Here is a 72,089-nt window from a genome sequence, read left to right as displayed (position 1 = left end):
CTGGAATAGCATCAGACACTTCAATCCTGATGTTTCTGAGGGTGTTCACATGTTAAAAGTGAAGTGTAAAAATTCAGTCATTCTGTGTTAGTTGACATTTTTTAAATGGCATGTCTTTTTTGGTAATTTAATACTAAATTTGTTTTAGATTAGGCTTACTCATGAAGGGCTGAAAGTTTGTTTTATTCCTTAAATGGTCTCATCTTTGAGCCAAAGCCAAACAATGAAATTTTATCTGAGGTAGAATAAGGAAATGAATATTTTACCATGTTATGGGTGACGGAAAACCTTCCTGGCTCCATATGCTATCAATATCCTATGTGTCAAACAAGAGTTAGGAACATCTTTCATCTGTGTGGTTAACTTTATTTTTCTAGGGCACAGCACCAACGCACATACTTTACAGAACTTCCCAACTGAGAAAGGCTGATCTCCACTATTCTTCCTTTATAGGAAGAGTAACTCCAAGGGATAGCTCACAAGGGATGCTGGAAAGTCAAAGCGACGTGGGGAGAAGTTACTGAAATGACTGAATTTTGAAAAACGTAACTAAACTGTGAAGAAAGATGAAAGGAATTGACATCACTCAGCCTCAGTGACAAGTTAAGAGGATACTGAATCTCCACCGGGTATTATCTTCCAGCCTTCCTGTACAAATTCTGCTGGCATTCTTCATGATGTTAATTACACCATATGGTAGACACTGATATTCGCCTACCCCATATCCATCTCAGTTTCATCCCCATAAACAGAATCAAGGTCTTGTTCAGGAGCTGCCATGTGCCCACTCAAACTACCCTCCCACATTCTCTTGCAGCAAAGGGGTAGCCACGTGACACTCATCTGACCAATGAGACGCAAGCTAAGGGTTTCTGTTCTTTTCCCCCTGTTGTCCTGCACCGCTACCTCCAAGTCTTTTCTGTCACAGAGACGGGAAGCCTGGGGGAGCAGCAGCCATCTGGAGATCAAGGTAATGAGCATGAAGAAGACACACCATGTAGCCAACTGACTTCGTGAGATTCTCTGTCAGGGAGAACACTCCCCAGGTATCTCGGTCACAGCGTGTCCCAAAGGGAACTCAGGATCCGCTTTCAGAATTTTTCTGTTTTGGTAAATGCCATCACCAGTCATGCCGTAGCTATCATCAAAGACTCGGAGGTTACCCGTGACCTACTCCCCTCAATCCCAAGTCCCTACAATTCTGCCAACCAAACATCGCCCAGCAGGCTCCCTGCGCTCACTGTCTTTCTTATCATGGTAAAATGCACATAACACAATTTGCCATTTTAATGCATCAGTTTGGTGGCATTTACTACATTCACAATGTTGTGCAAACATCACTTTGTCTTGTTCTGGAATATTATCATCATCCCCCAAGAAAACCTCATGTCCATTAAGCAGGACTTCCTATTCTCCCCTAGCACTGCCTCCTGGCAACCACTAAGTTACTTTCTGTCTCTATAAATTTGTCTGTTCTGGATATTTCCTATAGCTGAAATTATACCACATGTGGCTTTTTGTGCCTCGCTTCTTTCAGTCTGAATAATGTTTTCAAGGTTTATCCGTGTTGCTTTATGTATTAGCATTTCTCTCTTATGGCCAAATAGTATCGATTGTGTAGATACTTCACATTTTGTTTATCCACTCCTGCTGCTGAGTGGTGTCCCGTTTGTTTCTACCTTTTGGTTACCGTGAATAGTGTTGCAATGCACATTTGTGTATGTTTTTGTTTGAACACCCATTTCCATTTTCTTGGGATACCTACATATGGAATTGCCAGGTCATATAGAAATCTACATTGAGGATTACTGAGGAACTGCCCCTGTTTTTTAGCAGGGGCTGGAAAATATTACATTCCCACCAGAAACTAGAGAGTTTCAATTTCTCCACATCTTCACCACACTTACTGTTTTCTGTTTTGTTTTCATCACAGTCATCCTAATGAACGTGAAGTGCTATCTTACTGTGGTTTTGATTTATACCTACCTAATGACAAATGACATTGGACATCTTCTTAAATGCTTGTTGAGCATTTGTATACCTTCCTTGGAGAAATGCGTATTCATGTCCTCTGCTCATGTTTTAATTGGCTTGGCTGGTTTACAGCTGCGGAGGTAGAGGTCTTTATAATATACACGATTGTGAATTTCTCCATTGTGTGGGTTGTCTTTTCATTCTCTTGGTAGTGCCCTTTGATGTACAAACGTTTTACATTTTGATGAAGTCCAATTTATCTATTTTTTCATTATTTGTACTTTTGGTGTCTTATATCTACCTTTGAGTCATTTAATACATTCACAGAATAGAATATTTTACATACTTAAAATCTGATTATCACTCCCCTCCTTAACACTTTCTATAGTCTTCCACTGCACTTAGGATAAAGCCCAGATCCTCTCCATGGACTGCAAGGTTCTGTATGATTCGGTCCCTGTCTTTCTCTTTAGTCTCTTTTTTCCACGTTTCCCCTCATCTTCTTTGCCATCAGTTTCTCAGGCATGCTAGGCTCTCTTTAATCCCAGGGCCTTCTTTTTTTTAATGTTTATTTTTGAGAGAGAGAGAGAGAGAGAATAAATAGGGGAGGGGAAGAGAGAAGGGGACAAAGAATTCCAAGTAGGTTCTGTGCCGACAGCAGAGAGCCTGACACGGGGCTCGAACTCACAAGCCATGAGATCATGATCTGAGCCAAAGTCCAATGCTTAACCGAATGAGCAATCCAGGTGCCCCTAATCCCAGGACTTTCTTACATGCCATGGCTCCTGTCGGGAATGGTCTTCCTCACCTCCTCTGTATTTAGCTAATTCCAATTCATCCTTCAGGTTAAGGATGTCACCTCCCTAGTGTCACCTCCCTTAAGTGTCACTGCCCTAGGCGCCTTGCTTAACCCCCAGCATCGAACTTGTTCCAGCTTGGGAGAGGTGCAGGTTTACAACTGGATGTTAAGCAGGATCATTAGAAATTAAATTATACAAACACAGTTAAATGCATTATATTACAAAAAAACACTTGAAACCTTACCTCCTGATTATTTATTATGTTGTACTATTATCCATGCTCCTGAGGCCATCTATACTTGCAACACAAGTACTGGCCCCCTATTGTGTATCTCACTCCAACTCTGCCTTTGGCAACAGGGAAACCTGAAATCCGTCACGGTGGCAGCATTTACACAAAGGCCACAAGTGAGGGAATTTTGGAGGTGTAGCAGCCAGCATTTACCAGCACACTCCCGTCAGATCTCCCTTACAGGTGGACAGGGCATCCTAAACTTTTCTCTTTGGTCTTTGCCACTCTTGTAAATCTATTAACTTATTATTTGAAATAGTGTGTTTAATGTCAGTGCTTCTCATAAGAACCTGAGTTCTATGAGGGAGGCCCTGGGGTCCATGCCATCCCCTGGTGATGGCTGCACCCCCAGCACCTAGCCCAGTTCATAGCATGTGATAAACACTGAACAATTTTGTTGATAGGTTGTCAACAAGGCCCGGGAAGCAAAGTCCAACCTTTGAAACACAGATGGGTTGACAGCAGGGATTCATCTAGAAGAGTATGAGATTTTCCGTTTCACTGGCTGGGCTGTCTTGAGGATGCAAACACTGACGATCATTTAATTATGTTCTGAAGGTGGCCAGGCGTAAACATTTCCTTGATGACTTTTTAGTTAGAAGATAGCTGGTGATGGCCAAAGATGCTTTTCACCTTGGCTGTCTGTACGAACGTGTGGGTCCCCCGCCCTGTCTATTGCTTTCTAGCTGCGGAACTCTGACCTCTGCTCCATTTTGCATGTTCTCATCATCCCCTTACAAGGGCATCAGTCACACTGGATTAAGTAATGACCTACCCTTGGCCAGTGTGACCTTATCTAAACTAACTGCATCTGAACAGAAAATAGACCCTATTTTCAAATAACATCACATTCCGAGGTACTGGGGCTTAGGTCTGTAACCTATCTTTTTTTGGAGATGCAATTCAACCCATCACAGCTTGCCAGTGGCCCACGTGCCTGACGACCAGCTGGAGCCCGTAGGGTGCACCTTGTCTGTGCAGCTGCGTGCGATTGGGCTACGTGGGTGTCTTTACTTCTGGGAGTCCCATACTTGCCTCTGCTATGAGGGGAGGGAGCTCCCAGAACCCTGAAACGACCCTTACTCCAAAGACAGTTTTTCTGGTTTTTGTTTGTTTGTTTGAGGATTTAAAGCAAACCACCCAGAGGCCCTAAGTGCCAGGGACTGGAAGCTGGCATCAGGGCACAAAGGCATCCTCTCCAGTCCTTGGCCCAGGTTTCCAAGGGGACGGAGTCAGTTTCTGTACTAACACTGCCTAAGTGTGGAAGTGCCAGAAGTGATCACCGCTCTCCGGACACTACCAGTGAAACAGGTGGTGGGGATAGAGCCCGGCCCACGCTCTCAGAGTAAGTTCTCTATCAAATCAGAAGATCTCTCTCTGTGGATATGAGCCGTTACTAAGCACTGGTATAGATCTAGTGTTTGCAGAGCCAGAAAGACGGAAGGGGTTGTGTTGACCTCCCCTCTATTTTACAAAACCCAGAAGCCCAGAGAGGTGGACGATTGCCCAGATCGTCAGGCCCGAGAGAGGCAGAGCCAAGACCGAAGTGGTCTCCTTCCTGTTGGGTTCTCAGCCCACTGCTCTGTTGTGACTTCGCAGTGAGGTTCACGGCTGCAGTGACCAGTACCTTCTTCCATCTGTCCAAACTTCAAACCTCACTTGAAAATGTCAAGACAGGACTACAGACAGTGGCCGAACGTCTATATGCTCTCCAACATCCAGGAAAAATACATGCCTATGGTGACTTCTTCCTGACAAGACAGTAACGTATTATTTTTCCCCCTGGCTATTAGAATCATTATCATCAGTGGCTTTATGGGAGAATGAAACACTCGGGAGCACATTAATGAGGAAGGTGTAACTGTTACTAGCAAAATACAACCATCTTGGCAAACAATTCTGAAGGCACTGGGTTTAGAGCTTTGCAATCTGGTTTCATTCTATTCAGAGACTTAAGAAGAATCACACATTGTGAGGTTTGATCAGAAAAACCAGAATGTACACCAGGCTAGTACTCTTACTTCCCAGAGGCCTATGCGGCTCTCATTTTACATTCCTGGGAAGGTAACTGAATTAAAAGTGATTATCAGAGTTATGGTCTGCTGTTTCTAAAAGGCTCTGGAAAGTCTCTGGTTAAATGTGGCAGATTAAACACTTGCTTTTCTCTCCACCATCTCCTGAAATCCCAGCAAAATGAGAGGAAAACACGGCGGGGGAGAAATCGTCATAAATCACAAGTTCTAAGAAAATGGAATGGAGGTAACTAAGATATATCAAAAGAAAAATGTTAGGCGGAGCTGGAAAGAGAAATATAACTGTTACCTGACTTATCAGACCAAAGGACACAGAAACCTAAGGCTGCAGCTGGGGAAGCCGGAGGGGAGGGAGTTAATTTCCCTTGCAGAACCCCGAAAAAGCCTTGGGAATTTGAGAGCAGGGGTGAGGAGTAGGGCTAAGAACGGGAAGATGGTCTGCAGTGAGGCAGGAGGGTCCATCCCTGACGTGGCAGGAAACTGGAGATGTATTCTGTGAAGAAACGGGAGTCACAGAGGATGTGGTCTAAGGGACCCAAGACCTGGCTGAGAAAAGGGAATACCTTTGATCCTTTTAAATTTATTTTTTTTATTTTTTTTAAATGTTTTATTTTTATTTATTTCTAGAGGAGAGAGAGAGGGACACAGCGTGAGCAGGGGAGGGTCAGAGAGAGGGGGAGTCACAGACTGAAACAGGCTCCAGGCTCTGAGCTGGCAGTCAGCACAGAGCCCGACGCGGGGCTCGAACCCACGAACCGTGAGATCATGACCTAAGCAAAAGTCGGACGCTTAACTGACTAAGCCACCCAGGCGCCCCTGATCCTTTTAAATTTAAATGAGATTTGTTTTATGGCCCAGAATATGTGACACCGCAGTGGATTCTATGTCCATTTGCAAAGAATGAATCCCCTATTGGGTGAAATGTTCTATAAAGGTCAATTAGGTCAAATCAGTTGGGAATGTTATAAAACTGCCTATATGCTGACTCATTTTTTGGTCTGTGTTATCTATTCATTGTTGAGAAAGGAATATTAAATTTTCAAGAATAACTTCAGCTTGGCCTCAAAATTTCTCCTTTTGGTTCTCAAAGTTTTTGTTTCAAGTATTTTAAAGCTATGTTATTGTATGCTTGCACACTTGGAATTATTATGCCTTCTCGATGAATCGTCCCCTTTACCATTATGAAAAGGCTCTTTTTATCCCTGCTAATATTATTTGTTCCAAAGTCTACTTTTTCTGAATACAATTCAACATAGTCTGTCTCTAGCTTTCTTGTGATGTGTAATCGCACAGCATGTCTTTTCCAATTATTTTGCTTTTAATCTATTTGCTTTTATTCTTTAAGTCAGTTTCCTGTAGCTAGCGTATGGATGGGATGTTTTATAAGACTGTTAAGATTCTTTTGATGGGCGGTCACAAGAGATGGTTGGATAACCAAAAGGCAGAGCTCTGTTATTTACGGCTCCAAAGGGGAGCAGACAGCCAGGCAAAGGCACAGGGTGTGGGGTGTGCCAGCCCTAATAAAGGAAGAGGTGGGAGTGCAGACTCAATCAGCTGCTCAAGAAGGGGAACTCAGTGACTTCCAGCCAGGGTCAAGATTGGATCAAGACAGCAGTTCAAAAAAAGGTGTTTTCTTCCCCCAGTGTTTTATTTACTTTTGAGAGAGAGAGACAGTATGAGCAGGGGAAGGTCAGAGAGAGAGGGAGTTACAGAATCTGAAGACAGGCTCCAGGCTCTGAGCTAGCTGTCAGCACAGAGCCCGACGCGGGGCTGGAACTCACAAAGCGCGAGATCATGACCTGAGCTGAAGTAGGACGCTTAACTGACTGAGCCACCCAGGTGCCCCACAGGGTTGTTTTTTAAATCAAGTGTAATAATGTCTACTTTTCACTGGAGGGATTAGGTAATTTACATTTAATGTGATGATTATTTTGGTTAGGTTGAAGCCTATTACCTTGCCATTTGTTTTCTATATTGCTATTTGTTCTGTTCCTCCCTTTTCCTGCCTTTTTATTTATTTTTTAAATGTTTATTTATTTTTGAGAGGGGGGGACAGAGCACTCACAAACGGGAGAGGGGCAGAGAGAGAGAGGATCACGGAAGATTGAAAGCCAGCTCTATGCTGACAGCAAAAAGACCAAGGCGGGGCTTGACCCCAAAACCGAGAGATCATGACCTGAGCCTAAGTCTTAACTTAGTCTTAACAGAGTAAGCCACTAGGGGCCCTGCCTGCCTCTTTTTAAATTTAGTTTATTTTGTGATTCCGTTTGATCTCTATCACTGATGTATTAGTTTTACCTCTTTGTTGCTTTTCATTTTGTCTCCATATACTATAGTTTATATTTTTTGTTACTGTTTTTCACTTTTAAATATTTGCCCTAGGGTTTCAGTCTATATCTTTTACTCATCACAGCCTCCATCCAAATAAAAGTATGTTTAAAGGACCTTATAAGAGAGAACTTCCACACCCTGAAAACCACCCATTCTTTGTGCTATTGTTGTCACAAGTTCTACTTTAGAGATGTTTTAAACTCTGTGACACATTTTAATTTTTATAAATTTAAACAATTATCTTTAAAATTTTTTTTTAAATAATGAAAAATGTTTTCTATAATTATCTGCATATTTACAATTTCCAGCATGCTTCATTTTTTATGTAAATCCAAATTTCCATTTGGTATAAATTTGCTTTTGCTTGAAGATTTTCCTTTAATGTTGTGTGTGTGTGTGTGTGTGTGTGTGTGTGTGTGCGCGCGCGTGTATTGCAGGTCTGCTGTAGTTATTTCTCCTAGCTTTTGGGTCGTTTGAAAAGCCTCTATTTTGCCTTCATTTAAAAAACATCATTTTGATAGATGTAAAATTCTAGATGGACGGATGACACCCCCCCCCCCCAACTTTCAGGGCTTTCAAAAATGTCACTTTAGTGTCTTGTGGATTGAAGTTTCTAACAAGAAGTCTACTTTAATTTTTAACACTGTTCTGTGTGTAATTTATTTTTTTCCCCTCTGGCTGTTCTGAAGATTTTCTCCTCATTATTGATTTTTGGCAATTTGATTGTGATATTCTGTCTGGTTTTTCTACCTGGATTTCCTCGAGATTCTTGGTGTGTTCGTAATTTTAATCAAATTTTGGACTTTTGGGGACACTGTGCTCAAATATTTCTCCTGTCTGCCCTCCCTCTACTGCATGTATATTATGCAGCTTGATGTTGTCCCACACTCCCCTGAGGCTCTGTTCAGAGATTTCTTTCTTTCAGTCTGGGGAGCTTCTATTGCTCCATCCTTAAGTTCATCGATCTTCTTCTCTGCACTAACTAACCTCACCCAGTACCTATTTCATTTCAAGTACTTTTCACCTCTAAAAAGCTCCATTTGCTTTTGCTAACTATTCATTTCTTTTCTCATCACATCTATGCCTTCTCTTACATCCTTGAGCACAAGAAGCACACTTATAATAGCTGTCTAACATCCTCGCTGCTAATTTCACCTTCTTTGTCATTTCTTAGTGTGCTTTTAATGGCTGAGTTTTCTCCTTGTTATGGGTCCCATTCTCCTGCTTCTTTATATGGCTAGTGATTTTTGACTGGATGCCAAACATTGTGAATTTGTGATCACCAAATGCTGGGTTTATATTCCCTTAAAGAACATCAAACTTTCCCTGGCAGGCAGTTTAAGTTACTTGTGGGCTAGTTCAATCCATTTGAAGTTTGTTTTGCAGCTCTTTGAAGGGAAGTCTAGAGAGCCCACTAGACTAAAGCCAATATATAATCCCACCGTTAAGGCACGATGCTTCTGGTCTCTACGGAATGCCCAGGTATTCCGTGAGACCTCTCCAACCCTGACTGGTGGGAACGTAAGTGTTTTTCAGACCTAAGTGAGATCTGAAATTTATTTATGTCATTGCTCCCTGTCAGTTATTCTTTTCTTAAAAAGTGTTGTTGTCTACACTACTGAAACCGCACTGTAGGCATCAGCAGATTAGCGTTCAGCCAAAATCTCAAGAGAGACCATATGCACATTTCTGGAGGTCTGTGTAACTCCTGCTTTTTAAGTACTCTGCCCCAAAAAGCTTAGCCTCTTTGACCTCTCTAAATGCTGTTTTCGATTTAGGCTTCTTTTTTTTTGTATCACAGTCTGAGCAATTCCTCCAGGCAGAAAGCCTAAGTGATGGTAAGGCTCACCTCATTTTTCTCCTTTTCTCAGTTTTGTGCTGCGTGTTGTCCAAGTATGAAAATTGTTTTTTCCTGTATTGCTCCCAGTTTGCTAGTTGTTTATGGTGGGAAGATACTTCTGGATTATCTTATCAGTAGGAGCACAAGTAAGTACCCTGCTCTCTCTCTCTCTCTCTCGCTCTCCCTCTTCTTTCTTTCTTTTTGTAGTACTAGGCTTTATTAAGCCGTGCCTTAGTACAGACACTAGGGCTTGACCATGGTGCTCTTCACGTATAAAGCCTGGACATCCTGCCAATGCTACTTGAGAAATTACACCAGGAGATGACAGCTAAGTGGATGTTGTACAACAACCTCATTTCCTGTCATCTTCACGCGGCCAACGGCCACTGCCAGAGAGAGCACCTTCTTCATTTGGAATGTAATTATGGACTCCATTTTACCCACTTTGGCCACCGTGTTCTCATTGCGGGTCAGTCAGAAAGGCAATGTGCTAGCCTTTTTCAGGTCTGGGCCCAGGGTTCGTGGGAACTGCTTCATGAGAGATGCTGAAGCAAAAAAGAAGGCATCATTTTTCTTGGCTAGCTTCTCGACTACTTTTTTATTTTTATTGAGTTTCTTCACTGCCTCAGTATCCATGTGGGGAATATCCACAGCCTTGGCCTCATCACAACGCTGCTGGTCCCCTCAAAACACATTGGTGTTGGCGAGGTTGGACTTGAGCCTGATGGTGACCGAGAAGTGTTTGTCCTTCTGAGGGTCATAGCTCTTCAAACTGACCAGCAGCTCAACCATCTCCTAGCACTTTGGCGCTCATGTTAGTTCCCACCCATGGCGTCCCGCATCGCCTCCCACAGGGTGTCTTGGGAGACTTTGTGGCTCCTGGTATGGAAAGCCACAATAACTGGAAAAGAGAGCAAATGCCACATGCTTAAATTTGAGTTTCCAGCACTGGATTGCCGGATTGAGGGAGTCCCTGGTATGAGGCAGAAGACACTAAAACAAAGAGGGAAGAGGGACCAAAGAAAACAGATAATGCAAAGATCAAAGTTTTTTTTAACATTTATTTTATTGAGGGGATGGAGAGGGGCAGAGAGAGAAGGAGACAGAATTCAAAGCAGGCTCCACTCTCAGCTGCAAGCACAGAGCCCGACGCGGGGCTTGAACTTAGGAGCTGTGAGATCATGACCTGAGCTAAAGTCAGATGCTTCAGTGACTGAGCCACCCAGGAGCCCCCAAAGAACAAAGTATTTTAAGAGTTTATAATTAAAACCCTAGGAGGGACCCAAGAAGATACTGCATCACTGAAATCAGAGAATGCTGTGAAAAAAAATTTTTAATGCAGGGACTAAGAAAGTTTTTGAAATTAAAAATGTGCTGGCAGGAGCTAACATTTCAAAACAAAGTATGAAAGGTACAATTGAGGAAGTTTTTCAGACAGTTGAACAAAAAGACAGGAGATAGGAAATACAAGAGAAGAGACAAAACCATTATAGGATTGATCAAGAGATTCCAAATTGTCAGTTAAAAGGATCTTTAGAAAAAGAATATCTAAAAAAGATTGAGGACAGGAAATTATGGAAAAAAGAAAAGAAAATTTCCCAAATAGCAGTGTGAGCCTCTAGGTTTAAAAGAGCCACTGACAGCCCAGCTCAATGGATTATAAAAAAAGATTGTTACCAGGTAAATCATGACAAAATCTCAGGATTTTGGACACCTGAATAAATGAGATGCTCTCAAAAGCAGACAAAGGGTCAGGAATTAGAATGGCACTGTGACACAGGAGATGAGGGAATCATGAGCTAGTACAGATGACTTCTAAGAGGACATGACTGTCACCTGGAGATTCGTACCCTGACCATCAGGTTACTTTGAGGGTCTAATAAAACTATTTTCAAACGTGCAGGGCAACAGTAATTTGACTTTCTATCCATTCATTCTCATGAAGGAACAAAAGGATGTGCTCTATCAATCAGAGTAAAAACCTGGGGGAAGATACAGGGTCCAGAAAATGAAGTCTTTCCAACAAGAGATTGTGGGAAGCCCCTGGAATGTTCAGGGTGGAGGAGGGTGAAATGTTACAGCTGTGCAGCCAGCCCAGAGGACACACAGCATAGGCCTGAGCGGGACAATGTCAAGGGCAGATGCAGAAAAGGGGACAGGGGGACCTAACTATTGACTTGATCTGACTACACAGCTAAGACTTGCTGTGGAGCATGCTATTTAGAATTACAAAGGCAAATATGAAAAACTGCAAAGATTTAAAAATGGTTGCTTGGGGCAGTGGGAATTGGAGATCACCAGGGCCTTGGGGAGTGATTATTACTTTTTGTGTTAACCCAGTACTTCTGTTTAATTTTTTAAAACTCTGCATTTATTAATTTCATAAATAAAAATAATAATGAAAGGGTAAGAGGCCTAGAAACAAAAATACACAAACACTAAACCCATTCCTGGCACAACTTCTTGGCTGATCCCCCAAGGACGTGTGACTGCGGCATGTGGTCAGGTCATGCCGATTGGGTTGGGGTCAGCTCAGGGCTGGAGTGTGGTCTTTGAGCCCTGTGGACACAGCCCTAATACCCAGGGGAGCTAGACCCCCAAAAACTAGAGTTCCCAGGGTGAATTCATTTTTTACGTATTTTTTAAAAGTTTATTTATTTATTTTTGAGAGAGACAGAGACAGCCTGAGTGGGGAAGAGGCTGAAAGAGAAGGAGAGAGAGAATCTCAAGCAAGCTCCTCACTGTCAGCACAGAGCCTGATGTGGGGCTCAAACCCATGAAACTGTAAGATCATGACCTGAGCCAAAACCAAGAGGTGGACGCCTAACTGAGGGAGCCACTCAGGCACCCCACTCAGTGTGAATTTAAAAAGGACTGCACCACAGGGCCAATTTAGTGAGAAATAGAACTGTGAAGGCTGATTGGAAATTCACATTAACAAGTCTGCACCTTCTCTCCTTAATAGAGAAACACACTCAAGAAGTCTAATTACATTCAGAAGGTTGCTTGATAAAGAGGGAATCGAAGTGAAGGGAGTTATATAGTTCTCAGAAATATTTTGAATACTTAAATAAAAAATATGATTAAAATACCCTGGTGAGTCACCTGCTCCTTTAATAGCTATAAAAGATCAACAAACTTTCTCTGCAAAGGGCTAGATAGTCAATGGTTCCACTTCACAGGCTGTCTGTCTCAATTGGTCAGCTCAGCGATTACAGCTGGTTCTAAGTTTTATCCCATCTGGTGTTAGTGAGTTCTGCCTTTTTGTTCAAGTCCTATTTTTGTTTCTGTTCCAAGAAAAATAATAGCAGAATATGCACCAGTGGATTTTCTAGAACAAGTTGGTTAATGGCTAAGATGTCTGGGAGCACCTATGCATTTTGGTTTGCCATTAAGATTTCATTTCAGGAAGGGGTATTTCATGAGATTCTTAAATATAAGGACAATTTAAGGTTGATTCTCTGAACTTGCAGATGCTCTTTAAAAAATTGAAGAGGGTTTCTTACAGCTTGGCTATCTGACCAGCTCTGCTTTTTGTGTTCATTTGTTTCAACCACAATTAAAAACTACTTTGCAATTACTCAAATGCAAAGAACTGAAACAGCAAGAATTAAATGTTTGACTCTTAGAAAGTGAACATTTTGCTTTCCACTTGCTGCGTTCTGACTTATTTCATCTGCTGGGAGTGAAAGGGAAAGACAAACAATGTTTTCCAAGAGCTATGTCAGCGCAGATGACAGATGACAAATTGTAGATTCAGCCACAGAAAACTCAGAATTTTGGCCATTTAGCACCTATTTACTGGGTGTTTACTGTGTACCTGGTACACATACAGAACAGAGTGCTGAATGAAACACCTTGGTCCCTGTTCTTTTGGAACTTAAGCCTAGTGGGAGAGAACCAGGTTTAAAAAAGAAAAACACTTGGCATAATACCCTTCAGTTTCTAGTTCCATCCACATTGTTGCAAATGGCAAGATTTCATTCTTTTTCATTGCCAAGTAGCATTCCATTGCGTACGTCTTTTTTATCCATTCATCAGTTGATGGACATTTGGGCTCTTTCTGTAATTTGGCTATCGTTGATAGCGCTGCTATAAACACTGGGGTGCATATACCCCTTCGAATAAGCCTTCCTGTATTCTTTGAATAAATTCCTAGTAGTGCAATGGCTGGGCCATAGGGTAGTTCTATTTTTAAGTTTTTGAGGAACCTCCACACTGGAGAAAGACAGATCTCACATGATTTCACTCGTATGTGGAAACTGAGAAATTTAATGGATGATCATAAGGGAAGAGAAGGAAAAGTAAGTTGAAAACAGAGAGGCAAACTGTAAGAGACTCTTAAATACAGAGAACAAATGAGGGTTGATGGTGGTGTGGAAAATGGGTGATGGGCTTTAAGGAGGACACTTGTTGGGATGAGCACTGGGTGTTGCACATAAGTGATGAATCACTGGGTTCTACTCCTGAAGCCAAGACTACACTGTATGTTAACTAACTTGAGAATAAAAAGAAATTAAAAATAAATGAATAAAGTAAAAAAGAAAAACACTTATAATTATAAATTGTGATAACTGCCATACAGGAAAAGCAAAGAGAGGAGACTATAATTTAGACTGTGGTATCTAAGGAGATTATCTCCTTAGTATCTGAGGTATCTGAGAAGGCCTCTTTGGAGAGATGTTATTTGATCTGGGACTTAAAAGTTATGAATAGGAATTTCCAGTTATCTGTAACTGCATGAGAAACCACCCCACATAGTGGTACAGAAGACTCTTTTGTGCTCAAAAATAGGTCAGGATTTCAAACGGGGCATGGTGGTAACAGCTTATTTCTGCTCAACATTAAGGGTCTCAGCCGGGAAAATGAGAATGTCTGGGAGCAATTCAAACAGTCACGGGCGAGTATCATCTCCGGGCTTCCTCATGCACATGGTGGTGCTGCATTGGGCTGAATGGTGGCTCCAAAGACATACAGATGCCCAAGTTCTAGTGTCACTACCTGTGAACAGGACCCAATTTGGAAAATGGGTCTTTGTGGATGTGATTAAGTCAGAGATAGTGAGATCACTCTGGCCTTAGGGTGGGCCCTAAAGCCAACAGCCAGTGTCCTCCTTGGAGACGGCAGAGAGAGAGCTGAGACCAGCAGTAACACGGGGAGAAGGGACCATGAAGGGGGAGGCAGAGACTACAAGGATGGGTCTACAAGACCTGGAATGCCAAGGCTGGGTGGCTACTACCAGAAACTTGGAGACAGGAGTGGGCCAGATTCTCCCTAAGAGCCCCCAGAAGTGGGGGCAGAACGGCCAACAGAAGGGAGGGTGACACCAGCTGACATTTTGCTTTCAGACTTGCGGCAGACTTCAGGACTGCCGGACAATGAGTTTCTGTGGCTTCAAACCACCGAGTCTGTGGCCACGTACTATGGCGGCCACAGGAAACTAGTACAGGTGCCCAGGCTGGGATGACTCAAGGATGCAGCAGCCACATGTGACCTCTTAATGCGGCCATGGCTTCTCACAGTGTGGTCGCGAGGTTCTGAGACAGAGCTTCTGGAAAGCAAACGACCCAAGAACACAACCTTCAAGAGACCCGGGCAGAGGCTTTCCTTGCCTGGCCTGGAAGTCGTCACACTATACTCACGTCCATCATATGGTCACCAGTGCACCTGGATTCAAGGAGAGGGGCCGGAGGCTTCACCTCTCAACTGGAGAGTTTGTGTGACCATCCCCTAAAATCGCCTCAAGGCTGCCCCAGACTGAGTAACATTATGGGCCAAGTTTATGAGCTAGAAAATAAATGGCCTTATAAGTGGAATAGAAAAAACTGGCTTTAAGGGCAGGTTTTTCTCTGTTTTTTGTTGCTGTATGCCTAGCACCTAGGGCAATTTCTCGTGGAATGAAAGGATGCATACATAAGGCTTACGTATATACCACGTGCCACGCTAGAGAAAAATGCCTCACAGTAGACTGGAGAAGTAGACAAGGGTTGGATCACACAGGACCTTTCTGAGCATGTTATGGAGTATATATTTTAAGAAAAATAGAACTTGCATAATATGGTTTCATATTTTGAATACTTATCAGACCTGAAAAGACATACATTTATTGTGGCTAGTTGGTTTATTTGTTAGTAAAAGAAGGCAAGAGGCAGAAATCCAGAAATAACAAAGGTTCAACCGAATTAGAAATCTATTTATCTCCGTTTATAGAAATGGAGGCTGCTATGGCAACCCCAGAATTATAAGGAACCCAGGCTCGTGGTGGAAATTTCCATCTTATTCTCCCACATGTCTCCTTTGGTCCAGACAGGAGAAAGAGTAAAGGGATATGAGAGCTCCTGGCCCTCAGATCCTTAACTTAATGATCTCTGCAAAAACCCTCCCTCCAAATAAGATCATATTCAGAGCTATGGGCTGGAGGTCTTGGACATCTGCTCATTATAAGGACACTTCTCAAGAAGCTGCACATAAGACCTTTACTGTGTCCCGTACTTTATTGTATGACCACAACTATCTTGCCAGGGAGATTAGGAAGTGGACCCTTTTCCTAGGAAACATGCACTCAGCTAGAAGGGAGAGATCTATTACTACAGAAGAAGCAGAGACAAGACACGAGAGGCAGCAACTATCTATCTCTGGCATAGCTGTACGCCCATGTGCATTTCCACCAGACCATGAACTCTTGGAGAACGAGCCGGTCTAATTCACCCCCGATCCACAGCACAAAGCACACTGCGTACTGTGCGGTAACTCATCATTGATTGTGTGCTGAACTGCATGGTTCTCAATTTCAAGGTTCTTAAATTCCAACATCTTTTTCAGGAAGATTGATTTCCTAGAAGCCACGTTCCCCTTCTCCACCCTTCCCTGCGGAAGCATGAGGGGACTCTTCTCCAGTTTTCACCCTGAGAATCTGATGGGGCTCCTGGCCGTAAATAGAAGTGTAGGCTTCCCCTAAAATTCCTCCCCGCCCCTAACGCAGAATTTTGAACGCTCACCCTTTAGCAATGCGCCACTCACGGTTGGAGTAATCCCTCTGGTGCTGGCTCCAGCTGTGACCCTGTGCTCCTGGGAAGGTGCTTCCTAGCTCTCCAAGTCTCAGGTGACAGTTTGCCCTGGGAAATCCATTCTCTGGGGGATCCAAGAAAAGTTGTCGGTTTTCAGTTTGTTCAGCCTTTTTTTTTTTTTTTTTTTTACTGAAATGGTTTGGAAGAGGATGGATGGGTAGGGGGCCAACAAGAGAGAAAGGAAAGGTGAGGGCCAGTGAGGAGGAGCTCCACCTTCCCGGAGCCACCCCACTTCTTCCATCCGGCCCCGGGTGCACCCAACTGGCCACCCAATTCCTGCTGCCGCTCCAGCCTCCAAACAGTTTTCAACTCTGATTGGTCATTAGAATCACCTGGAGAGCATTTAGAGCGCCCTGCACTGAGGTCTCCCCTAATTAGAAACACTTTGGGGGCTTCTAATGTGTAACTGGTGTTGAGAGCCAGCGCACTGGATTCTTGCTCCTCGAGGAGGGTCCACGGACAAGCAGCCCTGGCATCAATTGGGAGCTGGTCAGAAAGACAGCATCGCAGGCCCCACCCGAGACCTACTGAATCAGAGTCTGCCTTTTACCAAGATCCACAGGTGATTTCTATGCACGTTAAAGGCTGACAAGCTCCGAGGAGATGACCCTCCTATAACCCCAATTACGGCTGTCCTTGGGAAGCAGACAGCTCCCCGAGAGGTGCTTTGTGAGCCGCGTGTCCTATTGAACACGTGGTCCGTGGAGAAGTCTGATGCAGCCGGCATAGACGGCGCACCTGCTGTCTTTCCCAAGAGTAAAATATTTGAAATAAAAAGAGGCAGATTTTCTAACAGGGAAAGGGGCTTGGGCCCTTTAGTCTGACACACTGATACAGGGTTCATCAACTTCAGGTCCACCAGAGTAAAAACCACTCAAATTCAATGAACTGAATGGGTTATAACAGAAGAATTGGAGTTAACTTGGAGGCTAGGGTTGGCGGCAGGCATAAGAGACTTCAGTGGGAAAGCAGCATCAGGCATGAGGCCAAGACAATGACATTGAGAATAAGGAAGTAAAAGCTGGAAGATGACAGGTCAAGTCAGCTCAGAGGCGAGGGGAGCACCACAGAGAGGGCTGGTGGCCTCCAGCAGAGTGACGAGGCACAAGAAAGGCAACCATGACTCCCAGGGCCCAGGCTCTCCAAGCCCCACCGTTGTGTCCTTCAACCCTGGCTTCCTGTTTACATCCATAAGCTCTGGCTGCCTCCTTCCCTATCAGATCTCAGTACCTTGTGGAGTAAAATAATCATGGGCACGTGTAAGGCACTTTCCTGCTCACCAGGACTGGAGCATATAGCACAGGTAGTGTGGAGTGGCTGAGGGCGTGGCCTCTGCAGCCACAAAGCCTCATTTCCAACCTTAGCTCTGCCAGTTATGAGCTGGTGACCTTGGACAAGTCGGTGGACCTCCTTGGGGTTCATCATCTACAAAATAAAGATGATACAGGCAACCACTCATAATGGTAAATGCAGAAGGATTTGAAGCAAAGAGTATCATGCTTGGCACAGTAATACACACACACACACATGTACACATGATATATTATTTACACTGAGACCTGATTCTTTTGTGTTTTTTTGCCTGAAGATTGTTCACCATTCCGTGTTACGTTTTAGGTTCTTTGAGAGTTACAACTCTTTTTTTTTTTTAATGTTTTTATTTATTTCTAGGAGAGAGAGAGAGAGAGACAGTGTGAGCAGGGGAGGGTCAGAGAGAGAGGGAGTCACAGACTGAAACAGGCTCCAGGCTCTGAGCTGGGTGTCAGCACAGAGCCCGACGCGGGGCCCGAACCCACGAACCGCGAGATCATGACCTAAGCGAAAGTCGGACGCCTAACCGACTAAGCCACCCAGGCGCCCCGAGAATTATAACTCTTAAAAAGTTCTTTTCCTTCCTTCCTTCCTTCCTTCCCTCCTTCCTTCCTTCCTTCCTTCCTTCCTTCCTTCCTTCCTTCCTTCCTTCCCTCCTTCCTTCCTTCCTTCCTTCCTTCCTTCCTTCCTTCCTTCCTTCCTTCCCTCCTTCCTTCCTTCCTTTGAGAGAGAGAGAGAGAGAGAGAGAGAGAACTCTAGCAAGGGAGAGGGGCAGAGGGAGAGAGAATTCCAAGTAGGCTCCACACTCAGTGATGAGCCCAAAGCAGGGCTCAATCCCATGACTGTGAGATTGTGACCTGAGCTGAATCAAAAGGTTGAGGCTTAACGGACTGAGCCATCCAGGTGCCCCCCAAATTTATTTTATTTCATTTTGTTTTCTGTGAAAATTTGGTGTTTTGCAGTCCCTCCCTCACCTAACAATCCCTATTAAATTCTAACTGTGGCTCTATTATATTTATAAATTGATTTTGTATCCTCATTTAAAGGGTGGGAAACTGAAGCTCAGTTGGGTAAATTCTTCCCCCAATAAGATTCACTTGGTCCAATGAGGCAATTCTGGGACTGGAACAGATTTTCTGGTTCCTAAATCATTGTTCTTTCCACTAAAACAGCTTCTCAAATTTTAATATGGATAAGAATCACCTGGGACTCTCATTAAATGCAGATGCTGATTCAGTAGGTCTGGAGTGAGGCCCAAATTCAGTATTTCTTTTTTTTTTTTAAATATATATTTTTTTATTTTTGGGAGAGTGCAAGCCAGGGAGGGACAGACGATCTGAACTGGGCTCTGTGCTGACAGCTCAGCTGTCAGGATGTGATCAAGACAGCTCCATGTGGGGCTGGAACTCATGAACTGTGAGATCACGACCTGAGCAGAAGTCAGATATTCAACTGGCTGAGCCACCCAGACATTCCCAAATTCAGCATTTCTAATAAGCACCCAAGGGATGCTAATGCTGCAGTATGAAGACAAGACTGAGTGGCAAGGGCATTGTACTTTCAACTCATATAGTTCTGATGGGGATGCTACCTATTGGTTGTTAGGTCTTAGGTGACCCTGCTTAGAAGAAATTGTCACTGAAAAGAAAACTTCTTTCTTAGCTTGGGCTGCCTTGCACCCACCAATAGCTGCTATCTTTTCCTAAGGATATCAAAACAGTGGCCTTGTTGCTGAAGTCCCCATCTCTGTCATTTGTCACAAGAGAATCCACAAAGCTGGTCTCATGGGGCTGACCCATGCTCCGCTGTTGAGCAGAAACCGTGGTGGTGGTGATGTCTAGGCCTTCATAAACCTGTATAGAGTCAGCGCTGACAATTTCACCACCGAGGGGTTGGCCTAGCTACAACGTTGAGGGCAGGGGATTCCCAGTGCCTGTACCCCCAAGAATCACTACAGGAGGCAGTGTCCATGGCAGGGCCCCCAGCGCAGAGCCCACAGAAACTGCTAGTGCCGGCACTACCGCCGCCATCTTAAAAATCTCTCCCAAGAGTTATTTTTAACAAATCAATGTGCAGACCTTGTCGGATCCTGATTGAGGTAAATGGTGGTTACAAAGACATAATTGGGAAATTTTGAAAATGGACTCAGAGTTACATATTAAAGAATTGTTAATTTTGTTAAGTATAGTAATGACCTGGTAGTTAATGTTAAAAAAAAAAAAAAAAAAGAGTCCTTAACACTTAGGTTCGTATTGAAGTATCAAGTAAGACCATCAAGTATTGCCAACATGTGACCACGCTGATCTGTAAAAGCAGCAATTGCAAATACCTCAAACATGGACAAAACAGGAGTGTGTCTGGCACCTTCCTGCTCACCAGGACCAGAGCATAAAGCTCAGGTGACTGCATATCAATAAAGGATGTGATATGATGTCTGGGATTTTCTTTTAAAATATTTCTGGGGGAAACAGGGTGGAGGGGTAGGCACATGAAACAAGATGGTCATCATGTTAGCAAACGTGAGGCTAGGTGATGAGGTTTTATCATGCTATTCCCTCTACTTTTGTGTTTCTGATAGTAAAATTATTCTACAGTTTTGTTTGGGGGTATTCGATTGTTTATTATTATTATTTATGCCTACAACTGGAAGACACACAAACCAGTCTTGCTTAAACAAACAAAAGGAAGGCTTTAGGTTCGCCGATCAGAGGGCAGCCTGGAGCTGGTCTCAGGAAAGATGGGATTTAATGCCTTCAATACTTTGAGGATCCTTTCTGTCCTCTGTTTCTTCTCTGTTCCTTTTGGCGCACTGACTTCATTGGTTGATACAAACTTGTCTGGGTGTGGTGGGGTTTGGGGCTGCCCATGGCTCGTATGCCCATACTCTTGGGTTTTTGTGATCAGAGAGAAACAAGAGGTCTATCTATCTATCTATCTATCTATCTATCTCTTCTACTTTTGGAAATATGGGTCAGCCTCTCTGCTTTCTTTTGAGGCACGGTTCCAATCTTCTGACAGGAATTTGGAAAGTTCTAGTTACCTGATTAGCCTAATTGGTCCACTCAGTAGACCAATCACTGTGGCTATGGTGGTGAGGGCCTGTGCTATCCCTTCAGTAGCCAGGAGCACTGTTTCCTGAAGACTCAGGGAGGGAGGAGGTCTGAGCAGACAGAAGTGATAGCCACTTTTGTGAGGTCTCTGGTTATTTGTACTAGCTATTAGATTATAAGCAAAACATGCTTCTAGATCATGTCTTTTTCCTTCCTGGCTGCTTAGCTGGCTTTTTTCCTGTTTTTATTTTAAACTTTATATAGCTGGTTGCAAAGTTTGTTGCCAAAAAAGAAAACATATCAGCACCTTCCATTTCTTCTCCAATTTCCCTTCCTCAGTGACAACTAATTTCAACTCTCTGAATTGATTCTTTCGGTTTTATTTCCACCCATCTATCATTTTTATATTGTCAGGCTTGATTTTTCAGTTTTAGGCATTATCTGTTGATTCCTACCATGGGAGATAAAATCTTTCACATATACACCCACACTTCCCACCCCACATATTCATCCTTTTTCTATCCCCCCAAATTCACAATAAATTCTATCAGCACCATTTGATTAGACCAACATTTAATATTCACATGTTAAATATTACATGATTAACATTATCTGATCATGACAGTATATCCCACTGAGTCACAGCTACTCAACTCTCTGTTCTTCTTTGGGTTCATAAATCTTTCCCATAGACATTCAGTCCCTCATTCTCCACTGGTCTAATTTGCCTCTGAACAAATACATTCAGACTTATGAGACCTCTATATTTTCCTCCTCCTGAAGAAATATCCAAAGCTTTCTGACCTCCTCCTGTGTGAACTGAATGCATACTTGCTCGTACCAGGCTCCCACCCTGGGAGGCCCCTTCATCATCATTCCAAGGACCCACTTCCCTTCTTTCCGTATGGGATTCGGGTTTCCTGTGGAGGTAGCCTTCCCAACAACAACTGGAGAAACTACCTGTAAAGCTGGATCAATGATTACCCTGAGTAGAAAAGAGTTAGTAGCCAGCAAGAGTAAATGAAATCATGGACCATACTTATTGCCATGAAAATTACCTGTTCCGTGTTGCTGCTTGTAACAGTGGAAAATACTCTCAAAAAGTAGGAGCATAGTTTCCTTTAGATAGACACATTTTGCCAAGTTTTCTCTGGCCATTTTTTTTTTTTTTTTTTGAGTATACACCCATGGGTAAAGTAAAAATTTAGAAACATTTATAGGATGACATATAACTCTGTTCTATTTTGCTTTGGCATTCCTATAGCAGCTTGAAACAGTGAAGAGTTAGAATGATACAGCTGCTTCAATATTTTTAAGTTTTTTAGGACTGTTACATTGAAACGCTCATGAAATATTCCATCTGGGTAGTCTGTCTCAGCAGCACACATCTCTAAGAGAGTTAACACACCAGTCTGAATTTGAGACTTCACCATAATAATTTCAGGCTGGGGCTTCTGGGTGGCTCAGTTAGCTAAGTGTCTGACTCTTAATTTCAGCTCAGGTCATGATCTCACAGCTCGTGGGTTCGAGCCCCACATCAGGCTCTGAGCTGACAGCATGTAGCCTGCTTGGGATTCTCTGTCTTTCCCTCTATTTCTGCCCACTACTCATTTGTTCTCTTTCAAAAATAAATAAACATTAAACATTTTTTTCAGGTTAACTGCACCCCCAAAATTCATTTGTTTTTTAAATTACATTTATAAAATAGTTACAAATAAGGCAGCAATGTGGCTGAAAATAATTTTAGGAGGACCTATAGTTATGGACATGTGTCAACTTTAGTCATTATTAAAAATATGTAGAGTGGGTTTCTGTGTCGAGTATGGAGCCTGCTTAGGATTCTCTCTCTCTCTCCCTCCACCCCTCCCCTACTGACTTGCTCCTTCTCTCGAACATTAGATATAGATATAGATATATAGATGATATAGATATTGAATATAGATAAATAGATAACCACCTCTTCAACAATGTAGAGAGAGCATATAAGGCAGAGCACATAACCTATTTCTTTCTTTCTTTTTTTTTTACAAATAGTTTATTGTCAAATTAGTTTCCTCATAACACTCAGTGCTCATCCCCACAAGTGCCCTCCTCCATGCCCCTCCCCCCCCACATCCATCAGTCCTCAGTTTTTGTCAGCATTCAAGAGTCTCTCATGGTTTGCCTCTCTCCCTTTCCCCCACCATTTCCGCCCTTCTTCTCCCCCTTGTTCTTCCGTCAAGTTCCTCCTAATCCTCCTATACGTGCAAACATATGATATTTGTCCTTCTCTGCCTGACTTATTTCGCTCAGCATGCACATAACCTATTTCTGAACTACTCTAAATGCTAACTTGCCCGAATGTTTCCAACGTGAAGAAATAATTTCAAGAAAGATACCCTACTAGTGGTTCTCGAAGTGTGGTCTAGAACAGCATCAGCACATTCCCCTCTCCATCCATCACTCCACTTTGTGAAAGACGGGAGAGGGGGAGTAATTTGTGTTTTAACAAGCCTCTAAGTGATTCTGCTACAGACTAAAGTTTGAAAATCACTGTCCTCAGAACACACTGTAAGTTAGGGATCATATTCCACCCTTAGAAACAGAGAACTGAGGTCACAGTAGCTTAAAGTATATATCACCCATAAAAGAACATGACGTAGGTGGTTTTGGATGGTTCAAATGTATTACTTTTCTCTCCTTGCGATAGAACTTGCATCCTCATGGTTTCAAAATGGCTGCTGAGATTCGAGCTGTTACAAACACATTCTAGACAGCAGGAAAAAGCAAGGGAGGGGGAGGGAAGGCAAACTAAGTAAGCCATCTTTAAAGTGTATTCCCAGGTGCCCCACCCAATGACTTCTGCTTTTTCTTATCTGCCATCCCTACTTGAAAGGGAGGGTGGGAAATAACAGTTGGTTATATTGTTGCCCAGAATAAAACAAAACAAAACAAAACATAGAATCCAAGGAGAAGGAATACTAGAAGGAACTAGCACCCTTTAGAGCCTCCCTGGAACAGAGTTAATCATCAAAGGCAAAGTTTTGAGAATATTATTCTGAATGAGCACTTCCCTAACCATACATTAAAACACCTTCTTTGATTGTGAGAGGACTGTCTGCCTCCTTGCTTTAGATAAAGGTCTTTGCTTACTTTGGAAATCAGAATAGTTATTTATCAGAAAAAATAAATACAATTTATTTCACATAGGTTGAGGCTGTTTGATATATACCGACCAAATGTACCATCCACTTCTTTGACAGGGTGATTTGTAACATATGAAAAGCAATAAGAAAAAAAATCCATTCTCTTCAGAATTGTAATTCCTTTTTCAGAAAGTAATTCAAGGAAAGGAGAAACTATATGTATCAAGTACAGCACTGTTATTTATGACAGCAAGGAAAAAAAAGCTAATTTACAATCCAAATGTCCTGTAATAAAGGAAAGGCTGAGTGTATTATGGTATGGCCATTAGATAGCCATAAATATCATGCAGGAACATGGGAAAGTGTTTGCAGATACATTGTTGGGAAGAGAGACAAAAAGCATATATGTATGTGGATAAGGTCGGAGAGGTATTCAGAGAAGTATAATGGTTTGGTCAGGAAGTTAGAATTATGAATACAAATGGTTTGTCTAAATTTCCTTTATTCTATAAGAAACAATGGCAACAATGACAATAAAAAAAGTAAATGAAATTAGCCCCATCACTGACCGTAAGTTTTCCTCAGATTCTCTCCTGGATGTTTGTCTTCTCCATGATTCAGTCCCAGGTGCTCCCAGGAAGAACTCCACTGCTCCATTGTGAAGGCCACACCTGAGGCCTGGCAGAGAGTCTTCTCTACATTTTTACACACCCATACGATTTGACACACTGATTATCTGTCTCTGAAGCGAAGCTCCAGCTGTCCGTTATGCATCCCCGTAAGAATATTTTTCCAATAGTGAGAATAAATTTGCCCTCTCTCCTGTCAGGGTTTTCCCATAATCAGTTTCATGAAATAAGAAGCCAGGTGTCCTGGCTCATATGTAGATTCGTAGACCCCAAAGGGAATAAAAAAATATGGAGTCAAGCCTATGGGTCTTTAATATGATGCTGAATTCCCCCTCCCCCGCCGCCCCCAGCCACTACCGAAAGAAGTCCAAATCCTTCCATGAGATTGCTGTGGATGTGTATGGTTGTCCAGCTTGGCAAGACCAAGTGTTAACCAGAGGTTAAGAGTAGATGTCAATTTTTATTATGTAGAAAATTCCCAAAATGGCCTTACTCCTTTAGATGGACTGAGATTTGTGAGCATGACATGCATGCTCCTTGCCACCTAGGGAGGTTGGTGGCAGTAACAGCTTTAAAAAGGGTGACAGAGGAGGGGCGCCTGGGTGGCTTAGTTGGTTAAGCGTCCGACTTTCGCTTAGGTCATGATCTCGCGGTTCGTGGGTTCGGGCCCCGCGTCGGGCTCTGTGCTGACTGCCAGCTCAGAGCCTGGAGCCTGTTTCATTCTGTGACTCCCTCTCTCTCTGACCCTCCCCTGCTCATGCTGTCTCTCTCTCTCCTAGAAATAAATAAAAACATTAAAAAAAAAATTAAAAAAAAAAAAAAAAAGGGTGACAGAGGAAAACTGGCCACTGGGATTTTCAGAGGGGTTGGGAGGCATAAGTATAAGCAATGACAAATAGTCCTTAGCTTAGTAAAACTAGGAATGGTGTTATCCAGAACAGAGGGGCCGTTCATCAGGAATCAATGGCCAACCAAGCCTGAACGCCTGGTGGAACCATAGTCCAGGGTGCTCACACCAAGGCAGGAGTCTTGGTATAGAGAGAAAAACAGTCTTGATTCTCTAGGAACTGAGGACCTGAGTTGAAGAACCTCAACCTACTCTATCAAGAACTAACTTCCAGGGTCGCCTGGGTGGCTCAGTCAGTTAAGTGTCCAACTCTGGCTCAGGTCGCGATCTCATGGTTTGTGAGTTCTAGCCCCACGTCGGGCTCTGCACTGACAGATCAGAGCCTGGAGCCTGCTTCAGATTCTGTGTCTCCCTTTCTCTCTGCCCCTCCCCTGCTGAAGCTCTGTCTCTCTCTCAAAAAGTGAATAAACATTAAAAAATTTTAAACAAGAACTAAAATCCATAAAGTCATCAAGCAAACAAGAACATTTGTCTAGATGATTTATCTTACAGGAGAAGTCAGTCTGAAGGAGAATGAAGACAGATCCTGAAAAATTCTTTCAAATTAAACAACTCAAGTTTGTATGCCCATATTTTGGGTATAATACACACACTGAATTCTTTTACTCTAAAGTGAAATTAACTTGCTCTTCATATACGGGGTAGGTGTCATGAACTGAAAGTCTTTGTGGGGAACAAGTACAGCCAGAGAAAGGAAATATCATAAATTCCAGGGGGCTTGGAAGTACCTGGGTGGCTAGGCGGTTAAGGGTGTGACTTTGGCTCAGGTCATGATCTTGTGGTTTGTGAGTTAGAGGCCTGCATGGGGCTCTCTGTGGTCAGCACAGAGCCTGTTTCAGATCCTCTGTCTCCTTCTCTCTCTGCCAGTCTTCCAGCCTCTCTCTCTCAAAAATAAATAAACATTAAAAACAAATTCCCGGGATTCAGTTTTTGGAGCACATTTTTATTTTACAGTACCAGAGAATTAACATCTACTAGCAGCACAATACCAAAATGCAACCCCAATCTATTTAAAACTCACAGAAGGGGAAATATGCCTTTCAAAAGTGGTAAAAAACAAACAAACAAACAAAAAAAAACAATGCCACAAACAGCTGTAACATATGCATAGTACATTCAGAAGAAGATTGTCTTTTTGTTTTCAGGAAATATGTCAAAATATATATATATATGTATATATAATATTCACATTCTGGGAGGCAAAGAAGTCTTCAAATTTACTCCGCAAATTTAAACATTTTATCTATATATATATATTTCACTCAGAATAACCAAAACATTAAAAATAGCAGCAACATTGATCTTTAAATATTATAACATTATAGTAGATAATTCACATAATGTAGATATATTTTAGTAGCTCTTTCATGGTTAATATCTAATACAATTTACAAACTTCAAGTCCTGGTCTCACTGCCAGACAACTTAGAATCTAGATTCAATAAATACTATGCAAGGAATGACTATAAAACACGGGCTGTAGAACATTCTCTAGAGCAGAAAAGATCATACCAAAAGATCTTAGGAGAAAGTCAGGTCTGGAAGAGGTTCGAAGGCCTGTCAGGAAATTGTCGGGTTCCCAAGGCAAAAGAGACGAACGGGCAAGCGCCCTGAAATGTCGAACTGAGTCATGGGAAACGTGTCCCTGGGGAAAATGACACTGCCATCTCTTCATGGTGCCATATTTCATGTGACTATGGCCTGAAAGTGATTAATAACTGGAAATTTCCCCAATAAACAGGGGGCAGACTCATTTCTCACCCAGAGGCAGGATATGGGATCGGGAGATCGAGTTTTCAGCCTTTACATTTTACTCTCATGACCAAAGGCATAAAAGCCAAGATGTCAGCAAGAACTTGTGTATTTAAGATGAGAAGGTAGGAAAAATATTTCTACCTCTATCCACCATCCAAGCCCCTGGATCAATTTGCTAATCATATTGGCTTCAAAAGAACCCCAGACGCGGTAACAGGGGTTTCTTTGTCCCTGGATTCATTTATAGAAGTTGCACATACTTCTATATGTGCAGCCTGCACATACGGCTTCTTTTATATTTCAGAGGTTTTCCAGAAAAGGTAAGTGGTTATGTTTCACAATGGGGTTGGATCTCTGTTTTGTTTTGTAATAACACTACTCTATGATATTTATTGTCAATAGTTTGTCTCTATTTTCAAACCAGTTCACATATTATTTCAGTTGATTCACACACACACACACACACACACACACACACACACACACACACACACGTGAGGAAGCCAGGGTAAGCATCCAAGTTCACTTCAAAGAGCAGGAAAACCGAGGCTCCTAGAGACAAAGTGACTTAGCTTGTCACAGTCACACACACCAAAATGGTATGTATCTTCTGTGGAACTCAGCTCTGTCCAACAGTGACTTACTTTTAAGAAAAGGGGCTTGGTCACAGTTGTTTTCTGAAGAATGAAATAATGTGGAGCTGAGTAGGGAGGGGGAAAAAAAGGAAGAAAAATGAGTTCTAGGGAGGAAGAAAGGGAGCATAGTGATATCACTTGGCAGTCAGCATCATATGCTTTAAAACAAGCAAAGTGCATTTCACAGGTAGAACACAGACATTTTAGAAAATATTTAAATACCTTAGTCTCCCAAATGGTCTCATATTGGCTTTGATTATTACATCTTTATGTAGATTCTGAACCTGACACTGAAACATAAGACCAGGAAGAAATTTTTATATGAGCCTCACGATTTCCGAAGAGACGTAAAAATGTTACAGTCTGTTCTCAGGGCTGTGCTCCTGTCCCATTTCAACTCCAGCACAACACAGTTACATTAAAATGGATGTATATTTGATTCGTTGTGGTAGTTTTCTATAGAATAGGTTTTAAAAAACATCGTTAGTGAAAATTCTTGCTATGTTCTTAAGAAAGTTAACTTTTCTTCTCGCTGTATCTAAGCTGAGAAGACATCAGTGAACTTAGAGGTTTTATCATTTTAAGTCTGGATTCTACCTGATAGTTACTGGAGATGTAAGCAAGAGTTTTAAATGACCATCATAGTTAATTCAGAAAGCTGTCATATTTTACACAACCTTTTTGAGAAAACTCAGTGGCTCTTAGCTTAATGGTTCCATAAAACAAAATTATACTAATTTCACTGTAAAAAAAAAATCCCTACATATAATGATAATCTATGAGCTAGAAGACTTAGGGTGGATGTTCAGGAGTATAACATTTGGAACTACTAACCACGTTCTTATTTTTCATCAATAAGTGTGTTTTAAAGATAAATGAACTAAAAAAAAGGAGACCATTCATGAAATCATTGTGTGACATGATGCAAAAGTCCTATAAATCCCTTTGCTTCTCTTCAGGCACCATCTGTCCCAATCCCCCTATACCCCACCCAACCTCCCCAACATTCATACACTATAAACGCCCCACCGACAGAGTTTCGTGACTCTGAATTGAAAGAGTGAGGCACTAATAGGTAAATTATGCTTTGGCAAGCAGGTAACTGGACTATTCTCTGAGCTTTCCTGAGGTAGTGGTTTCTCCTTCTAATATTCTTTTTTTTAATGTTTAGTTTTTATTTTTGAGAGAGAGAGAGAGAGCATGAGCGGGGCTGGGGAGTCGACAGAGAGGGAGACAGAGGATCTGAAGTGAGCTCTGCACTAACAGTGGTGAACCCGATGCTCGAACTCACAAACTGTGAGATCACGACCTGAGCCAAAGTCAGACACCCAACTGACTGAGCCACCCAGGCACCCCCTCCTCCTAATATTCTAATGGTTAAAAAGAGTCTAGGGAGCTGAATTAAGCGACAAGTGGAGAGGTGGTCACTAAAACGCTTCTCTGAAATTGGTGGTTTAAAAAGTTATGGGATTATACAACTCATTACAACTTGAGTTTAATTTCCTACATGTTTCTGAAAAAGTACCTGGCACATAGCTGGAAGTCAATAAGCATCTGATGATTGTTTCAGATCTCTGGTTTAGCTCCAGAAGACTACAAGGAAAAACAAACATAAAAACACCCATCCAAGTGCAGGCTAATTGTCACCAAAGTCTAGGTCCTTTTGCCATATGTGTGGAATTTTGGACACCTCTCAAACTATGAGGTTAAGCTCAAATGGCACTGGGCATAGTATATAGCACACAATTCTGTATTAGCTCCATTTATCCGATAACCTTATTTCTATCATGATGTTATCATGATGTGATTATGGGACTTTTAGCCATAAAAATGGGATTTTTTGAGGACAAAGTAATCCATTCTCTCTGTTGTTCTTCAAGCTTTTCTGCCAGGCATTTAATCAAGACAGGGTCGACCTTCGAATCAAATTTATTAGCAAACCAATGTCCATCATTGATAAGCCACCTTAATTCTGCTGCTCCGTAGATACACACACTTCGAAGGTGGGAGCCAGTACAACGTGGATACAAAAGGCCTTCGTGATAATTCCACTTGACAAGGCGGGTCTTACTCTGTAAGTCAGACACATCCTGGGCTGACCTAGAAATCTCCCCAGGAATTCCTGGTACCCGAATTAAGGTAGCCCAAAAATGTTCATCAGGTGAGTATGTATCTTTAGACCAGGCAAAAAAGTCTTTAACAAGAGAGTTGTTGAAAATATATTTAACAAATGCTCGACTTAAAACAAAATAAGCACTGCCAACAAATATCTCAATGTTATGAGGGGGGGCTTCCTTGGAGATGTTTGTCCTTATTGGTAGCTTCACATATTCATAAGGCACCTGTCTTAGTTCGTGGTGATAAGTGAATCTTTCCATTTTACTGTTAGGGGGTTTTACCGTTTCTAACATATTGGCCCCATTGAGTTTCTTCAGCTCTGACACTAATTCGAAGTTTGACTTCAAAGGAAAATCTTGCCCACACAGATTGATAACGTATTTCCACTGAACTGAAGACTTGAGGAGGTCTGACAAGCAATTTAAATCAGCTTGGAGTCTGGAAATGTGTGCATATTGTACTGTCTCTATTTTGGAGGCAACGAAAATATTGGAGAAGCACTTAGCCAAATTGTTCATGGCAACTTTGAAGGTGTCAGGTGACTTATAGTCATAATGGATGCAGTAAATATTGTGCTCGTTGTATATAGCATGGATTAGTCTTTCAACCATAATCGCGTCTTTATGAACAACCAAAGAATACGCTATCGGGAAGCTTTTCTCCTCCCTTGAAACAGGTTTTTGACGGTACCTTCTTAGGGTTTGATAAATGTCACAGTCACTGGTTATTGCCATGACGTCCTCATCATCCAAGTCGACGATGTCTCTCCTTCTTATTTCCAGACTCTTGCCAATTTCCAAAGGTGCCTGCTCATAGACACCCGAACAGTTAACTTCATACCTGACTTCATTCTTAACATTGGTGTATCTGTTTCTTACAAAAGGTGAGGTACTCAGGGAGTATTCAACCAAGTAAATGCCTCTTTGAGGGAAGAGGAGTCTTCTCACATTCAGAAGCTTCAACAGGGAGAACAACCATAGAGTTAAAAACAAGATGAAAACTTTCTGCTGTGCTGGGTATTTAAAACAACATTTGAATGTCTTCATTCTGTAAGAAGGAAAAGGAATAATGCAGGTGAAATAAGAGAAAGAGAACTGACAGACCATTAGTTCAGTTCAATCGATATTCACTGGGTACCTTTCACATGCCAGGCAGAAGGCTGGGCCCAACGGTAAATAAAACAAGGTTCTCACTCTTATGAACATTCAGAAATGAGGAAATGAGAATATATAGAATGGTGGTATTTTGTGGTATTCTGTGGTAATTATACCTAAATTCTGAGAGATGCTGGTTACCAAATAATGGCAAATAATGTAAGCTCCTAAAATATAGGCACTATGTAACTTTTACTGTCTGTGCTTCTGCTAAGCATATTTGGGGCGAGATTACTCTGGCATGGGCAGAGGTCTGGAGAGTCAGATGGCCCACCTGAGCCTAAAAGTAACATCCGTCTTGATTCTACCTTCAGATCCTCATTAGATATAGATCTGAAGTCAGATGAGGAGAGCCCAGTGAACCCCACTGCTATAGACTGAATGTTTATATCCCTTCCCAAATCCAGAGGTTGAAAGCTAAGCTCCAGCATAATGGCATTAGGAGGCGGGGGCTTTGGGAGGTGATTAGGTCATGAGGGTGAGTCCCTCATTAGTGGGATTAGTGAGCTTGTAAGAAGAGACCCCAAGGAGCTCCCTTAGCCCTTCCACGACGTGAGGCATGGATTAATGACATCCATACTATGTGAAGAAGCTGGCGCATGTGCCCACGGGGAACAATTTCCATGATATACTGTGAAACAGAAATAAGCAAAATGCCTAACTATGTTTACTGCGCTCACACGTGCGACAAAAAAAGATGATGCAAGCCGTATCTACACAGAAAGCGCACACGCTGGCAAACTTTTCTTTCTCTCTCACGACTACTCAACTCTGCCATGGTGGTGGGCGAGCAGCCACAGATAACTCATCAAGGAGAGGGCTTGGTTTTGTTCTAATAAAACTTTATTTACAAAAAGGCAGCTGGCTGACTATTTCCTAAAGGATACTGTGGAGACATGATACTGGGAGCAGGAGCTGCTTTGCAGGGTGGGGTGGGAGAGGGTGGGGGCTTAGGGGCCCAGGTGGGAGGAAAATGTACTTATCAGTGAATATCCTTTTTTCCACTTTTTTTTTTTGTAGATAAAAACAGGCTAATCAAGTGAGGGGCACAGATGGGTTTATTTTGGGAGCAGTAGGAAGACGGAACCAGAAAGTGCCGTTCCAAGGCTTGAGGACAGAAGTGCCCGCTGAGCTCACAAGGCTGCTTCAAAGAGGTTCCAACCCTGAGAACTGGGGAGGTCTGAGGTCCCCATGTGCAATTTCCTAACACATCTCAATAAATCTTAAATGAGGACAATCATTGTTCCCAATTTTCTTAGAATTAACAAGCAATCTGAACCTGATTTATTTTTGTAGATTTCTTCACCACAGATCAATGGAACTAGCTCTCCTGGGAAGGACATGCCCTCCTTCACCTTCGTTTGAATCACTCGTTAAACAATAACACCTTATTGACAGTAGACTGCCCTGCAGAACCTGCCCCCCCACCCCCGCCCAAGCCACCTTGCAGCCTCTCCTCAAGTTTCCTAAACGTCCTGTTTCTCACTGTCTTCTTTTTTTTTTTTTTTTTTAAATATTTTTATTTATTTCTAGGAGAGAGAGAGAGACAGCGTGAGCAGGGGAGGGCCAAAGAGAGAGGGAGACACAGACTCCGAAATAGGCTCCAGGCTCTGAGCTGGCAGTCAGCACAGAGCCCGACACGGGGCTCGAACCCACGAACCGCGAGACCATGACCTAAGTGAAAGTCGGACACTTAACCGACTAGGCCACCCAGGCGCCCCTTTTTTTTTTTATTTTTAATTTATTTTTAATGTTTTTATTTGAGAGGGGGAAAGAAAGAGAGAGAGAGAGAGAGAGAGCGCATGAGCAGGGGAGGGTCAGAGAGAGAGGGAGACACAGAATCTGAAACAGGCTCCAGGCTCTGAGCTGGCAGTCAGCACAGAGCCCGACGCGGGGCTCGAACCCACGAACCATGAGATCATGATGGAAGTCGGACACCCAACTGACTGAGCCACCCAGGTGCCCCTCGATGCTCTTCTCACGCACACTCTCCCTAGCCCTCTGAAGGCTCATGCCCACATACACACTGCCAACACCTTTATCTCCAGTCCTCACCTGTTGTCTAAGCTTCTGACATGAACATCCGGCCAGCTGCTTGACGGGCATATCCACATCCCCACAGGAGGCCAACTGAGTCCAAAACTGAACCTGACATCTTTACCTCTCCTGTGTTTTCTCTTTCAGTTTATGGAGACACCACCCATTCAGTGCCCCACGCCTGAAACTTGAGGGTCATCTGACTCTTCCTTTCCTTCACATCCACACTAACAAGCCATCTCGTAAACAGGCCCCAATTCATCTCCTTTTCTCCATCCTCATTAGCTGAATCAGCACCCAGGTCGCGAAATCCATCAGGCTCATGGCTCTGGGTCCCTTTGTCAGGTCTCAGCCTTCTGCTCCTCTGAAGCAAAATGAGTAGGGTTCCAGCCACACCGGCTCAAGGCCAAGGTTCCTGCTCGTTCTTACAGAGCGTGGGAAAACTCACTCCCAACGCACAGGGCAACAAGCTTCTTCAGAAGCTCGAGCACATGTTTAGAAGTAGGTGTTGTGATAAAATTTGATTCAGAAGATTCATCAATCCCAAATCAATCTATCTCATCTAGGTCCCAATTCATGGTAATTCGGCACACACAGGAAGGAGCGTACATAAATGGCTAGAACTAGAATGACTCTTACCCAAAGTAAATTTTTGCTTTGTCATTTCTCCCTTTACTGACCCACGGGATCCCTACTTAGAATAGTTCCCCCTGATGCCACAGTGGAAAGTGAAAAAATCTCCTTACGTTTCTCAAGAGGTTTGCAAGTCTTCCAGAGTTGTCATGGCGTTTATGATGTGCCATTTAACCATCATCTTCACACTTACATCAAAAGGCAAAGGCTGGCTCTCTGTCCTGTCACCCATTCTCGAGGGCTCTGCTGTATGCTTGCTTCCTCATCCTTCCTGAGACACCGGGAGCATACACTTCCTGATTCCAGCCTGGTGCCTAGCGAGTCCGATTTGAGCTGGCGGGTATGGCACCTGCCCACGGAGGGAAGGCCGCGGGGCACAGTGGCAGGGAGACGTGGCGGGCTCTCTGTGGGGCGTCCTGGGGGCAGGGGCTGAGCTTCGCCAGCTGGGATGAGAGTTAATTCTAAAGCAACGTGGGGGAGGGAACTGGGACAGCCCAGGCATCTGGCTGTCTGATTCTCCTTTCCTGCTCTGGGCATCTTTAAGGAGGAGAGCTCATATGTCTCCAGGTCAGCCTCAGACGCCAAGGGAACCGAGCAGTCCTCCAATACCACCTTGTCTCAAGTGCAAGTAAAACTGCTTCCCTTGCTTACCGTGGCCAGAAATCCCTTTGACTGAAAGATGTGGTTGATATCTATCTATCTATCTATCTATCTATGATGGAATACTGCTCGGTGATCAAAAAGAATGAAATTTTGCCACTTGCCACATTGCAGCAACATGGATGGAGTGAAGCGAAATTAGTCAGAGAAAGACAAATGATAAAGCAGATGAATATAAGCAAAGGAAAGATAAAATAAGAACAGAGAGGGATGCAAACCATAAGAGACTCTTGAGGACAGAGAACCAACTAAGCGGAGGGTTGCTGGAGGGGTGTACGGTGGGGGATGGGTTAAATGGGGGATGGGCATTAAGGAAGGACTTGTTATGATGAGCCCTGGGTGTTATACGGAAGTGATGGATCACTAAGTTCTACTCCCAAACCAATACTACACTGTACTCCCAGCTTTGGTGAGAGGTCAGTAGGACGCCCCTGGGCATGAAAGCCTGCAGGTTAGAGTCCACAGTTCCCAACCGTGGCTCCGCTTTTTCCTGGACAGAACCCGTGTGTGACACCCTGGTCAGGAGCCCCGGAGGGCAGGGGAGGGCGGGGGTTGGGGGTGGCAGGCACCTGCCCATAGCGGACTGCCTCCCTTCTCTGCCACAGGCAGTCCAAACGAGCGAGTCCCCACAGGCCCCGGTTTGGGGGATGGAAACGAGCTCCTGATGGCTGTCCAGGGCTGGCTGGCGCCAGGCCGCCCGTTCCACCAGCCACATGGTTCCTAGGAGACTAGGGCAGCAGAGCCACCTTCTGCAAACACCCCACCCCGGCTCCTTCCCTCTTACAGGCCCTGACCAGGAAGCAGGCTGGTGTTTTGCTGCCAGGAAGTGGTCTTATAATTACATTATGAATGAGTGCCCTTCCACCTGCCCAGGCAAATAAGGAAGCCCAGCCCACTGCCAAGTTCACTGCCACCCAGGTATGAGTTCCTAGCGACGAAGACAGGGCTGAGAAGGACATGGATCGCTCTAGCTACCTCAAACAAGCTGTTTGGATAATTCCATAAAAACCCAGCACAGATGTTGAATGAAGCCATTCCCCCAAACCATCTTCTAGTCCCAGTCCTTCCAGGCGCTGTTTACAGGCTTAAAAGAAACAGCACACGGTGCACTCAGCTAAGTGGTTATAATTGCAGTCAGGGCTAAGTGGCCACAGCCATGAGCAGCTCTTCCCCAGACTCCCCTTAGGTCAGCAATTTCAAAACCCAGGACATGCTCGTCATCCCCGGGATGGAAGGAGAATGGTCCATCAGGACAGGGAGGAAGGAGTCTGAGGAGAAAAGTACTGAATGTCGTTCAGCTTAGGGACCAAGAATGAGGGACCTAGCGTTCAGATTGCAGATTGGGTGGCCTCGGCCCCCGCCCCTCCCCCGACTTCCTTGCTCCCGCTCTGCACGACCTGACTCCTTTCCAGTAACTCAGACAGGTAGTGGGGCACTTGGGAGGGAAGAAAAAGTATGTGGGCTTCAGGATGCCCCAGACCCGGGCTTGAATCCCTGGAGGAATACTGAACAGCTGTAAGACTAATCAGTGACTTCACCTCTGAAGCCCCGTTTTCCTACCAAACGGGAATGAGAAATCCCGTCCGGAACTGCCGGGAGCAGCTGTGAGGGCACAGGAGACCCGGCATGTGAATGGGGTCACCCCTCAGAGGTGTGTACCGCCTGCCTCGCTCCAAACCTTGGGGTTTTCTAGAATGGTACACGGAATGCGCTGTTAGGCAAACAGTGTTAAGGAAATGACTGACCTCTTTTCTGCCAAAGTAGGAGGTGGAAACATCATAAGGAAGCAGCCGAGAGCTAAGTCCTTGCTCAGGGGCTGAGCTGGAAAAAGCAGAAGCCACACAGGGTCCTGCAATACACGTTTCTCCCTGCGGCCACACAGCCAGGACTTCAGCTCAGAGGAGACCCCCTTTCAGCTCAGGAACAGCCTGTCGAGTGCCTGGACCCTGGACAAGTCGCTCAACCTCTCCACATTTCCGTGTCCACATCCGAAGTACGTTAATACTAGCAACTACCTATGGGATTTTGAGGTTAAATGGGGGTGATGCATGCAAAGTGCTTTAACACAGTCCCAATGGTGACTGCTTGGTCAATACTGGCTGTGGCTTCATCTTCATCCTCATCACCATCATCTACTCTCTTCTTCCTCCTCCTGAGCTCTGACTTCTTGGAAGATCGTGGCCAAGACCTATGACTTGCCCTATTTTTTAAAATCTATTTTCTATTTCCCCCCACATTCACACTTCAATGCTTCCATATAGTGCTCCTTACTAATTTAACACCATCACTATTATCAGTGTAGAATCACCGAACAAAGAGTTGTTAACTTGGGGCAATGTTCTGAGCCCTCTGCATATACACAATCCCCTCCTCGGATCAATGAGGTAGGTACTACTTTTATGCTTCTTTTACAAGACAGGCAACGGAAACATGTGGTAATTGAGAAATCACCCAAGGTGAGCTAGATTCCCCATTACCTGAAACTTGAACACAAAGACTCTTGTTCCAGAGATGTACTCTTAACCTTCTAGGTAATACTATCTCTTACAAAGTTTTCCACAACAGTTTTTGTCCTTGACCAAAATATCTCATTACTATGCCTTACCGATCTGTCCTAAAGCTCAAACTGGGATGAACATCAAATCAGCAAGTCCTGAGACCTTCCACCCAGTTTAAGGGATTATGTACCTGAAGAATCAGCCTCCAAGACGCTCAGGGAGGGACTCATTCTATTCCCACAGACAGACGCAGGGGCAGGCCAAGGTGCTACAGCCGAGACTAGCCTGTCTGCTAGCCAGCCATGGAATCCATCGAAGGAAAAGAAAGCTAGCTCATCCTAGAAACTCTGCGGGCAGTTATTCACATCTCCTATCCCATCACTGACTACTTACTGATGTACTTGTTCTCATAGTGATCAGCCACACGGTCTGGGCTCCCTGAGAATGACTACCTAGTTTGGAAAGCTTTCTCTCCACATGAAGAATATTCCCTCGGTAGGCCATCTTCAAATTCTTAAACTTGGTATCATTATATGTTACTATGAAAGATAGGATTTGAAGACTTTATTGATTCAGAAATGTCAGGATTTTGTTTTTTCCTAAAGAAGAATCATTTTTTAGAAATTCTTCCTAAAGAAGAATTTTTGTTTCTTCTTTCCAAAGAAGAATCGTCACTTAAGAATGCTACTATAAAGATGAATTCACTAAAAAAAGAAAAAAAAATTCCTGACGTAGTTGAACAAGCTAAGGTCCTTCCAACGCAGCTCCTTGATTTCAATAAGGTCATTGATTCTCCCCTTGATGACATGCTCATCACCAAACTGAGAGAAAGTTTTCAAGTAAGACCATTGGTGGGAGGAAGACTCCGCCGAGATGCATTTCCTCAACACGCCCACAGCACCCTAAGAGTCTGTAAAGAAGTAGAAAGGCTAGTTTCTTGCCCAGATGACCTTACATTCTCATTGTTCTGAAGACAGCAAAGCAAATATTGATCCAACTGTGAGCAGATAAACAGTGACCATACAAAACACAACAATGGCATGACTGGTCCAGAAATACAATACAAACGGAGGTCAAGTCCTCGAATAATAACAAGTTAGCATCTCAAAAAGGAAAAGGAAACGTTTTTCCATTCTCTGTTTATGAAAGCAAACACTTCCATTTTCTTAAAAAAATGAGCAAGTGAGTAAAGTCTGAAGAGGGAACGAAAGCTCACCAGTAACCTGCCACCTGGCAAAGGCATTCTGCGGACATTCTGTCCTTCCAGACTGTTTTCCATAAAGGCACCTTTGCGGGCTTGCTTTTTCACAAGAAGCCTGCTGTACAGATACTGTCTTCTCTGGTTGTTGTTGTTTTATTTTCATGTCACAATATACTGTGATTGAGTCCTTTCCTGAACTGTGTCTATAAATTGTTAGAAAGTAAACAATTTCTAACGGAGGTCAACATACTTTTCTACAGGAAAAAAAAATTTCAGTAATAGAATTTACTTTACTGGGCCTTCTGCACCAAAGCTTTATTAATTGTCCCGTAACGTCTGAAGAAGCCTAGATGTTGGGTGAGAAAGCAGAGTCTGGGCCGTCATTTAACACTGTTTCATTCTTGGGATGCCTGGAATATGTTCCTTTCATTGCATACACGCTTTTGCATCCAACTGCTCCCCAATCCAAGGGACTGGACAGAGGGGGGACTTCTGTTCCCCAGTAACCAGAACCTCCTGGTGGCACTCAGTCCAGCCCAGCTCTACCGCCCCCTTGACTGAGACTGTTGGTCAAAGTCAACAAAAATTGTCACACTACCACATTCAGTGGACACGTACCCCTCATATCCTCATGGTCTATGCTGAGCACTAATACCATTTGTGTCATTTATTCCCTTTAATAAACCTATGAAGTTTATTATCCCTATTATTCATTCTTTTTTTAATTTTTTAAAAATTAAAAAAATTTTTTTTTTTATGTTTTATTTATTTCTGAGAGAGAGAGAGAGAGAGTGATAGAGACAGCATGAGCAGGGAAGGGTCAGAGAGAGAAGGAGATACAGAATCTGAAATAGGCTCCAGGCTCTGAGCTGGCTATCAGTACAGAGCCCAAAGTGGGGCTCGAACCCACGAACTGTGAGATCATGATTTGAGCCGGAGTCGGACTCTTAACTGACTGAGCCACCCAGGCGCTCCTCATTCTTTTTTTTTTTTTTTTTTAAATTTTTAAATGTTTTATTTATTTCTGAGAGAGAGAGAGAGAAAGAGAGAGAGAGAGACAGCGTGAGCAGGGGAGGGTCAGATAGAGAGGGAGACACAGAATCTGAAGCAGGCTCCAGGCTCTGAGCTGTCAGCACAGAGCCCGACGCGGGGCTGGAACCCACGAACTGTGAGATCATGACCTGAGCCGAAGTCGGATGCTTAACCGACTAAGCCACCCAGGTGCCCCCTTATTATTAATTCTTTATTCCCCCCCATTAATATCCCCATTTTTCAGATTAGGAAACTGAGTCACAGCGAATAAATACCTAGTATGTGAAAGAGCCAGGGTTTTCAACTCTGGCCCAATTTCAGAGTCTGCACTATCAGCCACAGTGCCAGCTGCCTCTCCAATCTCTTGGCAGGAGGAGAACCCTGTCGGTTCTAAAGTGTTTTGAATGCATCCACACCTTCCCACTCCACAGGAACCACCACAGGCCAAGTTACCATCAACTCTTACCTCTCAAGGAAATAACTTCCTCACAGCCTCCCTCGCAAGTCCCTCTAATCCATCCTCTGTACTGTTGCCAAAACAGCATTTAAATACATCAATCAGACCACTCCCCTCCCTAGTGCCACTCCCTACACTTAAAACCCTTCACTGGGTTTTCGGCTGCACTTAGAATAAAACGAGAACTCCTTTCCATGGCCCCAAGGCCCCGGCAGTCCAACCTTCCTCTCCAACTTCATCCTATTCTCCTCTTCTTGGTCATTACACTCTAAACAACACCTGTCTTCTAAAAGTTTTGGTTAGAGAAACAGAGCCCTGCTTTCCAGCTCAGCATTGACAGTGTGTCGTCTGCTTGGGATTCTTTCTCCCTTTGCCTCTCCCCCACTTGCATGCAATCTATCGCTCAAACTAAATAGATAAACTTAAAAAAAAGTTTCTAGAACACCAGTCTCCTGCCTCAGGACCCTTGCACTTGCTGCCCCCAGGTTCAGACCATTTTTCTCTAGATCCTGGGGTTACTGGCCCCTCTCTGTCCTTCAAGCTATTTTTTAAAAATGCTTATTTATTTTTGGGAGAGTGAGCAGAGAGAGAGAGAGAGAGAGAGAGAGAGAGATGGAAACACAGAATCCAAAGAAGGCTCCAGCTTCCAACCTCTGAGCTGCTAGCACAGAGCCTGATGCAGGGCTTGAACCCATGAGATCATGACCTGAGCTGAAGTTGAATGCTTAACTGACGGAGCCACCAGGTGCCTCTGTCCTTCAAGCTTTAACAGAAATATCCTTTCCTTGGGTTGTCTCTGATCACCCTTCTCCGGACTTTCTCCTGACCATCAGACTCGTGTTTTCTTCCAAGCACTCACCACAGCAGCAGTTACTTTGTTTGCTTGTTTATGTCTGTCTTCCGGACAGGCCTTGTTCTCGCTCTACCTCCAGCCCCTGGGACATACCTAACTGGTGCAGGATAGTGGGACAAAGTCAGAAGATCCAAGTTCTAGTCTGGGCTGTGTCATCAAAAACTCCTCAAGTCACCCTGGCAAGCCATTTAATCTTGGGTAAGTCTTTACTTCTCATGTGTTAAATGGAATAACATTTCTCTATCCAGCAATGCTATCAGAAAGTCCTATGACACAGGCGTGTCAAAGGACTCCAGAAAACAATTTTGGTATGCAAATGTCAGGTACGGGACCTTTACAAAAGGAAGGGTTTCTTGGAATGAGTCCGTATGTTGTGGTTTAGTTTTATTTTTCTAAAATTGTTTTTTAATGTTTTTTTCTGAGAGAGCGAGAGAGAGACAGACAGACAGACAATGCATGAGCAGGGGAGGGGCTGAGAGGGAAAGGCAGACACAGAATCCAAAGCAGGGTCCAGGCTCTGAGCTGTCAGCACAGAGCCCAAAGTGGGGCTTGAACTCATGGACCGCGATATCATGACCTGAACTGAAGCTGGACGTTTAACCGACTGAGCCACCCAGGCGCCCCTACTTTTATTTTTCTAAAACAGCACATGCATTGTTTCCTTCATTCTGACTCTCTAATTATTTTTTGTTTTTCACTCCCTGACAATGTTCTTTTTTGCCAATGTCTGGTGTATATATTGTTCCTGAAGGCGTACACCCATCTTAGATCTTGAACGGCAGGAAGATAGCAGCACACTCGGGTCCACCACCCTCTCCTCCAGTTCTCCCAGCACAGCTTTTCAGACAGTATCCAGCGACCCCCTGGGGTGATGCCCTGGCGGAGGCGCCCGGCCCTCTCCTCCTCCCCCAGCACTCCTCCAAGGGCAGCCCCCCAGCCCCCACAGGGTCACCCATGGGGAGAGAGAGCCGTCTCTCACCCCTCCCTGGGGCCTGGAGGCTGGAAGGGGGTCCTTCGGGTCCCCCACAGCTCCCTGTATATCTGTATAAATAAATGGGATTTTAATGGAGCCCCCCCCCCCCCCCCCGGTCGTTATCACTGTGTGATAGTCTGTGTCTCCTCTCCTGGCCCTCCGCTCTCTTCCTCTATTTATTTCACTCTTTTTTTGGGTTCCACCCTGAGCCCTCGGGCCCCCTTCAAGGTTCCTGTTTATAAGCCCCATCCCCTCTGCCCCAGACTTGGATGTGAAACTTGTCTCAATAAACCCTTCGGAGTAAAATAAAAAATTGTTAATTGTTAGAGGTGTTTTTTTCCCCTCCACCTGCTCATTATCTTTTGAAAGACTGATAACCAAAGGATTCCTTAACTTTTAGATGTCATTATGTTATTTTGTGCTTTTTCACGAGGAGTTGTGGCAAATATTCAAAGGCTGCTTTAGTACGTGCCTTCTGAAAAGTTTAGGTTTCTGCATTAAAAACGTATATCATTATTATTCATAAAAGAAAAGTTACCAAGGAAGGCACATGCCACCAGGCCTGTGCAGTCACGTTCACGTTCAGCTCAGCAGCTTCTGTGACCATGTACGGAAGAAGCTATGCGATTTTCCCCTCCGTTCAGTAGGTGTGGGGGCAAGGCTTCTCCAGACTGCGGAGCTGTAAGACTCGCTCCCTGCTCGGCAAGGCCATCCCCAAGGACCCCATCACGCACAAAGCAGGACTGAGGGCTCTACAGCCGCACGAGCACACAAAACATAGCCTCAGCCGGGGTCTCCGCCAGTGCTCAGCGGCTCGGATGGTTCAAACGGTCTCAGCGCAGGAAAACAGGACACCCCTCATCCAAAGGGGATGTAGTAGAGGCACCGGCAGAACTGACAGCTTCCTCCACGGGCCGAGCGCTTGGGTCTGCGAGTGCCAAACACTGCGGTCACCAGCTTTGACAGTAAAGATCTGAAGGAAAATGCTGGGTGTGGACATCAGTTTGTCAACCACCTTTTTATAATCCTTTCTACCAGTAGCTTAACTGGAGCCTCTTAGTTTCGGGGAGAAAACTGAACAAGCCGCATCAGGATGTATTTACCAGATGGTGGTCCCTCAGGGTCTTCAGAAATGTGGACTGCAGCAGGGGAGCGAAACATGTGCAGGATTCAGCCAGGTTTTTTACAGTCCCCAAAACTGGGAGGTAGCCAGCTTGGTTCTGGCTTTGTGGCGTGTGGTTCACAGGGCAAACATCAAAAGCTGGTTGTGTGTGGGTTTTTTTTTTTTTTTTTTTCTTTGTTGTTTATTATTGTTGTTTTGAGAGAGAGAGAGAGAGAGAGAGAGAGAGAAAGCAGGGCAGGGGCAGAGGGAGAGGAAGAGAGATAATCCCAACAGGATCCACACTGTCATCTCAGAGCCCCGTTGGGCTCAATGCCAAGAATCTGTGAAATCATGACCTGAGCTGAAATCAAGAGTTGGACACTTAACTGAGGGAGCCACCCAGGCACCTGTTTTTCTGTTTTTTTGTTTTTGTTATTAATATTTATTTATTTTTGAGAGAGAGAGTGCACATGCAGGGGAGGGGCAGAAAGAGAGGGGGAGACACAGAATCTGAAGCAGGCTCCAGGCTGTCAGGACAGAAACTGACGCGGAGCTCAAACCCACAAACTGTGAGATCATGATCTGAGCCCAAGCTGGATGCTTAACTGAGTGAGCCACCCAGGTGCCTCCCATGCACCCCAGTTTATACAGCTTACTGGGCAAAACTACAGGGCTACCTCTTTAGCAGGAATTCTAAAGGGCCATAAATAATACTACTGAATGAAGTTTTAATTTTGTAACGGTTTGTGTTCCTTATTATGTCGCAAAACATTAAGAGCTTTTTTCCTACAGGAAAACAAAAAACAAAAAAGGAAGGGTGGGATTTCCAAAATATCTATGCTCTTAAATTTTATCTTGGATGGAAACAGCTTAAATAAAACGTTTCCTCCTTTTTAGATAAAAAGGTAGCAAAAAAGAGGTTAATTAATATTTGAACTGCCTCTCAAGCTTTATGAACACCAATCTTACACTCCTTTCTTAGGTTCTCCTTCTCTTCTCTGCCTTCCACACTTAGCTGGACACAATACAGAACCAAAATATATTTAATGCTCTAGATATAAAATGTGGGTTGAGAATATCTTGGTTTCTTTTTCTACAAAGAAGAAAGATTGAATTGAAAAACACTGGTGTCTTTCTTTTAAATGTATGTTTCACGAGTTTAGAAAGAGGAACAATCTTTCCCCACCCAAGGTCTGCATGGAATATAATTCACACACCGCCAAAATTTCTAGAAGCACTTATTTGCTATTATATGGCTAACTCAGTATTTTGTACTGGCCAAAATGAATTCCTCAAAGGTAGCCGCTGAAGAGGTACAGTAACCCCGACTGAATCTTTAATGTCCGTAACTATATCACAGAGGCAGCGCGGCGATAAACAGATGCGAAGAACGTGGATGGCAGCAATGGCTTAAGGCCAGGCCACATTGTCCACGGATGGACTGGACACACTCGGTTTTACACCTTCAGAAGAGCTCCTCTGTGTGCCAGGTTTTGTCGATGCCGCAGGGGACTGGGCTGGAGGTTTCGGGACGCTTCTGTGCTTCCACTGAAAAATTCACGACCAGCTACCGTGGCAGGACTACCATTCCGTGACATCTGTGTTCTCGGTTTACAACGTACGCATTGCCCCGAGAGCTTGTGTGCGTAGAGACGCAACCAAGTTAAGGCCCAGGAATTTAAAAGGAAGATAAATGGATGGCACAAATAAAATCAGCAGGGCTTGGAAACATGATGCCCAAATAGGAACTTTAAAAGCACTTCGTGCAGGGCTTCGTGCAAAGTGTCTCCAGAAGTCAGAATGAGAAACGACTCCAGGAAGCTCTCCAGTTGGCATCTGCTACAAGAATGTATTCTAGCAATGGTTTTAATTACAGTAACAGGTCTCTCAACATGAAGGTTTAGCTTTTGGGTTAATATGATAAAAAAGTCAAAGGCTTTAGTTTAAAACAATCGAAGTGAACTTACATGCCAAGGGTACAGAACGCAAGAGTAAGAACCAGACTCTTCAGATGTTCACGCGGATTATAATGTTACAATCATTACAACAGTCTGGTACTAGTGCCAGAACAGACACAGATCAGTGAGATGAAATTCAGAAACAGACCTGGCATGCAAGGACTTTATCTATGGTTCTGGTAGAGATGGCCGGTTGCATTCCAACATCCATCCTCCCTTCCTTCTTTCCTAAACGAACTGTTGGTGGCAGAAATATGCCCCTCTAAAAGCTTTTTCCTTCAGCCTCCATTGTAGAGCAACAGTCAATAAAATTGTACTGTGGGGTACCTGGGAAAGTTCTTTAAAGGAACCTGATTCAGAGGCAGGTAAGTCATTTTGTTCTTTTTTCTCCTTTGCCCACTTTTCTGTCCGACATGATGGCTTGAGTTACAGGAGCCATGCCGGGACCACGAAGAAAAGGCTGAGAGTATCAGAGACCTCAGCCCTGAAAGCCTCAAACCACTGAGCCAGCAGTAGCAAATACCCATCTGTATTCTTGTTATACGAGAAAAATAAGGCCTTACGTGTTTAAGCGACTTTGCAAAGGTGCACTCTGGAAGATGACCATATGAAAATGGTAATGCTTCATACACATAGACACACAAACACACGAGCAAGATTCAGCTTCAGTGTAAAAAAAACTCTCTCAGTTTGAGCCCTGCGTCGGGCTCTGGGCTGACAGCTCAGAGCCTGGAGTCTGCTTGGAATTCTCTCTCTATCCCTCTCCCTCTGCCCCTCCCCTGCTCTCTTATCAAAAATAAATAAGTAAATATTTAAAAAATATATAAACTAGGTTACAACAACTGGGTACAGCTACTTGTACAACAGCTCAATCTGTATATGGTCAAGTGTGAAATTCTATGTAGCAGGCAATGTAAACTACTGGCAGGCGGAGGCTTTAGGTAAACACCTGAAGGAAAGAGGACTCCACGATTTACCAAATTAACTCTGATATTGGCACAAACTGGGTGGCCCTTGCATCACCCTTCAGGTGAAGCACCACATGGCTCTCGGCAAAACTCTACTTTGTATGGTTCTGGTCACAAGCAGGGGAAGGCCACAGGATCTCTGAAAGTCAATTTGCAGGCAGGCTGCCTTCCTGTAAGCTTATTTGTAACAAGCATGTTACCCGTCAAGGAAGATAACAGCGCCACTTAGGGGGAACCATGCTGAATCGATCCGAGCCCCTCCCCCTCTCTCCCTGACCTCATTCCACTTGACCCTCCTTCCCGACCCCTGCATCTCACCCTCCTCCTCTGTGTACAGGAGCAGTCAGTTCCATAGTCCTGAGGCTGTTCTGCAGGTCAGGACCGGGCTCACCCTCAACGCCCCACGCCGGCTCCTGCACCCAGACCCCACCCCCGGGAGGCAGCAGCCAGGCCTCTCCATTGGGTGGGATGGTGCAGGGGCTGGAGCAAAGCCTTCCACGTTCGCCTGCTCCGGGGAGGGGGGAATCAGACCGTGCCCACAGCAATATTCCTACAACTTTTCTGTAGGCTTGAGATTTTTCCAAAATAAAAAGGTGTGTGTTTGTTTTTCTTTTTCAAAGTGGGAATCATAGGGGTAAATGGGAGCCTGTGGGACGACAGGCCTTCCAAAGCCCCCACCTCATATGCAGATGCAGGCAAACTCATTTCTCATAGCCAGGTCTTAAACATCTCTACGTCTGGGGTCATTGCTGTCTTCCTTCTGGGAGTATCTTCCAAGTCTTACCTGGTTCACTACTTTGTTATAAAAACATCCTCTCTTGTTCCGTACTTATGAACTAACTAGTCAATGCCCATGAAAATATTCTTCCTTCTATTATTTTGTTGTGGTTCAATATACTTGACCTAAAGTTTTACCATTTTAATCGTCAATGCTAAGAAGTCTCAGCTTCTTGGTTTTCCTAGAAAAGCCATTCGATCAATGCTGGAGACGTCATGGGGGGATGAGTGTGTGGACAAATGGTGGATAGGTGGGTGGACATGGATGGGTCAGTGGTTAAAATTTTAACCATTTTAAGTTCTGTAGCATTAAACGTGTTCACTGTTGTACAACCAACACCACCTCCTTCCACAGGACTTTTTCATGTTCTCCGGCGGAAACTCTGTACCCAGCAAACCCTAACTCCTCATTTCCTGCTTCTGCAGCTCCTGGCAACGACCCCTCTACTTTCTCTTTTTATGAATTTGATTCCTCTGGGAACCTCGTATTAGAAGAATCACAGTCTCTGTCCTTATTTTACTTAACATCATGTCTTCAAAGTTCATCTGTACTGAAGCCTGTGTCAGAAGTTCCTTCCTTTGAAGGCTGAATGATATTCTATTCTACGTACATACTGCGCTTTCTTTAGCCGTTTGTCAGTGGATGCTTGCATCGCTTCAGCCTTTTGACCATTATGAATGCTGCTGCTACAGACGTGGCTATACAAATATCTGCTCGTGCCCATGCTTTCACCTCTTTTGGACATATATCTTATACACACCTTCAGTCTTATATATGCTACTTCTACCCCCTTCAACTGCTTGCCTGTCCATCCATCAAATGTTTACGGTGTGCCCACCATGTGCCAGGGAGGCGTTATGTTAGATTCTATAGAGATACTAGAAACTGTCCTGCCTGGAGGGATCCAGAGAGAAATAAATAGCAAGGTCCTAGGTGACTTGACAATACAACCCAAGAAATCCCAGTTACTTCGGTACATCTGAGTGTTAGTGTATAATTTCTCAGAAGAGAGAAGTCACCGGGTAGCATGTAGAAATGGTTTTTACTCAGGGATTTTTTCCTGGCACAGTGTTACTTATATGTCCCTCCTTTTTAGGATCTCTTCTCTGGTTCCACACCCCCTTCCTTCAGCTCCACAATCTCTACATTATTCTAGTAGTAGTTTTTCACAATCTAGTCTTTGGAACTTAATTTGTGTCTACCCTGAGTGTCGCTCCACTTCCGTCTCCCGACCCATCTGATACTACACCCAACTCTGCCTGTCCGGGAGTAGGGTGGGGTGCTTGCTGGGACGGGTACAGGAAGAAAGAACGTGGTGGAAGAGGGGGGCTGGGCAGAGAGAGCCCTTCCTTGCTGCACTCAGGCGGAATGTGGGGGTGTGGAGAAAGGACACAACAACGCAAATATTCCAAACATGCCACCATGACGCAGAGGAGCAGAAGGAAGACGGAAGGAAGCTTGGCCGGCGCAGGAGCTATGCCAGCCTTGCTCTTCCTGGTCCTGGGCACACCTGGCCACCCTCTGCGGCAGCGCGAACGAGCTGCTACGGGATGTCTGGATCTGGAAAATGACCAGGAGAAATGCCAGCATTTGCAGAACCTTTAGAAGCAGGTCCAGCCTATCCAGGATCAGACAGGCCGACTGCCTGAGTCTGAACACAGACAGGAAGCTCTCCTCCAAAGGGAACATCTCATCTGTTTTCCCCTTAACTAGATGAGAAAAACTATAGAAAGGGACTGGGGAAGGAAGAAAAGCAATCCAAGAGCTAGAAGCACAGAGTACTCGTGGAGATTCACTTGAGGTTACGAAGAGCTCCCTTATCACCAGGCACTGTTCTATTGCTTGCCATGGTAAGCGAGCACATCACATCAAAAGACATTTGGCAGCATCCTGGAGGGGAAAGCAGGCTTGGATTTTCCTGAGAGCTTTGCAGTCTGGTTTAAGGCTAGTCTTTCAGTGCAGAGGGAGGGACGGGCCAGAGGGCTTGAGTAGGACTGGATAAGGATCATGAATGATAGAGCAGTGTTGGATTCCAGGCACCCTTTCATGCTCTAGCAACCATGGCTAAAAGCATTCTTGCCATAAAGTTGTTCTGCTTTTTACATTCTTTTTTAAAAAAAATTTTAATGTTTATTTTATTTATATATGGAGAGAGAGAGGAAGAGAAAGGGCATGAGTCGGGGAGGCGCAGAGAAAGAGGGAGACACAGAACTCAAAGCTGGCTCCAGGCTCTGAGCTGCAAGCACAGAGCCCAACACGGGTCTCGAACTCATGGATGGAGAGATCATGACCTGAGAGCTGAAGTCAGATGCCTAACCGACTGAGCCACCCAGGGGCCCCTGCTTTTTACATTCCTAAAGTCTGTTTGTACAATTATATTATCTAATTGTACTCCTTTCAAAGTCATATATGGACAAAATTCTACACTTAAGAAATTTTCAATGACCTGAATCTCGTGGCTAAAATGTGAGCTATAGCACAAAACTCTCTTGAGGTCTAGAGCTTGGTGGCGGTCGTGAGGTGTGGGGTGAAGGAGAGGGAAAAGACAGGGCACAATTATCGCTTCCTATTATTTTGAAATGTCTGAATTCATCCTAATCTGACTATAAAGAAGCTGAAACTTACCTAAGCAAGAAAGCAGAAGCAGAAAACCCCCTAAGCTGACAGTATAAACAAATCTGGGAGAGGACAACAATCACAGTCATGGAGTTCCAGGCAGGTGACTGAGTGGGGTGCAGAATAGAGGGACACCAAGGCTGGAGTCAGAGAACACAGTTCTCTCTCTCTCTCTCTCTCTCCAGAGCAACCCCAGGAGGGACGCTTGAGAGCAGCTGTAATTTAAATGCAAACAACGACATGGCTGATGACAATTCTGATGTCAGCCCCACAAGGACTGCAAAAGATGCCAAGTTTTTTAGCCTCATTAACCGTGAGGAAGGCCTCTACCAAAGCTACTCGCACTGTTATGAATTCCTCTGGCCAGGACATCAGCAGCCAGATTAGCAGAGGACACGAAGGTTTATGCGAAAGAGGGTAAAAGGAAGATCCAAACAGATCTGGACAGACTCGAATCCAGTAAGATGCAATCTAACGTTGATAAATACAAAAACCAGCGCTTAGGTCCAAGACATTAACTGCACCCACAGCAGATGGAGAAATGGGGTTTAACAGGAGCATCTGGAGAGAATAGCTCAGGCTTTGGCGGATGGTGTGTTTGGGAGGAGTAACAGTTTGTTGGCGATGAGACTGCCAAAAGATTTTTTTTTTAAAGGCAGCAAATGCAAACCCAGACCCAAATCAGTGTGGTCCTGGGCAACATGAGAACCACGTGGCTGCACAACCTGCCAGCCTAGAGTCCCCTTAGAGAGCATCTTCCCCGGGGTTAGACCCTGGGGCAGAAGAAGGGATGGGTCTGTGTCTGGGTATAACGCCCCACAGGGACACTGACTGGCCAAAGTTAAGGAGAACAGTGAGGAGCCAGTGAGCACAAGAGGGAAATGGAAGCTGGAGACTGAAGAAGTAAAAATTCAAGAGGAATGAAAGCTGGCTCCAAATGATGGAACACAGGGTGCTGGGTCTCATCCCCAGAGGTTCCCATTCAGCAGATCTGGGCGGTCTCCGAATTTGCATTTCTAAGTTCCCAGGGGAGGCTGATGTGGCTGGTCCAGGGACCATTCTCTGAGAACGAGTGCTCTAAGAAACAAAATTGTAATTCAGAAAAAAAATTGTAGGTATTTCTGAGATTTTACTAAGACGCAATGGTCATTCCCCAGGAAGTCCAAATTAGGGAGAATTTATTGGTTTTAAATCCCCACATATTGGGGCGCATGGGTGGCTCAATCCATTAAGCGCCTGACTTTGGCTCAGGTCATGATCTCTTGGTTCTTGAGTTCAAGCCCTGCATCAGGCTCTGTGCTGACAGCTCAGAGCCTGATGCCTGCTTTCGATTCTGTGTCTCCCCCTCTCTTTGCCCCTTCCCTGCTCATGCTCTGTCTCTCTCTCAAAAATAAACAAACATAAAAAAAACCCCACACATTTTTAAGATGATGCTCCTTTTATGATTTTATGTTGCTAAACAGAAGTTTCACCTTTACTTCTGACCCTTAGTATTTCTTATGAGTTCAGCTTCATACAGCAAAATTCTGTTTCTGTCTCTGCTTCATTTTTTGGCATTTTATGTAGTGGGCAGTCTACTTCGGTCTTTTTCTGCTCATCCTGTCCTGATGTATTATATTCAGCAGGTCAAGCCTCATTACATATTAAAATGTGACCTGTTTTCATCAAATGGTATCTGGCTTCCCATATCTCTTAAAATAGTAAATATCGATCTAGTCTTTTCCTCCAAGAGCCCACTCTGAGCCCACCATGCCCAAGGGCCCATTAGATTTCAAACCAGCTGCATTCAATTCCTGATTAATTTTATTTAATCTTATATACTCGAAGCTTTAGCCTTTCGATCCCAGTAGGAAAATCACCAGCATATGGAATGCATATAAAATGACATGCAAAGCAATGCAAATTAATACAAAACATACATGTCTAAATTGCTTGGGAAAAGTCTGTAAGCTTTGACATTGATATTATCTACTTTGCTTCTCTACAGTCTAGTGAGCAGTGACCAGATTCTTTCATTACAATTAATTTTATATGGCATCCAGCACCTGACACCGGTTAGCCTGCTAAATGGAAGGCGCCCCTGTCTGTGAGTTACGCAAACGGGATCCTAGCCTGAACTTGGCCACTGTTTGGTTCTATGGCCTTGTACAAGTTCTCCGAATTCTCTCGTTCTCAGATCCTACATCTGGAAGTAATGAGGTGACATCATCACAATAAAACTGCCAGCACTAAGGCTTATAGGCCAGCACAATGTCCACATCGTGTACTCATTGTGTGTTCAGGATGCACACGTGCAATCCTCACCACAGCCTGGGAGAGGGTACGATCAAGTATGCACCCCGTCTGTGTGGTGTCATTTCAGAGATCGGGAAACTCTCATCAGGCAGTAAGCGAGGGAGCCGGGCCCCCAGCAGCACTGCTCCGGGGGCCACTCAGCTGAGCTGCTGCCCGATTTCCATCTGCGTTTCTACTACACGTTAAGTCTGCATGATCTACGGAGTAAAAGTTCACATTTCACAGTCCTATGTGCTTCAAAGTACCATTTCTGTAAGATGTGGATGGTTATAGGAGTTGGGTGTCCAAGTGCCAGCCCAGCCTGTATTTACCTGAAGGGGCTCCAGGTATCCTTCCCTGCCCACTCGCTCCATCCCTTGCACATATACATTGTGGGGGACGGTCGCTCATCTTAAAAAAGCCATCTCCCTTTCTCTCCTCTCCGCTGAGGACAGGCTTCCAGGGAGGCAAGCCTGGAGGCCACTGCCAGTCCTCAGCCCGCAGCGCGCCCCGCGGACCATGCCGGTGCTCGCTCCCATGCGGGAGACGTGCCACGCTGGCTCTCACCTCTCCCCATGAAGGCAGGGGCTTCACCCGGGTCCACACCAAGTGTGGTGACGCTCCAGCACAGGTGACACGCACTTCACTGGAGCATCAGCCAGGGTCTCAGACTCAACCAACCAAACACATCTTTCCTCCAAAACCTGCCCCTCCTCTAATGCTTCCTTTTTTTTTTCAATGGCCGCAACATCTGCCCAAACCTGGAGAGAGTCAGCCTGTCCTCTCCCACACAGAAGTCGTCACCAAGTCCCTCCAGAGTCTGCCTTGAATCCCAGCACCTGCTGCCACGGCCTCTCACAGCCTCGGAAGAACCCTGTTTACCTTCCCGGTACCTCAGATGCATTCTCACACAGCAACCTAGTCTTGTTTTGTTTTGAATGCAGCTCTTACCAGGACACTCTCCGGTGTGAAACTGTGCAGAGGAATTAATTCCACAAAAGGGCCCCAAGGCCTGGCGTCACGAAGCCCTGGCACCCTGCTCGCCACGCCCGTGCCACTCTCCCTTCACGTCGAACTGGACCTCTCCATTCCACGAACCGTGTGCTAGCTCTCCTGTCTTAGGCACACCGCTCCCTGGGCACAGAATGCTCCTTTTCTCCTTCTCTGCCCTGAACTTCGTGGACGCCACTCCCACTCATCCATCGGCCCCCCTTACATCTGCCCAAGAAGGCCACCTGCCTCTATCCCACACTCAGAACATCTGCACTCCCACAGCACACAGCACTGGCCAGACCTACAGGAAGGTCTCAACAAATGTGGCCTGAGGAACTGACTTTTCAACCCTGCATCACAGAATCTCACTCCCTTGCTGCATTCTTCCACCTTCCAGCCTAAGAAGGAAATCCTTTGAAGGAGACACAATCTACTTCTGATAGGGGCCCTAAGATAAGCCCCAGGTTACCAACTAAACTAGCAGCGGCAGCATTCAGTGATTTTCAAGGGACAGAACAGATGCTGGGCACAGGCATGTACTTTCTCGACTTTGTCACCTCCCCCCATTCCGCCCCTCCCCCCCGCTGTCACAGCAGCCATGATCTGCATTCATTTAAAGTGAGATTGATAACTATTTACTACCTGTTTATCTTGAGGGTACTTACTTAGCATTGTGCTATCAAGTGCCGACTTTGACTTCTTCCCCAATTATGCCATTCACTCCTACCTACCACGCTGCTGATAACTGTGGCATTTAGCAAATTACTTTGGCATGAGTAAACTTTGGAACGAGTACAAGTAATAAACAGGAAGGAACGCTGCTCCCCATCTTCCCCTCTCCCAAATTCTTCTATCAGTTTCCCAAACTCACTACCACACAACCAAACTCTTTGGCTATTGTTTCTCTGCTAATAAAAATGATAATTCAACAGCGTCTTAACTGGTCATTTCTCAGACAGCATTGGATCCTTGGAAAGTGCAGCATAGGAAATGTTCTCTGCCATAACTCATTCATTTTTAAAGATTTTAATTCCTCCAGACACTATCAACAAAGGCTGTCAAAAGGGACAGTTAGGTTCTAAAATGCCTTAGGCTGCTAAGTGGTTTAAAAAGGGCACACTTCATGCATGTAAGATCACAAAGGGTGACTTCTATGTCTACCAAACCTCACGGGATACTTAATCTGAGTCCTAATTTCCTTCAAATTCTCGTTTGTTGCTCTTCAACTGTAGGGAGGAGAAGGGGAAAGGATAAGGGTCTGAGGGCTAACACCACCTCTGCGTGTGCCCAGGTAAGGGGACAAAACACAAGGTCCCAGCCCAAAACGGCCCGGAAAGCACCCCCCCCCCCCCCGCCAAGACAGAACTTAATTCTCAAAATTTCCAGGCAATACCGGCTCACTCACACCGTTAGTCTAGGTAAGGATGGGTAAACTGGAGAGTCCAGACCTCTTGGCTCGGATCCCCGGAGGCTCCAAGCTCGTAGGGGGACGTCCTGGTCAGCTCTGCGGCATGAAAACTTGACCTTAAAAAGCAATGAAGCTCGTCCCTGCGGAAGGCACCGCCGCGAGGTCCGCCCCACAGCTGGAGAGTCCCCCCGCCCCCACCCGAGTGGCCAGTGCTAATGGACAAGCCACTGGAGCAGCCCATCCCGGGCCACCCCGTCCCTCGCCCGCCCACGCGCTTCCCGCCTACCAGGGACGAGGACGCCCAGGACCCGGGGCCCGGCGGGGCTGGGGCTGCGGCGAGGCTGGAGGGCTAGCTGCGCGGGGAAGGGGGCGTCGCGCCCCGCCCCTCGGCGCCCCTCACCTGAGCAGCCCTTGTGCCGCGGGACCGAAACTGCCGGGGCCCCAGCCTCGGAAAGGGCGCGTGCCGGGGCCGCGTCCTCACCGCTCGCAGAGAGTCCGCGGAAACCCTGGTGCGGACACGCCGCCGCGCGGGTTACCGAAGTTGCGGCGTCCGCGAGTTGCGCGGCGGGGTCACCCGCAATAGCCCCCGACCCCATCTCCGCCCGCCGGGTGCCCGCGCCCTTCCCCCCGGCACCCGCAGGCGCGCAGCCAGGCCCGGGCTCAGCCCGGGATCCCGCTGCGGCGGCACCCGGGGGTCGGCGTCCCCGCCCCCACCCCCGAGAGGAACGTGGTGCCCAAGTTTTCCCCAGCGGGAAAGTCAAAGTCTCCGGGAGGAGAGGGTCGGGGCGTCCCAGCCACTCCGAGGCTGTGACCGGAGCCCCGCACCCGCCACCGCGGGACAGCCCTGCACCCCGGCCCCGGGCGTTCCTCGCTGGCCTGCGTGGCCAAATCGACTTACGAAAGGGAGCAGGGGAGCCCCGAACGCGGGGTCCCCGCGGCTGCAGAGGCCGTCCGGGAGGGGGCCGCGAGCTGCGCTCCGGGCTCCCGGCCCCTCTGCGGCGGCGGCGGCTCGCTCCCGCCTCCTCCCCTTTGGCCAACTCGGCGGCGCGCCCTGCTAGGGAGTTGCTTTCCCTCGGCCGGGGGTGGGAGAGCGCCGAGCGGCCCCCGTGACGTGGAGGGGAAAGGAGGAGCGCCGTCGCCGCGCTCCCGCAGCGGGAGCTCCCCGCCCCTGCACTCCGGGGTCCCCGCTCCACGCTTGGGACAAAGTTGCGAGGCGCGCGGGCGGCGCGCTCCACTCCGGCCAAGCCGCGCGGCATCTGCGCCGCTGCCCTGAGCGTCGTCCAGGTTCGGTTTCCCACCCGCGTTGCTATAGACAAGAAATCCGAGGTCTGGGGAGCCAGGAGACTAGCCCAAAGTCGCTCGGAGGGCGGTGACAAAGCAAACTTACATCTGCGACTCCTTGCTCTCCCCCAAGGCTATGCTCTGTGAGGCTCCGGCCCTGCAGGATTTGCCTGGCTCTCATTGGTGAGACTGGGACAGTGTCCCACGCAGCCGGGAGAAATATCTAGGAACAGCGTGGGAAGGTGGAGCTTTATGGCCAATAAATAGGGTGCAAAGTTGTTTTTCAGTCAGTGCCTACATGCCAAATAGACACCCTAAGGATTCCTCCCCCCCCCCCCCCCCCCCCCCAGGAAGCAGGAGTGAGGGTGGCAGGCCTTGAGAGCGTGGGATCCGGTACCAGTCCTGCTCCCCGAAGAACTGAATGAAAGCAAGCTCAGACCTACTTAATCAACTGAGCAGTATCTACAACTTGAAATATACTAATTTTATGAAGCGGATGTGATGCAGGCAGGCCAGTCTGAGGATCAGAGTGGGGGGTCCCACAGGACCAGCCAAAAGGATCCTTGGCTTCAGGCAGGATGGAAATCAAATGTGAAGAAAATTTATGGAATAGCATGAGTGACAGAGACTAGCAGAGGGAGAGTCTGGGAGACTCCAAAAGGGGAACTAATTATGTAGTGGTTGCTTTGGGTTAGGGATTTACATTGGACAGGAGTCCAGGGTTTGTGCTCCTTGAGGAACCCAGGGTTGGGGCCAACCAAAGGCAAGTGACAGGTGAATATTAGGTGTTATTTTAGAAGTCATGGAAGGTCCACGGTGTCGCCAGCCTCATCCCAGATTTGATGGGAGCTAATGTCCTGGAATGCGTTTGGCATCTGGCTCTTCTTAGATTAGTTACCAGGTGTCTGAGAGCTTAGGACAAAACCCAGAGACTAACTTTCTTATTTCCCCCTTGGAGTGGGAACATAGCTTCTCTGGTTTATTCAAATGCAAAAAATAGAACGTGAGTAAATGGGGCCTAGCAGAAAACTTTAGAGATGGAGGCTTTCTAAAAACGGAGTCCCTTCCGTTTCCCCATCTCAGATGCGGTATCTGTGCTGGCAGTTGTCTACTTCCAGAAGTCTCCTGCAGCACTCCTGTTCCCTCCAGGGCCAGAGGCTCCTAGGGCCTGACTTAGAGAACAGGAGGCCCACCAGGCAAGTCAGTCACACCGGGTTTGTGGCTTCCTTCAGTGTCAGTCAGTGTTGACTAAGGGCCTGCTGTATGCCTGGTCGGGTGGTGGAGATAAGACCAGACTCTGATACGCAGCGAATCCCAAACAGGGAGCACCGCAGAGGACCCTATATCCTTTACTCCCAGGATCGACAGTCTGTCCACGGTAGTGGAGACCCTGAGACTACTCTGCTTTTTAAAAACTTCTTTGTGCCGGGGAGCAAATATTTTAATATCCATTTTGCAGACACTGTCAAGTAAATGGCCAGCTTTGCACTCTTCTCCTTTTCCCCAATGGGACCTCCTTTTCCTATAAGAGTCACTAAAGGTCAGGTAATTCACCCTTCTTGTCTCCTCCATCTGCACAGGAAGATGATGAAAATAAAAACAAGTAAGGCTTCTGTCATCCATCTTGGGCACTGTTCTAAGCAATCTATGCAGACTCCTTCAATCATCACAAAGTTATGAAGGAGGTGCCATTTCGATTCTGATTTTATAGATGAGGAGAGGGAAGCAGGTGAAGTGAAATAAGCTGTCAGTAAAGGGAAAAGCCAGAACTCAGACCCCAGTGGTTTCTCCCAAGTATTTAGCTGTTAACAGGTGAGGAGACTGAGGCCTCAGAGACTGGCATTCCAATGGCCCACCAGCCACATCAGGCCCCTGCTCACACCTGCTTCCAGTCATCTCAAGCAAGGCGTTATGAAATCCACACTCACAGAACTCCTCCCAAAGAGATTGTTTCTTTTTCTGAATATATCATATCAAAAGTGGTTACCCATTCATTCACTCGCTCCCCTGTCTCCAACTCCCAGGTCAGTCAATTTGTCATAAAGCAAACCGTTTCTAAGATGGAGCCTTAAAAAACAGTTTTAGCATAAAGTTTGTAAATGTTGTTTTGGATTGTTCTGTATTCAGACCATACCCGTTCTCTCCCTGCCTTCTCTATTCACTGCCTTCAATTACTCCCTTTCCTTAAAACAGTGCCCCAAGCCTTCCAAAAGCTGATTGTCCAAAGCTGGATGGTGGCCACGGAAGGTCGCTGCTGCACTCTGTAGCATGCTCAGTATTCCTATGTTAGTTCCCCAGAGCTGCCATTACAAATTGCCACCAACTAGGTGACTTAAAAGAGCAGAAATGTATTATTTCACAATTCTGGAGCCAGAAGCCTGAAATTAAGGTGTTGGCAGGGCCATGCTCCATCTGAAAAGCTCTAGGGAAGACTCCTCCTCTGCCTCTTCCTCGCTTCCGGAAGTTGGAGGCACTCCTTGGCTTGCAGAAATATCACTTCAGCCTTTGCTCCCTTCACTACTTAGGCTTCTTTTTTTGTGTCTCTGTGTCCAAATGTCTCTCTTCTTTAGGGACATCAGACACTGAATTTAGGGCCACCCTAATCCAGTATGATATCACCTTAACTCCATTGCATCTGCAAAGACCCTATTTCCAAAAAAGCTCAGGTCCACAGGTTCTGGGCGGACATGAATTTGGGGAGGACACTATTCCACCCAGTACCAGCCCTAAAAGTCACTGTTAATGAAAACATTTGCTTGAGCTAAGGAAGCCAAGAGTTACACATCACAGGCCCTCCCCTCAAAGTAAGACATTGTACTTACAGACATAGTCCCTATACCCAGAACAAAACCGATAGGACAGGAGATGCTAAGAGCCAGCTGAATGGGGCCAAATGACAATCCACGGCCAAATGCCAGCCATGCTCAGGAAGTCAGCCAAGGGGACACAGTCACTGAGGATACCACTAAAGTACAGCACTCCAAGCAGAGATGGTAATCTAAGCACACCCTTGAAGGAAAGCAAAGATAAGTAAGGAGGGCTTATTAAAAGCACAGCTGTGAGTGAGGAAGGTGTGCCTGGCAGAATCTTACTTCTGAAGTTTCAATGAAGAAATGAGACGCTAAAAGGATGCAAACAGCTACGATACGGAGTATAAGAACATGGTAGATTACTTTGGCCACAATAATAGTATGTTGCAATGCCTTAGCAATTAGCATGCTTTAAAGTGCTGTGCTCTTTCATTAGTTTCATTAGGTCTTTTTTTTTTAATGTTTTATTTATTTTTGATAGAACACAAGTGCGGAAGGGGCAGAGAGAGAGGGACAGAGGATCTGAAGGGAGCTCTGCACTGACAGCAGGGAGTCGGATGCTGGGTTTGAACTCACGAAACACAAGATCATGACCTGAGCTGATGTTGGATGCTCGACTGACTGAGCTACCCAGGTGCCCCTCATTTGGTCTTTATAACAATCTGAGGGTCCTCAGAGAAAAGGACATCATATCTTACGACTAAGGATTCCGGGGCTCAAGGGGGGCAAGTAATTTGCCCAGGTCAAAGAGCAAGTCAGTTGTAGAACTGGTATGAAACACACAAGTCTTTGTTCAGCAGTTGCCTTACCAAACGTTGTTTCCCCCTGGGTGAACCTTCCAGGACTGGTTGTGTTGTCCTTGGCCCAAGGAAAGCATCTGAAGAACAGGGTAATCCTGCAAGAAATGAAAAGCCTTCCTAAAGCCATGTGAATTCCAAAATGGAATTGTGATAAACCTCGTCCATACATCCGAACTGGTTTCACTAAACCTGAGGATTTTTTACTGTATTAAAGACTCTCCTTTGAGGAACTTGACGGAGGAACAAGGGGGAGAAGAAGGGCGGAAATGGTGGGGGAAAGGGAGAGAGGCAAACCATGAGAGACTCTTGAATGCTGACAAAAACTGAGGACTGATGGATGTGGGGGGGGGGGGGGATGGGCATGGAGGAGGGCACTTTGGGGATGAGCACTGAGTGTTATGTGGAAACTAATTTGACAATAAACTATTTGTAAAAAAAAATAAATAAAATAAATAAAACCTTCATAAAAAAAAAAAAAGACTCTCCTTTGGCCTTCAGAGACATAATAGGATACGCTGGCCTTCTGAGAAGCTCAGCTGATTATCTCATGAAAATAGGGATTGATTGGAACTTGAGGGCACCCGGAGACATGGGTGAGAAGTTGAGACGTTGAGTACAAAAGACAACAAATTACATCACAAAATGATAAGCTGGCAAAAACTGATAATCACCAACTTTGTGCTGGACCTCACCAGTGTGGAGTCATGCGCAGATGACCAGATCCCAGCATTTTTGAAAGATTTCCCAGTAAGACTCTGTAGCTGTGGAAAGCAGCTGGAGGCAAGCAGAAAATCTAGCCGTGGGCTGAGCATCCGATGATTGGTGTGTGTTTTCCTGGATTTTCCTTTACTTAGTAAGCAGGTAGCTTGCTGTATCCTCTGCTGGCTGTCTTTAATGGTGTATTTAAGGATGAAATGCTTTTCAATCTAGTGTGATTTCACTGAGTTCTTACCTATGTAAAGTGCTACACTGGTTGCTACAGGAGAATACAAAAATATGAAAGATAGTCTCTGACCTTGAAGAAAAGCCCGTATCATTTAGGAGAGATGAGACATATAGATTAAAAATGGTGTAAGTGGGGCTGCAATGATATTCTGATGTAGTTTCTCATCACTCAGTGTTCTGTTCAGATACGACTTCTCTTGCCACCCTTTTTACAACAATGGCCTGCCAGACCTCCATATCACCTTCTAGCACTTTATCTTGCTCTATGGCCTTTCTGACATTTATCACTAGCTGAAATTAACTTGTTTGCTTGTCTACTCTGCCCTTAGAGGACATAGAATTGTCTTGTTTTTTTTGATATATTCCTAGCAGCCAGATTGAAAACAATGCTGGGTCACATATTATGTGCTCATTAAAGATTTTCCAAACAGAGGAATAAAGTATATATTAATCAACTGAAAATGGGCCAGGATAACTTGAATTAAGGTAGTGTTTTCCACTTTTGCCTGCTCAAACTTATATGGGCACTATCAAAAAAATTTGTTTGTGAAGATTTTGATTCAGTAAGCCTGGAATGGGGCCCAGGAATCTGTATTTTTAAAAAGCATCCCAGGTGATTCTATTAATGCAGCAAGTTTGAGAAACACAGGATTAATGCAGTGACTGATGCATTGGTGGTGGTTGGGAGAAAAAAAACCAACTACAGTGACAAGATCACTTTCCAGAGGTCAGTGGCTGCTCAATGGAATCACCTGGGAGATTAAAAAACCCCTGTGGGCACCTGGGTGGCTTAGTCGGTTAAGCAGCCTACTCTTGATTTCAACTCAACTCATGTACTCATGGTTAGTGAGTTACCTGTGCTGACAGCATGGCGCCTGCTTGGAATTCTCTCTCCCCCTCTTTGTCTGCCCACCCCCATAAATAAATAAACCTACCAAAAAAAAAAAATCCTGACATCACAGACACTACTTCAGATCAATGAAAGTAGAATCTCTTGGGGTGGGGCCCGGATTTGGGCTGGGTTTTGATATTCACCAGGTGATTCTAAGAAACATGCAAGCCTGAAAATCCCCTGCGGCCTGCAGAAATACTTTGTAAGTACTCCCAGTACATTGCTATGTTGTGGTCCAGTGGCTTCCAGCTTCTTGTGTCCCACGAGGAGAATCCTTGATCTCATAGTCTGGAAGAAACACATGCAGAGACTTGCACAATAACCCAATTTGGAGAGAACTATAGTAACTTTTTGCTATTGTAAAAAATGTTATTGGGGTGCCTGGGTGGCTCAGTCAGTTAAGTGTCTGGCTTCAGCTCAGATCATGATCTCCTGGTTCTTGGGTTCAAGCCCCACATCGGGCTCTGTGCTGACAGCTCAGAGCCTGGAGCCTGCTTCAGATTCTGTGTCTCTCTCTCTCTGTCCCTCCCTTGCTTGCACTCAGTCTCTCTCTCTCTTAAAAATAAACATTAAAAAAATTTTTTTAAAAGGTTATTTAAAGCAACAACTGATATTATCTCTTGTACTTCAGGGCCAGAGCAGAAAACACATACAATATTTTGAAGGTAAGAAAGCCAAGGTCCCGTGGGCATAGCCTCGATGGTTAGGATGAGTCATAGTAAAAACGCTATGCTTATAATAGAATGGGAGAACGCATAGGAGAATCCTGAGTTTCTCTTGAATGTCCACAGAAGGTGAGAGGTGGCCCAGGCAAGAGAGAGGGGAAGATATGGAAAAAGTCTATAGCAGTGGTTCTCAATCTGGCTGCCTATTAACATCACCTTAAGAAATGACTAGGTTCTTCCAAATTTGGCTGTCTACTTACTTATTTACCCTGGGTATCTTTTTTTTTTTTTTTTGGTTAAAAATAAAAATTTTCTTTCTTTTTTTTTTTTTTTTGGTTAAAAATCAAAATTTTCTTAAACCTCTCCATATCTACCACTGGCATTTCTTTTTTGGGGACATTTTTTACACAAAGAAACATAATTTTTGTTTTGTTCTGTTTAGTCTTTAGTCATTTCATAACAGTTAATGTGTAGGCACAATGAGCAGAGAACAAAAACGCCGTGCTGAGGTGAAGATGTTGGGTGATTGGCGGGGCTCACCCACCAGCTGGGTAACTTGTCTCACCACTTCCTGGCCTCTGGCTTTGAAGGACATGACCCAACTCTGTATCTCAGCCAAACTGCCAGACGTCATGGAACTTTAAGGTGTCTTGTGAGATCCTAAAAACAGAAATGTTAACTGCTTTTACTTTTAGAAATACCGCTCTTTACATTACAGCTTCAAATGTTTGCATCTGCTGTTCCTACTTTAAAGTCCCTGGCAAAGTAGCCTAAATGAAAGAATATGAAGAAACAAATATGTCCAAGGAATTTAAGGTTAACCATGCAGCCTCTACTCAAGGCTTGAATAGAGACCGAGGCAAGCTGATCTGACATGGCCTCAAATTCTGTTCCTCTTAGTGAGGTGGTAAAAGAATTATGGGCATGAGAACCTTATGATTTAAGTTTAAGCAAAAGCTTACTGTATTTCTTGGCTTCAACAAGTTTAAGAACGATATGGCCCTGGTTTCCTTCTGTGAAATAGGCTCCCACATAAATAAGCTGAGGAGAAACAGGAGAGGGTGTGTGCTGTTACCCCTCATAGTCCTGAGAATCCAAAGGGACTTAAAGTCCAGGTCCTATGGGCACATGCATTCATTTAAAAACAATAGGACAGTTTCCCATGAAAATTGAGTTTGGGCAATATGTCAGATGAATAAGATTTACTCATTCTTATACCTGGAACTCCCTGGATTGAGAAAGACAGAGCCCAAGAGCAGATACTGATGTGTTCATATTGCAACTCATCCAGGAAGACTTCTGCATTCCATTTGCCACTTGTATCTCCATCTGCCCTGACTACCTGTCATTCACCGGAGTGAGCAAATGCTGACTCCTTCAGAGTGTGTAGGAGGAAGGAGTCGTCATCACTCAAAATGATGTCAATACTCTTGCAATCATTATATATACATACATATGTGTGCGTGTGTGTGCGTGTGTGTGTGTATTCAGGCAAGTGCTTTTGGTTGAAAGGAAATACATGGTGGCTGACAGCATGAGTTCTGAAGCCAAGGTTGAATCCCAGCTTTGCCTTTTGGTAGCTGTGTGACTTTGGGCCAAGTTACTTCATTCTGTTCCTCGGTTTCCTCATTTGTAAAATGGGAATGATATCTCTACCTCATAGGGTGTGGTGAGGATTAAATCAGTTAGTACATTGAAAGTGGTTGTAACAATGACTGGTATATATTAAGTGTTCAATATATACTGCTCTTAGCCCAACTCCTCCCCCTCACATATTTTTGGTTTTGTTTGTTTTACTGACAGAGTCTAGAATACTTACTCCTCTCAGCCAATCAAGTTAACCTCACTTCCCAGGCCAGTGCCTGGTTTACAAACAGGCAGATGGTACAGTTCTAGCCAATGTGACACAATGTCCTGGGGTGGCAGTGGTGTTCAGAAGAGATGTGCATTGGAAGAATGTATTCCTTTTCTTCCTCTAATGATGCTGTTTCTGTGTGCACACTTCCTGTAAGAGCGGAGCCATCTTGGCACTGTGAAGGGAGCTTGAGAAAGATGGAAACAAGAGTGACAATACTGGGTTGAAGAATTAATGAACCCAAAAGCTTCTACCTCTGGACTTGTTATATGAAACAATACATTTTCCTTACTGTTTAAGCCATTTTTGAGTAGGGTTTTCTATTACTGTACCTGAAACATCCTGTTTGATATTTCTTGAGCATCTAGTATGTTTAAGATATTTTATAGGAAATAAAGTATAAAACTCTAAACCTGATCTCAACAAGTTTTCCAGCTATTTGGGGGAGATAGACTATGCGAATGAATAATAGCAAGCTGTAAATATTAGGTGCTTGGATCAGAGTGGTCTGAGAAAGCAATACATGAGGTCATGTATGAGGAGAGGGCTCAAAGAATAACACATAGATGGACAGGAGAGAGAGGTAACATTCCAGGTAGTGCAAATAAATGTATGAGAGAGTTAGGGATTGTATTAACTTGCTCAGAGTGCCAAACAGAATACCACGAAGTGGGTGGCTTACACAACAGGAAGTTATTTCTCACAGTTCTGGAGTGTAGACATCCAAGATCAAGGAGTCAGCAGTGTTGATTTCATTCTGAGCCCTCTGTCTTTGGTTTGCAGATGGTTGTCTTCTTGCTGTCTCACATGGTCTTTTATTTGTACACGTGCATCACTAGTGTCCCTTGATGTGTCCACATTTCTTCAGATAAGGACAAAAGATTGTATGAAGACCTTACTGGCCATTTTTTAACTTAATCACCTCTTTAGAGGCCCTATTTCCACATATAGTCAAATTCTAAGGTCTCAGGGGTTAGGGCTTCAACATATGAATTTTGAGGGGACACAATCTAGCCTATAATAGGGACAAAGAAAGAATGACCTGCTCTTAAGTGGGTAGGTTAGAGTGATTGGGAGATGAAGCCAGATGGTTATATTAGGACCACAGAGTGGGGGGGACTGGAATGTTGGGCCTCGATTTTACTCTTGTAGCAGCAGGAAGGGAAAAGAGATCTTGAAGAATAATTTGGTACAGAGTGCCATGTTTTATAAAGTGAAGAACTGGGTGAGGGAAATGGGGTAGGACTGCTGTTGCACACAGTCTGGATATGCAATGATATAAATGACTGAACTCAGGGTGGTAAGGTGAAGGGAGCTGAATGAAAGAGGAATTGAGGAGAAAAGAACAAGATGTATCCTTGGACATTCCCAGCAATTGGGACGTGTGAAGTCTGTGCCATAGTAATTGGACTCCTAGAAGGAAGTGTTATTTTATCCGATTAGGATCGTGAGGTCTGGGACATTGTGGTTCCAGCTTTCTAACAGTTAAGACTGCCTGTCTGAAAGGGAATAGTCATCTTTGTTGGGCATAGAGTATCCTGGAGGTGGTCAAGAAGTTAATGTTATAGAAAAGATCTCTATATAGAAGGGTATCAGGTAGAAGACTGGATTATTAGCTACTCTTGGAGGTCCCTTCCATGGGTTAAGGCCAGAAACTTGAGGGTTTCATTTAGAACTCAGAAACAGACACAACATCCAGCAAACACTCCAAACTGTTGCTTTCTCACAGGGATGATCTGTGATCTCACTGGGCAGCATAGCTCTCTGGACTCCAGGCCCTTTTGTTGTTTAGTTTGGGCAATACTCAGCATGCCTCACGGGCACTGGGTATCATGTTAGTTACCAGTTGTACAAACATTTTTTTAATGGGCTTAGAAAATTAAGTTTAAGAATTTGATCATTAAGATGAAAACTCAGAGGGGCGCCTGGGTGGCTTAGTCGGTTAAGCATCCGACTTTCGCTTAGGTCATGATCTCGCGTTTCGTGGGTTTGAGCCCCTTGTCGGGCTCTGTGCTGACTGCCAGCTCAGAGCCTGGAGCCTATTTCAGAGTCTGTGTCTCCCTCTCTCTCTGACCCTCCCCTGCTCACGCTGTCTCTCTCTCTCTCCTAGAAATAAATTAAAAAATATATTAAAAAAAAAAGATGGAAACCCAGAATTTTAAGTTCTTGTACTATAAACTTAGAATGTATGACTTTCGTAAATTGTAATCACTAAACAAGATACCTGCTTCTTAAGTTTTTCTTTAAAAAATATTTTTTAAGTTTAAAAAGAAGCATGTGTTGTCATTTTTTCTTTAAGGTGAAAGTATACTGCGACAGCACCCTTCTACTTCCCAGTCCAACTCCCTTAGGGGCAGACACTGCAAATGGTTTTCTTTGTGGCATTCCAGAGCTAGTACTCAATATACCTCTACCTACACCCCCCCCCACACACACGTTCATATCTACAAATACACATTTCATGACTCAACAAGTATATATAACATGCATAATATAAATACATGTGTATTTATTGGCTATAAAAAGTATACACACACTCAAAGTCACATTTTTTATTTAACACAATTCAGGACTTGCATTAACCACTATATAATAATGTGAATTTTTTCATTTATATATATAATTTCCCATGTGAGTACATATATTCGCAAATGAGTCACATTTTCAACACTTCCTTAAATAACAAAAGCCAAATAGACCACCTCATGTACATTATTCAAGATTCAGGGGCACCTGGGTGGCTCAGTTGGTTAAGTGTCTGACCCTTGTTTTTGGCTCAGTATGGAGCCTGCTTGGGATTTTCTCTCTCCTTCTCTTTCTGTCCCTCCCCCACTCACACTATCTCTCTTTCAAAATAAGTGAATAAGCTTAAAAAAAAAAAAAAGATTTAGAAAAATAGGGGGACCTGGATGGCTCAGATGGTTAAGTGTCTGGCTCCTGATTTTGGCTCACGTCATGATCTCACAGTTGGTGACATTGAGCCCTGCGTTGGGCTCGGCGCTGACAGTTGTGGAGCCTGCTTGGGGTTCTCTCTCTCCCCTGCCCCCTCTCTGCCACTCTGCTGTCTGTATGATCCCTCTCAAAACAAACATTGAAAAATTCTATAATGTTAAAAGAATTAGAAAAATAGGGTAATCTGAAAAAATGATAATAGCTTAAGAAAGTTATCAGTTCTCAAATATTACGACATGTAGGGGCATTCTAACCTGAACATTTCCAATGGACTCTCACAAGAAGAAAAATGATTCAAGATGTCTTTACACTTTTTCTTATAAAAAAACTAAAAATCTTCACGACAATGTAGCAAAAGTAAAAGATTAAGTATATCCTATTTAAAATAATCAGCCACCAAATCAATATTTGATCCATTTTTTTGTTCTAAGAGTTAGCACAGTTACAGTTTTATCTATGCTAATATTTATGAAATTTAACATAAACCTCTCTCATAATTTTATATTTTGGTCACAAGATAAATTCCAAAGTAAAGGGGGGAAGGTATCAGGACATTAAGTTCTTGTTTTAAGTAGATACACATTATCCTGGCCTTTTCAGGACCAATCATCACTCTTTTTTTAATCCTTACTTCCCTTAAGGAACAACTGTTATTTATACAAGGGTAGAGGTGTTGATTGAAAAACTAGTTTTACATTTATTTTAGTAAAAAAAAGCTAGAATTCAATGTGATTTAATTCAAAATGCCTTTATTTCAATGGCAAAAATTACTTTATCTAACTACAATAGATGGAGCTACATTTTTTCTTACAATAGTAAACACACATCTAAGTAGCAACTCATAAAGTGTATGTTAAAATAAATAGGCCCTCCGGCCCATATAAGATAAAATATGAATGTGGGTTAATACTATGAACAAATACCTAATAAATTATTAAGAAAACAAGGTTTTAGAATGTTAGCTCTTCACATTCCACATAGAACTTCCAATGCTGATCCATTATATGGCATGGGAGAAATTCTTGATCGCTGATTAACAGAACTTCTTTTATTTGTAGATAATGTGGGATGCTTTGCATTGACTCTCTGGAAGTTCCTATTTAAAGAAGTACCAACACATTAAAACTATTTAAAAAATATTTAAATTTACTTATTACAAATCCTAGACCCCAGAATGAGAGATTGAACCAAGTCATAATTCACTCACTCCATTTTCCATACCAAAGATAAAGCTATAAATCAGCATTGGCTTCTCTTGGGAAAAAGAAGCCTGTTTGCTGTGTAAAACACCGAGGCAAGAAAACGATGAATGACACTTCTGAAGGTGGTTGTATAAACCTCCCTGTGCCGTAGTCTCCAGTAAATTGAGAATAAAATAGTAGTGCAGACTACATGGGATAAAGCATGTCAAATGACTGGCTACTGACTAGCATATAGCGAACACTCAATAGATATACACTGCTATTATTATTATGATTTCTTACTGAAAATAGTATTAGGCTGGAAGATGGATCATCAGTCTTCCAGGCCACACAAACTTGTGTGATCTCATGCAAGTTATATGGCTCCTCCGGCCCAGGACAACTCAGAATATAGCCAGAGTGTGAATGTTTGCCTCTTTTTCTTGCTCCTCGTTCCCAAAAAGGGCCGCTCAGCTAACTAACGAACCATTCTACTCATGCAAGAAGTAGACGAAACACATCTTCCTCAGGTAAGATCACCAAATGTTAGGTATTCTGCACAAGTCTACTTAAATGGAATTGCTAGCTTCATCGCTAGGCAAAAGAACAGGCTCATGAACCTATTCATGCTATCTAGTGGCCTAAATTAGCACTTCAAAATGACAAGCTAATTAGTTAGGTTAAAAATACTTTTAACTTTTACTTTTCTTTCTCCTGTAACATTTTAAAAAATTCCCTTAATAGATCATAAGTAAAAATAATCAGACTCATTATTTTAACTGATAGTTCACTCCCTAAACATCACTAACCTACATACTCTTTTCACTCAACCCATGTTACCTCTCTGGTTCTCAGTTTCATCATCTGTAAAATAGGTCCAAGAGTAGATGATAGAGAAATTTCACTTTTAAGTCTAAAATTATTGAATTCATACTTCTAGAACTTATTTTTACAACTAAGCATTTTACATTTCATTAGGATTATAGAATGAAACTTTGCTTCCTCTAGTTATAAATGGAAATGAGTATATCCATATATATGCACACATTCTCATTCTGTACAAGAAGTGTAATTCCAGTCAAAGGGAAAATGATTAGGAATTATTTTAATAGATTGTAAAAATACATCTGCTGTAGTAACATTGGGGGAACAATTTAATAACAGCTATTTAAATATAAAGTTCAATGCCTTTTTAAAATAAAAGGATTCTAAAGGATAAACATGGTGGTAGAGTATTAGATGATTTGATATTTAAAACTAAATTAATAGTTTGAGATAGATTAACATTGATAAGATCAAAAGCCATCTGTGAAAACTGTACTGGAATCAAGAAACAGGCTTGGACATTATTTTTAGAAGTTAAAATTATTTAAGTCCTCTTTCTTTGTGGGAAAATTAATTTGTGGTTTCTTAAGCTGAATTGGGTTTGAGACACTTGACTTTGTATGTAAAGTGTTCATGTTTTTTCTGCTTGTGTTGTACAGTCATGAAGTCTGGAGTTTTACAAATAAGAAGCTTGTCAATGACCTAATGTATGTAAAACGATCTGTCAGAGGGCCTGGTGCATGGCAGGTGCTCAACAGATAAATTAGTTTTCTTCTCCTTCCTCCCCTATCAGTACATATATCCTCCACTTTATGAATTAGGTCAGAGTTAATCATGATACAAGGATGAAAAAAATTATGACTCAAGTAATGAAAAACAGTCAAGAATCATCAACAGGAGCTAAAATAAATACTTTCTGCTCTGTTATCAGGCACCCATCTTCCTTAGGTGTTCAAGTTTGAAGAAGTTCTTAACCACATAAAACAGAAGCACCTGTGAATGTTTGTGCTCTCTCTGTTACACACACTTTTATAGAGCAACGAAGCACAGTAACAGCCCTGGAATGAACAGAACACTTTCTTTAGAGTAACTTATTTACAACATATTATCAGCAGGTCAAGGACAGTTTTTCCTAAAAACAAAAAAGAGTCTATTTTTTTCTGAAAAAGCATGTTCTATTTTCAAATGAAGAAATGATGTTAGGTCCCCTTGAAAGGAAATGATAGAATTAATATGGATTAAATGATGGCTTGGGAAAAGAAAGTCTCCAGGAGTTACTCTTTTTTTTTCTTAGATGAATACATTTGACATCTGTACACAGTGATCACAAATTATGTAGAAGTTTGGGAGTGTTCATTTTTTCCCTTCCAATTCATTCTGAAATATCAGTGAAGATTTCTTCAATAACACAGAAGAGAAACTACAACCAAGTAGGCAGAGGCTTGGGAGGAGGTTGTGAAATTTCAAGGGAAAATGGCACCACAGATTCACTCCATTTTACAGCTTCGAAGGACATTAGTGATATATACGTCAGGATTTCATCAACAGAATTTCATTTTTTAAGGCTGGTGTTTGTATGATTAAAATCTTTAATTGTAAGTAACAAATACCTTCAAATGTGTTAATGTACCACATTCTAGCACTCTAAAGTCCACCAATACATTATTAATCTGAGCTACCCGCTTGATTAGTTTTTGTACAGGACTAAGAACAAAGCTCTTCCATCATCTCTGATTCATTGGATAAAGTTTTAAAACAGGAAGACTAAAAACTTTTATCATTAATCTTCATGACTCAGGATTTTTTTTTTTTTTTTTTTTGAGAGAGAAAGAGAGAATGAGCATACATGTGCCCAAGTGTGAGTGGGAGACGGGCAGAGAGACCGGGAGAGAGAGAATCCTGACAACCGGACTCGATTTTATGACCATGAAATCATGACCTGAGCCAAAATCAAGAGTCAGATGCTTAATCAAATGAGCAATGTAGGAGCCCCCAGGATATTCTTGATACAATGATTCCAAATGATACAAAGAAATAAATTTGTTGTGGAGTTTGCTATTTGTCCCATGAAATGCTAATAGCATGTAATTAAAGAGGTTTAGGAAATGTTGGTTACCAAAGCTATACAGATTTATTAAATCTCATAAAGAGGGGGAAGTAGAGGCCTATAGCCCTCTTTTAAATATCTGGTTGAAAGAACGCGAAGGGCCATCACTCTTGTATCTCACAGTTAGATGTAGAAAATTCAGATGAAGGAGATAATATTAACTAACCGAAACTCTGTTTACAATTTGTTGAATTCTTCACAACAAATTCCATTATAGCCTGTGAGATCTAGGCAGGTCTACTTATTAGGACAATCACAAGTAAATCCAGTTTTAAATTAGCAGTCCTTTGGATCCTATTCATGCTTGCATTAGTTCTTTATTATTTGATGAACATTACTCAATGAACATTTACTGGGAAGCTATTGTGTAGTCTTTGGGGAATATAACAGAGAGCAAAAGCCCAGAAAAGTCTCTCTAAATTCAGAGATCTCAGTCCATCAGGGGGTTAAGATTAGGTAGCCAGCAATTATTTATAATACAGAGTGTTATGCATAAAATTTGACCATCTATTTGCACAACATATTTGCAGTATGTAAGAATATAGTTACCAGAGATATAGTTATCAGATATAGATACCCTCTGGTTACCAGAGGGGAGGTGGGTAGAGGGATGGGTTAAACAGGTGATGGGGAATAAGGAGGGGACTGGTGATGAGCACGAGGTATTGTATGGAAGTGTTGAATTACTATGTTGTACACTTGAAACTAATATTACACTGTAAGTTAACTAACTGGAATTTAAATAAAAACATTAAAAATGTAAATGAAATTGAAGAGTTTCTCTTTTTACTTTGTCCAAATTTCATTTTTTCCAACACCTATTTGCTTGGCTCCTATACTCGGTCTAAACAAGGCACACTGAAAAGTCACAGGGAGTGCTACTAATAAATTTGCTGGCTAGGGGTGCCTGGGTGGCTTAGTCGGTTGAGCGTCCAACTTTCGCTTAGGTCATGATCTCGCAGTTCGTGGATTCGAGCCCCGCGTCGGGCTCTGTGCTGACTGCCAGCTCAGAGCCTGGAGCCTGTTTCAGTCTGTGACTCCCTCTCTCTCTGACCTTCCCCTGCTCACGCTGTCTCTCTCTCTCCTAGAAATAAATAAAACATTAAAAAAAAATTTGCTGGATTAAGGACTGCCCTGGTCCAGCTGGGTTGCATGGTCACCCTAGGTCTGGGAAATGTAAACAGCTCTTCCTAATTCCCTTACTCCCAGAAAGCACTATTCTGAAGACTGTGACCATTAAAAAGTGTAAGAGAATAGATTCTCTTCATGATCTGAAGCGGGCTGATAAAATCTATATGGACCTATTTTTCCTTTAAACTGTATGCATTCTAGAATGTCAGAGCCACAGTTTCCGTGACATTTTGATATGCAAAAGAGGGAAAAAGATTTTCTCTTGAATGGTTTGCTTGTAATGAGGTTACAGAGTTTACATTTTTCTAACTTGCCAGGTCTTTGGATTTCTGTCAGGTACTACAAAACCAGGCACAGAAGAATCCTAAGTCAAACAGGTTCAAATAAAACTCCTACAGCAGCCTACAGAATGCCAGCAGAGACCTGCAGATTCCTAGGCCCAGACGAAGGCAGCAAGCAGTTGGCTGGCATACCGGCACTCCATAGCTCTCAAATTAGCATTAACATTGCAAGAACTATCTAAAGGAAAGAAATTTCAGTATTTCTGGAAATAGTGTTTACTATTTAGAAAATCTGTTTATATTGCAGGGAACAGAAGCAGCAGTTCAGAACCCATTTTTTAATTTCATGCTCACTTAGCAGGGGAGCCCTCTGAGGAAGAAGAGGCATGGCTGGGGTTGGAAATGCCTGCCTAAAGCTAGCAAACCTGAGGAGCAAATAACCTCTCTGAAACAGAGAAATTCTTGTAGTTCTGCTCTGATTCTTGAGGTGAGAAACCAGAAGGATTAAGTGTCTGCTTGACTTTTCTTTGTGTGTGTGTGTGTGTGTGTGTGTGAGAGAGAGAGAGAGAGAGAGAGAGAGACAGACAGACAGAGAGAGAGAGAGAAAGGGGCAATGTGAGCAAGCATGCGAGTGGGTATGCTTTGGGATCAGGGTGAAGGGCTGAATATCAAGAGTTTTCAAACTATTACCTGCATAAGAAATTAGATACTGTTGGTCATTCAAAGTCTATAGTCAGGCTACATAGAATCACTTTAAAAAATTCAGGTTCCTGAGAGGGCAAGATGGCGGAGAAGTAAGGAGCTCCGTACTTGCACTCGCGCCCATACATCACACAGAAAAGATCTGAAGCCATTGGAAACCTTACAAAACCTGAGAGATTGGGAGAAAAAAGACGCAGAAT

At 44.0% G+C, this 72,089-nt stretch overlaps 1 protein-coding gene across 5 annotated transcripts; it reads right to left on the bottom strand.

Annotated features, from left to right (window-relative positions):
- Positions 1 to 27,569: 27,569 nt before the first annotated feature.
- On the bottom strand, positions 27,570 to 55,024 carry GCNT4 (glucosaminyl (N-acetyl) transferase 4). Of its 5 annotated transcripts, XR_005530207.1 has the most exons (3): positions 54,361 to 54,494; positions 29,275 to 30,914; positions 27,570 to 28,205 (listed from the first exon to the last, which is right to left on the bottom strand). XR_005530207.1 is itself a non-coding variant. In XM_039242100.1 (2 exons), the coding sequence occupies exon 2, from the start codon at positions 30,911 to 30,913 to the stop codon at positions 29,546 to 29,548; it is 1,368 nt and encodes a 455-aa protein (XP_039098031.1). In that variant the 5' UTR covers position 30,914; positions 54,850 to 55,024; the 3' UTR covers positions 29,077 to 29,545. The 5 variants fall into 5 exon arrangements, 4 of the variants coding, with proteins under 4 accessions (XP_039098031.1, XP_039098029.1, XP_039098030.1 ...); XM_039242100.1 differs by lacking the exons at positions 27,570 to 28,205; positions 54,361 to 54,494 and adding an exon at positions 54,850 to 55,024 and having other exon boundaries at positions 29,077 to 30,914; XM_039242098.1 differs by lacking the exon at positions 27,570 to 28,205 and having other exon boundaries at positions 29,077 to 30,914.
- Positions 55,025 to 72,089: the final 17,065 nt, after the last annotated feature.

The sequence above is a fragment of the Hyaena hyaena genome, unplaced genomic scaffold (genome assembly GCF_003009895.1).
Source record: "Hyaena hyaena isolate Hyena2069 unplaced genomic scaffold, ASM300989v1 scaffold_205, whole genome shotgun sequence".
NCBI lineage: Eukaryota > Metazoa > Chordata > Mammalia > Carnivora > Hyaenidae > Hyaena > Hyaena hyaena.
Note: the sequence above shows the minus strand (reverse complement) of the source record. Positions and strands in the feature narration are given on the sequence as shown.

Coding starts and splice junctions, on each gene's coding strand:
- GCNT4 (XM_039242100.1), bottom strand. CDS start 30,913: ATGAAGACATTCAAATGTTGTTTTAAATACCCAGCACAGCAGAAAGTT.